The 72,089-nt window shown below is 38.9% G+C and overlaps 1 pseudogene; it reads right to left on the minus strand.

Moving 5' to 3' along the window:
* Window positions 1–3,502: 3,502 nt before the first annotated feature.
* Window positions 3,503–50,230, minus strand: LOC139318722 (histone deacetylase 3 pseudogene; annotated as a pseudogene).
* Between the last annotated feature and the right edge of the window lie 21,859 nt (window positions 50,231–72,089).

Genomic DNA, 72,089 nt, shown 5'->3' on the forward strand with positions numbered 1-72,089 from the left:
TTTCGGCAGAATCCCATCTGGGATTCTGCCGAAACGTCGCTTCTACCCTTTTAGGGATATATCCACAATTACACGGGAAGAAACCCGAAATATTAACTATACACACACACACACACACATATATATATATATATATATATATATATATATATATATATATATATATATATATATATATATATATATATATATATATATAATAGTTTGCCGACGTCCTTTGCACATAAGTGAGTGGCTGGTTTGACAGACAATGTGGTTTCATTTCTCAAAATGTTTTCATGTTTTAAATCTGCTTTGTTGCTGCATATGCTTCCTTCTGCATCACAAGACTGAGAGCAGTGATGAAATATAAATTTGTTACTACCGGTTCTGTGGGTGTGGTTTGGTGGGTGTGGTTTGGTGATTGGGTGGGCATGGCCAATTTTTTTTTTTTTACTTTTAAAACCATTTTTTCTACAACCTCTTTAGTGAAGAGGTTGTAAAAAATGCTTTCAAAAGGCTCTGACGATCCCAGCTGAGTTGCCTGATCGGCAGAGGCTTTTTTTCTTTTAAAAGCCTCTGCCGATCAGGCAACTCAGCTTGGATCGTCAGAGGCATTTAAAAGAAAAAAAGCCTCTGCTGATTAGGCAACTCAGCTTGGATCGTCAGAGGCTTTTAAAAGAAAAAAAGCCTCTGCCGATCAGGCAACTCAGCTTGGATTGTCAGAGGCTTTTAAAAGAAAAAAAGCCTCTGCTGATCAGGCAACTCAGCTGGGATTGTCAGAGGCTTTTAAAAGCATTTTTTCTACAATCTCTGAAGAGGTTGTAGAAAAAATGCTTTTAAAAGCCTTTGACGATCCCAGCTGAGCCGCGCAATCATCAGAGGCTTTTTTTTTACTTTTAAAAGCATTTTTTTGGCTGAAGAGGTTGTAGAAAAAATGCTTTTAAAAATGTAAAAAAAAAGTCTCTGATGATTGTGCGGCTCAGCTGGGCATGGGGGGGTGGGGGCAGGATTTTTGCTACCAGTTCTCCGAACCACCCACCTCCATCGCTACCGGATTGGATGATCCAGTCCGAACCGGGAGCATTTCACCGCTGACTGAGAGCCAATCAACTGAGATATTTACAATGGAAGCAAGTTTTCCACTGCACAGCTCCTACTCCAAAGCACTGAGGAAGCAAGCATGGGAAAAAAAGGGACTTTCCATGAATCTTGTGTGACAAGTGTTTGCAACAAATATTTTTCAGAAAATACAAAAATAGTTTTGTTAGAGTCTGCAGCAATCCAACCAGCACACAAGTAAATAATTCAGAAGGATTCATTTTTAGAAGAAACTTGTTTATATACAACAATATAAAGCATGATGCATGTATACAATAGTCATGTAGCAGAAGCCTGAGCCAGAACTCAGAATCCAGAAGCACACAGAGAGAGAGAGAGAGACTGGTGAAGCTAAGCCATACCCAGGCTCCTAGCTGTCTGACATGCCTCAAATCACCAAACAGTTCCCATTGGCTGACTTGTTGTTATGGCTATTCCAGCTCATAATTACACTGACAAGTTTGAAAAAAGGTAATGAAGAAAAGTTCAGAATTGTGTCGAATGCTTTTAAAATAAGTAGGCAGTGATAGCATGTTCAGCTCTTTGCTTTGTCTCCAAGTAGACTTATGTAAAGAAGATAAAGGGATGTGGTGACTCGGCGGCTAAGTCGCTGAGCTTGTTAGTCCAAAGGTCAGCAGTTCAGCAGTTCTAATCCCTAGTGCCGCGTAATTGGGTGAGCTCCCATTACTTGTCCCAACTTCTGCCAACCTAGCAGTTCAAAAGCACTTAAAATGCAAGTAGAAAAATAGGAACCACCTTTGGTGGGAAGGTAACAGCATTTTGTGCGCCTTTGGCATTTAGTCATGCCGGCCACATGATCACGGAGACATCTTCGGACAGCGCTGGCTCTTTGGCTTTGAAACGGAGATGAGCACCGCCCCCCCTAGAGTCGGAAATGACTAGCACATATGTGCGAGGGGAACCTTTACCTTTACCTTAAAGAAGATCGAAGCTTCCTAGACAATGAATGACCCAGCTTCCCTTGAATTGAAGTGAAAAAAAGGGTGAAATTGACAGTATAAAAAGCCCTTTTCAACTTCTAATCAAAGTTTTTTAAATAAAATTCTATAGTTCTATGTTATACGATTCTATGATTCCATAATAATCTGCAAATGTTAAGATTAGGGCACAAATTCATAGGGTAGCAGGAAACAAGATACAGTACATTGTTGATGTAAGATAGCAGTAAAGGGAAAAAGGTTAGTTAAACAGGATAAATTCTAACGTAGTTATTAGATGAAAGAATCCACATTTTCATCTAGGCAAGATTTGAGCCAGCAGATGTCTTCTGTCTTTCATCCTGTCACAAGATCAGAAGAAGCTGATGTCTCCCCTACTATAAATATCTAGAAGATCAAAATGAATGTTTCCCTCCTTTAGAGTGAACAAAGAGCTTTTATTATATAAAATGGGGTGGGATAAAGAGGATTTTGAAGATCTATCTTTCTCAACTGGCTACCTCAAATCTTCAGCTTGGTACTCATCTCATCGCTCCATATCTTCCTTGGCACTTAATAGTAGGGTTTTGTGAATTTGTGTTTGTGTGTTTGTGTGAAAGGGTATTGTATGAAATGCTCAAACCTTTCTTTTCTCAGGTCTCTCCTTTATGTTTTTTTTTTCAGCACATGCAGTTTAATTAAAAAGATTTAAGCCCACATTAGATGAGGAGGAATTAAGGTTGGGAAATCTCTTTCCATTTCAGTTCACTCAAAGAAATACTTCAGATATCAGGACAATGATGAATAGGGTAAAAAGGGAGAGTGATACATTTTTCTGTGAAAAGTATCCTTAAAATTTCTTTCTTTTAGAATTCAAGCATGAATAATACTGAAAATCAAAACACAGTACTTTTAACAAATAGCAAAAGATGGATACACTGAAGTTAATTTTTGGTCCGGGACTCTTCCCTTAATAATATTCCTTCACTGAAGCAAAAACTGAAGTATGTCCAATAAGGTATAAACATCTGCTATAAAAGTCACAAAAAACTGCCAAATTAATTTCTCAGTGGGCATATTGCCATGCAATACATAGCATCTCCAAGCAGAAAGACTAACAAAAGATAACTTTTAAAAGGATCCACGTGACTGGAGTGCTACATAACATGACTTCTCCACTTCTATTATAGTCAAGCAAAATATCCACCAACATTATCTGATCTCTGTTTATAATTCCCATTGCTATAGAAGGCTGAAAATTTGTCTATGTAGGTGAGCTTTTTACTGCAGGTTTCTAATTGGGCCCTCCAGGAAAATAAAAGTAAGAAAAATGGTTCAAAATACAATGCAAATCCTGTCCTTTTTTGAAGAGTAGCAGCCTTGTGAAAAGTGATAGTCCTTGCAGAATGAGAATTGAAGAGAATTACCTAGCAACAACCTGAACCTTATATGAATCTGAAACGAGGAATGTTTATTCCCACAAATAATGGCTGAAGATCGGGTCGAGTAGAAACCCTCATTGCCTTCTGTGCTCAAACAATTCTTTCTACTGCAACTTATTGCCTCCTTAGAGTTTTATCATCCAGACAATTTCACATAGTGTAAATGTATAGGATTCAGGCCTCATATTTCAACATCACTTTCTTTATCATTATCATGGTCACCATCGTAGAACTCATTGGAAGCTTCTGGCCTGCTGTAATTATCTTCTGAACTTCTCTCTTCTGGATCAGGCTCATCTGTGCGATCATAGCTCAGAAGATCAGAAGGGACATCATGGATCTGGACACAAGGTGCATGATTCAGCATCTTCAAATTCTCAAATATTGTCTGCCGTATTTGATCTAAGTACTGCCTTGAGTTCTGATTTTCAATTCTAGTGCTGACATCAGGGTGGAGAGTAAAGTCTGGAGCAAAGTATTCAAAATATTCGCTATATGGAAGCTCTTCACTAATTGCTTCATCTACAAGCAATGATATTTCATAAGTCCAGCATCGGGCCACATTGCAAACTATATAACCACCGCCTCCTAATACCAGAAGGGGAATGTTGAAACTTTTTACATATTCCACACACTCCCCGTGTCCTCTTATACTGAGGTTAAAGCAGCCTAGGCGATCACAGCCTAACGAGTCAGCACCACACTGCAACACTATACAAGTTGGCTAATAGAATTCCACCACTTGATTAATGACTGGCTGGAAGAGGTGTTTATAACTTTGGTCATCAATGCCATCCCGCAAAGGTACATTTTTAATGTCTCCTTTATGTTTTTAATCCCTTTGTTTGTTTGTTTTTTTAATCTCCAATTCTTTTGTCCCATCTCCAAATTTGGGGAAATTTATGAAGGAAAGTGGTAACAAACAATATTTTTACTCATTCTTAATCTATTAAACCCTTTGGTTTTGAGCCATTTCTACTTGTTGCATGATTGGAAGAGTTTCAACTCAACAAATATTCAACCATTGGTGATCAAAGCTTCTATTCATGCCTGAGTTTTCTTTAAAGGGCAAACAAAAAGTAGCTACATTTTCTGCAAGAAAAATTCTAAAATATTCCACAATGCAATGTCATTTACGGAAATGTTCAATATTATTTCCAAGAGATTAGCAACTGTTAAGAATGAATACAGTGAATGGCTAATGCTATCCTCAAACAATCAAAGGATTAAGCTTAGAATATAATCTTTCCTGAATATAGTCTTTGCAACCCATCATTTAAATATGAACAGTAACTCTTCATGTATTGCACAGATTTTTCAGGTCTCTAAATGGACATATTGGTTCACCGAATTAACAATGAAATGGCAAAGAATAACATTAGTTAAACCTATTATTCCAATGCTAACAGATTACATCGCAGCAGTATTTGCTCTGAATTTAATAATCCCCTTCCCTTTGTTTAGAAAGTTCAACACCCCTGCACCCATTGGATTGTTTTGCTTAGTTTGCTTTTATGTTTAACTGTGTTGCTATGTGCTGTGAAGGACTAGGCTTCCTCATCAATTGCTCCAAGCTGAACCAAAATTCATACATTAAAAGTAAATAATATCCATGCATTTGCACAGTATCGGAAAAATGAGGAAACACCAAGAGAAGAAAATGTAATTTTAAAAATATTAGATCGCACAGAAATGGATAGACTGACATTAAAGATAAAAGAGAAGGAAGATACAGAATATTTTCAAATATGGGATTTGTTTTATAAATGGCTGGATAATAGAAATAGAAATTAGGAGCTGGAAAAACTTTATTTGGTAAGCAACTGACCCAGACAATACACTGTTCACAAAGTATTTATACATGTTTTATTTATTTATTTATGTAATTTATATGCCGCCCTTCTCCCGAAGGATTCAGGGTGGCTTACAAGAACGAACAAAAAATTACATAAACATTAAAATCAATTTTAAATTAATTAAAATTAATTAAAATTATTTAAAATCACCCCTACGGATTCAGCCCATTTGGTGAAAAAGCCACGTCTTCAATTCGCGGCGGAAGGAGAGGATGTCAGGGGCTGTCCTGAGGCTGGTGGGCAGCCCATTCCAGAGAGTCGGTGCTCCTACAGAGAATGCTCTTCCCCTTGGGGCCACCAGCCGACATTGTCTGGCTGACGGCACCCTGAGGAGGCCCACTCTGTGTGAGTGCACCGGAGATGATCCTGCAGGTACCCCGGGCCTAAGCCATGTTAATTGAAAATGTATAAATAAACTATATAAAAGGAAAAATAAATAATATCCAGACTTGGGATAGCACATTACACATTTTATATCACTTAATTTAATGCTAAATGGTGACATGGTTTTGCTTAATCTAAAAAAAAAAAAGCTAACAGGATCAGACCTGGCTTGTACTTATATGAAAGACTATCAGGAACCTAGTCTTGTCTGCAGAGGAAATGTCTGGTGGGAAATGAAAAGAAAATAAATGGTGCAGAAGAAGGCAATGGCGTCCTATCTCCACACTGTTGCAAATAGGATTATATGGGCTTGTCCATAAAATCACAATAGTCAAAAGAGACACTGTGGCTCACTGGCTTAATGACACTGGAGATGGTCTCAGCTCTCATGGTTCGAACCCTAGCTCTGCATGATGGGTGAGCTGCCATCCCTTGCCTCAGCTTCTGTCCACCTTGCAGTTCAAAAGCATGTTCTCTGTGACTAGATATAATATTCATTCATTCATTCATTCATTCATTCATTCATTCATTCATTCATTCATTCATTCATTCATTTATTTATTTATTTATTTATTTATTTATTTATTTATTTATTTATTTATTTATTTATTTATTTATTTATTTATTGGACTTGTATGCTGCCCTATCTCCGAAAGGACTCAGGGCAGCTCACAACAACAAAAACAAGCAAAATCAATGTTAAAAATACCAATACAATCCAATACAATAAGATTATAAAAAGACCATTAAAATCCCCTTTAAAACCCTTTCAGTCCAAACCAGCCAGGCGAAATAACCAAGTTTTAAGGTCATGGCGGAAAGAGCGAAGGTTAGGGGCCACCCGGAGCTCCAGGGGGAGCTGGTTCCACAGGGTAGGTGCGCCCACAGAGAAGGCCCACTCCCTAGGGGTCGCCAGCCGACATTGTCTGGCCGACAGCACCCCAAGGAGGCCCTCCCTGTGAGAATGCACCGGGCGATGGGGAGCTGTCGCTGGCCGCAGATGGTCAGCCAAATACCCCGGGCCTAAGCCATGTAGGGCTTTATAGGTAATTACCATAATAGGTACTACTTCGGTGAGGAGATGAGCTGGTGCTCTGTGCAGGCAGGCAGATTCTTGATGGCTCTGAACCTTCCTGGTTGCGGCACCTGTTTGTGAGACAACTCCAGGTAGGGAGGGGGCTTTGGGTAATGCTGCAGGAAGAGCTGTTCATCTTTCTATGTGGTGCAGAGTCAGCTCGCCCTTCTGTGGCACCCCTTGGGAAATGCACAAGCATTTCCTATAACAGGGCTGGTACCTTGGCAAGCCAAACTACGACTCTGCAATAGCATGATGATCTCCTAGCTACTGTAACAATGCCATATGCTAATAATAATAACCAATAGTCAAGTTCCTTCTCTGACTTTGTTGAGGTTTCTATAAGATGAGTTTATGAACATGTCTGAATAAAATTGAAAGTGTATTTGCCCTACTTATCTAAACAGCTTGCAAGGGAACAGACACATGCCTAACAATTCTAAAACTTTGGTCTGTCATTCAAAATTCAATTTAAATCCTTGCTTCAGTTCAGAAAATTGACCCAGAATCAAAGGATCAAATTAAGTGGATTTGTCTTGTATGTCTGAATTTACCGGGTAACAGCTGTTTCTGACCTGGTATCTAAATCAGTGTGGAGACATTCAGTTCAACTCAATGATTCAAATCCAATTCACACTGGAAAGTCAGTTCAGTTCAAGGATTTAATTGAATGGCTTTTGAATCTGATCTCCAGATAGAATATTTACTCATCTTTCCAGTCACTCTGTGCTAGAGTAATGAACTTCGTGAGGATTTTGTTTAAATAGAGCAGGAACAAGAAAAACCCACACACAATTCTGAACTTTTTGGAAGAAAACTGGAGAGTAAATTGTAAAAATATTTAAATAAAATAATCCCACATGCCCAGTGAGGTTAAAGCTGCTATCCAGAGGTGGTATTCAGCAGGTTCTGACCAGTTCTGGAGAACTGGAAGTGGAAATTTTGAGTAGTTCAGAGAACTGATAAATACTATCTCTGACTGGCCCCGTCCCTATCTACTCTCTGCCTCCCAAGCCCCAGATGATCGAGAGGATGTGAGGATTTTGCAGTAACCTTCCCTTGGAGTGGGGAGGGAATGGAGATTTTACAGTATCCTTCTGCTACCACGTCCACCGAGCCACGCCCACCAAGCCATGCCCACAGAACTGGTAGTAAAAAATTTGAATCCCACCACTGCTATCCTAAATGCTTGCACAGAAGTAAATTCCATTGAACCTATTAGTGTAAGTAGGTATCCATACTATTATATTACGAGAGAGAGAGAGAGAGATACAAAGATCTAATTTAGATAAAGTTGTACACTGTCTATGCAATTTCCCCCCTCCTTTCTTAACAAGGTATCTTTCCTTGACTTGCTTCTGTCCTCAGTGCAATAGGACTCTTAAAAAGTGCTAATCACAAGTTAAAAAGCAAATCTATGTGACCTTAATTAGTTAATTAGAACCCTCCTACCAGCTGCTCTGTTGCCTGAAACTGACCAGACCTTAATCAGTTTCACACACTGAAGGCTTTTGTTGTCAACTTTGGCCTAAATTACACACCTTGATCAGAAAATATTTTTATTGCTGTTTACGACTGCAGTACTTGCAAACGGTCATTGACTGAGATAGTCACCAAATGAGGAGTGGCTGAATAAGTGAATTTCAAAAGCAGATTGTTATAATACCTGTTATGTTACCTGTTTCACCAGTATGAAAAACACATGCTGAGCAGGCCTTTGGATTTTGACAATATTGAACTCAAAAGATGGAACATCTTTTAACAAAATCCCAACAAATTAATCCAAAGGCTTCAGGTCTAGGAATGACAGTTTTGTTTTATGCTGGCTAATCTTACAATTATTTCTTTATAGGCCTCTGTGATTTACTGGGGGAAGAAACACTTAGCTTGCTAAGTCGATCATCAAATTTTAAAGAGAGCAAAAAAGATTTTCAAACATGTATCTTGGAATAAAAACATTAGAGCATTGTTTTAGAGGTGGTTTGGGGGTCCTTCTTTTCAGATAATTTTTCTTGAATATCCTGAATATTTTTTAATAAATATTGAGCTTAAAGTTAAGATTTAATATGTCAATGTTTTTTGTGATTGAAGAACTGAATTTCGAAAGCTCTTAAATGTCCCCTTTCTTATTTAGAAAAAAGTATTCTCATAAAGTATCTTCAGTCTGTTGATCTTGTTCAAAATAGGGATTGATCTGATCGGGTACACTGCTCATGAAGATATTAGAAAATATTTATGATTTCTCAATTACTTGAACCAATCCATGAATTAGGAGCTATTGGTACAATTTCCCCAGAAATGTTGCACCACCAAGTTGCACTAGAAATATTCCTTATCAGCTAGTGTAAAGCTTGAAAAAGAATTCACTTCTGCAAGACTGCAAAGCTAAATCTGGAATGGGAAAAACTATTTTTTTTTCCTATAAAGATGAATGCATAAAAAAGATACCTGGGGAGGAAAGGTGAATAAGTAGGTTGATAATTCAAATCTATCGAATATATCTTTGAGAATTCTTAAATCTTTTATCATAGCCACAATACATTTGTGGTCTCACACACACAAGCTCACAGACAGAGGTCTTTTGAGGCCAAGCATATATTAATCTAGGAAACTAAAGCCCAACAAAAGGAAACTAAAGTTAGAAATCTCTGAGTTCAGATTCTTAACAATGGGAAGAAGAAACTACAGGGAGAATTTATATACTGTTGTACTAGATTTTTCATTATCTGATGAACAATTACCCACTATTTCAAAAAAAGGTGTACTGCAAATTGAAATAAGAACTAGTTGAATGTATTTCAAGGTGCTTCTTAAGTAGCATTTCTATCTACCTTAAAATCAGGGGCGGGTTTCAAAACCTGTCGCTACTGCGCATGCACAGAAGTGTCCGGGTGGGTGGGAAGAGCTTCCTGCCGCCGCTACCAGTTCGCCCAATTAGGGGCGAACTGCTAGCAACCCACCACTGCTTAAAATCTATGAAGATATCCCAAGGCAATCAACATAGATATCTTCCATTCCCAGCATTCAGAAATAGCTGCAAATTGTATTCCTATTATAGAAAACAAATGAGTGGAAGCTTTTTTTAAAAAAAAAAAAACTTCTTTTAATTTTTGTCATGCATGGATTAATAAATCCATAGATCATTATAGCTCCATCCAGTGGTGATATATCAACATTGAAAGGACAGCATCTTTCCTTAGGTAAAGGTAAAGGTTCCCCTCGCACATATGTGCTAGTCGTTCCTGACTCTATGGGGCGGTGCTCATCTCCGTTTCAAAGCCAGCGCTGTCTGAAGACATCTCCATGGTCATGTGGTCAGCATGACTAAACGCCAAAAGTGCACGGAATGCTGTTACCTTCCCACTAAAGGTGGTCCCTCTTTTTCTACTTGCATTTTTATGTGCTTTCGAACTGTTAGGTTGGGAGAAGTTGGGACAAGTAACAGGAACTCACCCCGTTACGTGGCACTAGGGATTCGAACTGCTGAACTGCCGACCTTTCAATTGACAAACTCAGCATCTTAGCCACTTGAGCCACCGCATCTCTTGTTTAATCCCTCTTTACGTTCTCTCTTTTCCACTGGAATGTCTAAGGCAGAATTTCTCAGCCTTGGTAATGTGATGATCTATGGACTTCCTCTCTCAGAATTCCCCAGTTCGGGAATTGAAGCTTACACTTCTTCAAGTTCCCAAGGCTGGGAAACAGTGAAGGCCAGATCAAGTTGCTTTAGTAAGGATATTGGAGTTCAAGAAGATCTCAGCAGAACAATTGGGTAATACCTATGTGGGTACAGAGCCATTGAGACCACTGGAACAGGACGGGTTTGTGTCCTTGCAATTCCAGGTTAATATTTTAAGGAGTCCTTAATTTTAAAAAGGTATTAAAAGGCTTCTATGATTCTCTCTAGACAATCACTATAGCAATTCTGTAGAGCATAGTCTAGGGAAGATCATATTCTAGGGAACAGCATTGTCTATGGAAGTCTATCAAAAATGGGGAGGAGATGGCCTTTAAAAAACCATCAATAGAAGGTACCAGGCTCAATTGTAGTAACTGCCAAGGGATCTTCAAATCCTAGTGGACAACTACTTAAATATGAGCCAGCCATGTGCTGCAGTTGCCAAAAAAAACCAAAACACTCCTGGGCTGCATTAATAGAGGGATAGAATCAAGATGACACGAGGTGCTGATACCACTCTGTCATGTTTTGGTAAGACCACACTTAGAATATTGCATCCAATTTTGGTTGCCACCATATTAAAAAAAAATGTTGAGACTCTAGAAAGAATGCAGAGAAGAGCAACAAAGATGACAAGGGGACTGGAAGATAAAACATACAAAAAATGATTGCAGGAACTGGGTATGTCTACCCTGTTTTCCCGAAAATAAGACATCCCCTGATAATAAGCCCAATCGAGCTTTTGAGCACATGGCAATAAGACCAAGCACTTATTTCAGGGTTCAAAAAAATATAAGAAAGGGTCTTATTTTGGGGAAAACATGGTAGTTTAATTAAAAGAAGGACTAGGGGTGATATGATAGCAGTGTTACAATATCTAAGGAGCTGCCATGAAGAAGAGTGGGGGTGGTCAACCTACTACCCAAAGCATCTGAAGGCAGGATGAGAAGCAATGGATGGAAACTAATTAAGGAGAGAACCAACTTAGAACTAAGGACAAATTTCCTGACAGTTAGAACAATTAATCAGTGGAACAACTTGCCTCCAGAAGTTGTGGGCGCTCCATCACTGGAGGTTTTTAAGAAGAGATTGGACAGCCACTTAAATGAAATGGTATAGGGTCTCCTGCTTGAACAGAGGGTTGGACTAGAAGACTTTCAAGCTCTCTTCCAACTCTGTTATTCTTTTATTCTGATGGTGCTGAGTTGAGGCACCATTGGCCACCAGAGACAAACAAATTCAATTAGCCTGGGCAGTGGAGTTATACCAGAAAATATGGCACTGCAATAAACTCAGCCTCTCCTTCCTTCTCATTTTTAGGCAATGTTTGAACATATATATATATATATTTAATTTCAGAAAGCATTTTATGATGTGCTCTGCTCTTTTCATTATGCTTCTCCTGTGTTTTATACTATGTAATGTTTTATTTAATTTTTCATATTGTATTTTATTTTTCCTTTAGATGCCAGCTCTTTTGGAAATGCAAGTTTCTGAAGCAGGGTACAAATACTTAGTGAAAGAAAATAATGTATAAAGCAGCAGCCGCAGGGGGAAAAACACCAATACAATTGGGTGCATGATTAAACAGACATCTGCATACTAAAACAAAGAAAAGCCTTCCCCAACTTCTTACTATGTGGAATATGTAATTACAATATTTGCCCATATGTGTAGCTTTAAAGTGTACTAGATGTGAAGTTTCCGAAAGATGCCCTAATTAATTCATGAGCCATGAGCCGAACTTCAAAAGAAATACAGTCATTTATTAGGAGCACCATTTCGGCAATATTCGGATGCAGTTAGAACTAATCCCACGTAGATTTACGTTCCCCTATGACCCTGGTTCTCCCCTCCTCCCTGGCCATGTCATAAATCACATTCTCCAGTTAACCACTTTGGCTGGCTGTGAAATCCAACATCCTCCTTCTGATTGCGGTCAGGAAGAATGTATGGAATGCACTTCAGTTAGGGAAATCAATCAGCTCTATCAGCTCTCCCTCCCTCCTGCTCATGGCAACTTGAAAGCTTTGCAAGTTGACACTAGAATAATACAAAATTTCATATAGAAATTTTAAAGAATTTATGTTAAAGAAATTAACATAGAAATATAAATAGAAAATTCAAATTGTTCCTTCAAGACCATCATTTGCCAGTATGTAAGTCATTAACACATACTGTATCTGCCAACATGTCAAGAAATAGGAAACAATATGACATGCAATTTAAAAAAAAAATTCCCTCCCCCCTCCATTCCTTCCTGCCTTCCTGCCTTCCTGCCTGCCTTCGCTACATTTTGTCTTTTAAGGAGAGCATCTTTACCACTAGGCCACCACACTGCTCCTTTGAGGACTTTTCTGTTTCATTAAAAAATAAAATCCTACCTCGGAAAAACATGGTATGTTTTTTGTTTGTTTGTTTTGGTTTTCACATGGAAGAGCTTTTTCAAAATGGTAATCATGAAGAAAAAGAGCGGGGGGGATCATTGTCCTATATTTGGCTGCCAGATGCAATAAATGGCATATGTAGCCAACTCCTCAAAATTCCCCATCACTTATTTTTCCCGCAGAAGTTTCAGAACTCAGTTGTACTTGTCAATCTTTATGAAGGCATTGCCTAAGACAAAAGTCATACATTTCTATAGGTTAAGTCATAAATCAGAAAGACGTATTTCAACTGCAATACTTTCAGTAGCTGAACAAAAGGACTCTGACCAAATTTAGTCAGCCAAATATAGAATGAACATTTATTTCTGAATTCATTCATTTTTTCATTCAATCAATCAATCAATCAATCTATACCTGCCACAATCAAAAAACTGATGATTATAATTAAGGCTCTGTATGCTTCAAATGTGATTTGCAATTAATGCTTTGGACTTTCCATGAAAGCTAATACTTAAAAGTTGCATTAACGTCCTAAAAGTAAGAAAAATCATGCTTAGAGACCTCGGAATATTTGGCTTCCTTCATAAATAATAAAGATGTGCTGCATTTGTTCTCAGGTAAATTTGGAAGCAATTTTTCCAAATAATTTTTATAGCAAACTTGCAAATGGAGTAAAAAAAAATGTCAAGATATCAACTATGAACATTCTCAAACACAACCATCCCTGTTTCAAATGATCATCCTGGACAAAAAAAGTTTCAACTCCTACCCTCAAAACGACGCTATAGAGCATTGCACATTAGAACAACTAGACACAAGAACAGTTTTTTCCCAAATGCCATCACTCTGCTAAACAAATAATTCCCTCAACACTGTCAAACTAGTTACTAAGTCTGCATTACTATTAATCTACTCATTGTTCCTATCACCCATCTCCTTCCACTTATGACTGTATGACTGTAACTTTGTTGCTTGTATCCTTACGATTTATATTGATATTGTTTCCTGATTGCTTATTTGTACCCTATGACTATCATTAAGTGTTGTACCTTATAATTCTTGATGAACGTATCTTTTCTTTTATGTACACTGAGAGCATATGCACCAAGACAAATTCCTTGTGTGTCCAATCACACTTGGCCAATAAAAAATTCTATTCTATTCTATTCTATTCTATTCTATTCTATTCTATTCTATTCTATTCTATTCTATTCTATTCTATTCTATCATGGCTTTCTCCACAATGCAGGAATGTTTGTTTTAAAATCCTGGAATGTTTGTTTATTTGTGTCAAAAGCATCACAATTAAAATAAGGCATACTATATAGGACATAAAATTTAAAATATAAAATACAAGTTTAAAATATTTAAAATGCAAATTAAACAGACCTTGCCCAGAAACTAGCAAGATTAATTGCATTCTGTCACACTGCCATGCGGAAACCCTGGAATAATATCTATACTACAGCACGCAGACAACACTGTGATCTCATCCTGGACACCAATTGGCCTCAAAACACCCTTGAGGATCCTTCTCTGCATTCATAATAATCTTTTACAAGACAAAGCTTGTAAGTGTTTGCCAATTAGAAGAACCAAGATTATACCACAGAACAGGTTAAATGCTTTAAACATACGTTAACCAGGTTAAATCAAATCAAATTTGTTAATACGACCAAAGATCAACAATATTAAATTTGAGGCCAGTATTCCATGCCTCAGGCCAGAAGAAGGTCAGTGTTGAACATGCAGTAAAGAGACAATGTTTCTATGGAAAGGAAAGCAGCTTTGTGCTGGATGCTATCAAATCATTTAAAGTTAAGTCATTGACTTAATGGAGCCCAGTACACAATTAGCCCCTGGAAACTGTTCAATCTAAATTCATGAGGATGTCCAAGTATATCCCAAATGTCAGACTGCACTGGCAGTTGTCCAACCCAAAGTGGAGACTCATTTGGCTGGTGAGGTTTAATTCAAGGTTATGGCTTAACTTTTATCCAATGGCCCTAGGTCCCTTAGTAATTTCTGACAAATTCCATTTAAGCTGGCAGCTGTTGAGGGAAAAAAATTGGAAACTGTCTTCAGAATTTTTGTTGTCCATGGGCTATCATCCATTTAGGGTACTTCTTATAAAGTGAATCCTGAGTTAAGAATGAGTTGAATCTAGTTCCTGACAGTCTGAGACTTGAATCCCAGACTTGCAGCCCATGAAATATCTTTACTACGTTGGAACAGCCTAAACAGCACAGTGTCTCTTCTCGGATTTGATGTACATTCTTATATACACTCTGCTGGAAGGCAGACTTAATAGGGTTCCCTGGGAAGAACATATTTGCCTATGTCTCAGGGGTCCAAACACTTGGATGTGTATTTTATACTGCAAATATTGTAGGAACCTGTGCAGTAAATTTATTACAGCACTCTTAGTAAACGTTGCAGCCTGAAACAATCCGTGTTACAGCAACATTCGGTAGAGCTGCCTATAGATTGAGGCAACAAGGAAGGGCCCTTTACAAAATTGGTAAAACTACCCTCTGGGGATATTCACAGGGGTTTGTGCAAAATGGCGATTATGCACGCAGAAAAGGGGCAGAGTTTTGATTGTGATACTACGCCTGCCATCTTACAAACTGGAACTCTTCTCCCCCTCCCCCTCCAGATATCCCTGGAGCTTTCTCAATAGTTGTAACCATCTTCTCCTGCCTTTATATTATTACCTCAGTTTATCCTGTGTTGTCTATAGCTGGGATATTTTATTTATTATTTATTTTATTTATTTGTCAAGTACGTATTAAATAACAGATATAAGTATAAACATAATCGTGAATACATGAGATGGATACAAATAAAAGGGAACAGGAGCCTTGGTAGTACAGTGGTTTAATGCACCCTGTTATTAACACAGCTGCCTGCAATTTCTGCAGGTTCGAATCTTACCAGGCTCAAGGTTGACTCAGCCTTCCATCCTTTCTAAGGTAGGTTAAATGAGGACCCAGTTTGTGGGAGCAATAAGCTGACTTTGTATAAATATACAAAAAGTATGAAGGCTATTGCTTAACGCATTGTAAGCCGCCCTGAGTCTCCGGAGAAGGGCGGCATATAAATCAAATTAAAAAAAAAAACATTAGGACAGTGACGGTAGGCACGTGGTGCTCTTATGCACGCCCCTTATAGACCTCTTAGGAATGGGGTGAGGTCAACAGTAGACAGTCTAAGGTTAAGGTTTTGGGGGTTTTAGGATGACACCACAGAGTCAGGTAGTGCATTCCAGGCATTGACCACTCTGTTGCTGAAGTCGTATTTTCTGCAATTGAGTTTGGAGCAGTTCACCTTAAGTTTGTATCCATTGTGTGCTCATGTATTGTTGTGGTTGAAGCTGAAGTAGTCATTGACTGGTAGGACATTGTAGCAGATAATTTTATGAGCTACACTTAGGTCATACTGAAAGCGGCGTAGTTACGAAGGCTGCGAGGTTATGGCGTAGTTATGGATTAATGGTGCAAGGGGGTAAATTCCTGGCTTCTGACAGTTCTGAGAACTATACATGCACACTACTCCAGTTTGTAATTTTCAGGGAGGGAGGGGGCGAGGGAGGGAGAGAGGGAGGGAGGGAGGAAGGAAGGAAGGAAGGAAGGAAGGAAGGAAGGAAGGAAGGAAGGAAGGGCCTCTAAATATAGTTTAAGAGGCTAGGAGATATTAAAGAAAAAAGTAGAATGGCTTGAAAACTATTTCTGTGATATACTTTTTATCTTTTATTTTCTTTTTATTATCCTTTGTTTATTTATTTAATCAAATTTATTGGTGTCATCTATTTTTGAATCGGTGTCATTTATTTTTCTTGGTTCCAAGTACAGTTTTGAAATCCCAAATTTTCTTTATTGTCCTTTCTATATTTATTGTGCAATCCAGCAGGACACTGAATGGATACCTCATAGCATATTATAGTTTCATCCAATATCCCTTTTCTGCCTATAGTCTCGCATTTTTTTATATTTTGCAGCTGGAAATGACTTTGCGGTAGAAAATCCAATCATGTTTAAATACAGTCATCAAGCCTTATTGCTGCTATGATTTTATTTCATTCTTAGGTGAATACTCATTACTCATTTACATATATCCTTCCTATTTCATAGGAAAACATTTCCGTTAATTCAATATCATGGTAGTCTTGTTTATTTTTTATTAGAAAATTACAAATCATAAAGATGGAAGGAAGATGAAATTATAGGTCATGGTTGGGGATACAAATGGAAGGAAAGGATAGAATGTAATCTCCTTTTTCTTTTTTTCATTATGGTTTTCTTTTCTTTTCTGTTTTTTTTTTAATTAAACATAATTGTCTTCTCTCTCTCTCTCTCTCTCCCTCTCTCCCTCTCTGCATCATCTTCCTTTTTTCTACTTTCCATTCCAATATTTGCTTTGTAGGTATTATTTGAATTTCAATGTTTTAATAATGAATGCATTTATAAAAGAGAGATATACAAACACACATGTTGTCTATGGATATTCTCAATCATCCAAGTTCATGATTGTCCCAAAGGTCCTTTTCAAAAAGGCAACGACTGGAGGAGCTACGACCGGAGGGAAAGCTGGACAGTTTCCCTCCCAGGAGCTTCAAGCCACGTTTGCTGATTGAATTGTTTTTCACAAGTGACTTTTAACTGTGAAGCTTACGCTGCTGCCCTTCTACCACCTCGATGATGTATCAACACTGAAGCTGTTTAATGTCATGTTAGTTTTTTCTTATGGACTGTTTCGGTATTGTGGAGAGGAATTTAGGGAGATGGCCTGGCTTCATTTAACCAAGATAAGACTTCGTTGTTAATGTGCCTTTTTAAAGATATAGTGTTTTTTAAACATTCTGAAGTAAAGTATATTTTTATATAAGACTCCTCTGCTAGTTTTATTTCAGTCCTAGTGTGTTTGCTTGTGAGCTGGTTCACGGTTCGGGGACAAACCTCAACCCCATCCTGACATGAACTTTTGTGTTTGTTTGTTTTTTCCTTGTAACCATTTTGCTTCCCATCCAAGAAGTTTCTTCCATTCTGACTGAATGGCACGGAATGGAAGGATTTATATTCTTTGCAGTCATCTGGTTATTATCACTCTTTGTGAGAGTCATTGAGGCCACTTGGGGATTTATCTGTATCCTCAAAGTCACCTGAATCAGAATGCAAATGGATGTGGAACCTTTTGGGGACTGCTAAAAGGACTCTGTTGTAGACAGGAGACATGACACCACCTATCTACATGTACTGCCTTCATTCCAGAAGGAAAGATTGGATATAAATCCTATAATACACATTTCTTCTATCAATTTTTATGCTACCTTTTATGCTAGTTTCCCATTTTCAACCATACAATGCTTAGGCATAGAATGCTTCAGAGTTGGAAACCTCGGATAGCCACTGGCTGCCAGTCAGTGTGAACACTACAGGTAGTACTCGACGTATGACCACAATTGAGTCCAAAATTTATGTTGCTAAGTGAGACATTTGTTAAGTGAGCTTTGTCCCATTTTACAACCTTTCTTGCCACCGTTGTTAAGTGAATCACTGAAGCTGTTAAGTTAGTAACATGATTGTTAAGGGAATCTGGCTTCCCCATTGACTATGCTCATTAGAAAGTCGCAAAAGGGGATTGCATGACCCCAGCACATGCAATTGTCATAAAAATGAGTCAGTTGCCAAGCATCCAGGGGTGAAATTTAAAAATTTCCCCTACCGGTTCTGTGGGCATGGCTTGTTGGGGGGAGGTCATGTGACTGGGTGGGCGTGGCCAACTTGACATCACTCACATCGAGGGGCTCTTCACCGGCCCCTCCCCTCCTAGCCACTCCTTGTCGTGAATGGCAGGAAAATGGGGAGAGGAATATTCCTGCCTACCATCCTTCCCTCAGTCTGTGCTGAGATTGAGGAATGGATGACAGGCAGGAAAATCCCCTTCCCCATTTTCCTACCTTTCACAAAAAATGGCTCCATTCCAGCTGCTCCCCCCCATCCCCCTCCCTCCTGGGGACTACCTTAAAGGGACAGGCTGCAGCAATTCCATTCGGAATGGAAGGAGAAAAGTTAGCATTCTCTCTGCTGCATTTAACATTGAATTCTATGGCAGAAAGAATGCTAACTTTTCTCCCACCACTCAGAACAGAGCTGCTGCTCCCTTTCTGGTTCCCTCCTGGCCCCCTCCCTCCTGGGAACTACCTTAAAGGAACAGACTGCAGCAGCTCCGTTTTGAATGGAGGGAGAAACGTTAGCATTCTCTCTGCTGCATTTAACATTGAATTCTGTGGAATATTGAGTGGCCGGAAGAGGTGAGCGGCAACCGGCTGAGTATGGGTGGGTGGGGCCAAGGAGGGGTAATTACTACCAGTTCGGCGAACTGATGCCCATAATCCCTAGTGGTTCGCCCGGACCGGCCCGAACTGGTAGGATTTCCATGGCTTAGGCCTAGGCTATTTGTCGGACCACCTGCAACCAGCGTCAACTTCCCATCGCCCAGTGCGCTGTCACAGAGAGGGCCTACTCAGGGTGCCATCAGCTAGACAATGTTGGCTGGCGACCCCCAGGGGTAGAGCCTTCTCTGTGAGTGCCCCCACCCTTTGGAATCAATTTCCCTTGGGGCTCCGGTTGGCCCCTGACCTTCGCACCTTCCACCGTGAATTGAAAACCTGGCTATTTATGTCCCCCGGCCTGGACTGATGGGGTAGTACATTTTAAATTTTTAAAAAACTTTTTTATTTTTTGTGTATATTTGTTGTTTTTAACAGTCGCTTGTCATTGTGAGCTGCCCTGAGTCCTTGGAGATAGGGCGGCATACAAATTTTATAAAATAAATAAATAAAATAAATTTCACCCCTGCAAGCATCCAAATTTTGATGACATGGCTATGGGGATTCTGCAATTGTCATAATTGTAAAAAGAGTCATAAGTCACTTTTTTCAGTGCCGTTGTAACTTCGAACAGTCACTAAATGAACTCTCATAAGTCAAGGACTACCTGTACTGGGTGGATAATCCATTGGTTTGATTCCACATTAAGCTGTTCTGCCCCAGCTCCGGATTCCCAAGGATTGTGACACACACCAACAGTCCTTATCAAAGTTATAACGTACCAAGAATAAACAAAGTCCGGCAAAGGTTGGCAACCAGCCCAGAAAACAAGATACGATAAGACACTCACTCTTCAAAAATGCTCTGTAATAATTACACCTTGTTTCCAGCAAGAAATTACTAACTGCGTGCAACTTAAATAGGCTAAGGGAGTGGCCAATTATCCTCAAACTTTACTCTCGAGGAGACCTCCTCCTCCTGAGTAGCCACTCCTGCCTTTTGGCAGCCCTGCGTGCTTGAGCATTGAGGAGAGACTCCTCCACTTCGCTCTCTCCACTTGAAGGAGCCTCTGGAGGTTCTGAAGGCCCTGGCTGAGTCTCTGCCTCTGGCGCCACATCCTCTTCAGCCTCCATGCTGTCCGACGCGTCATCGGGATCAGCCACGATCCACGCAGGCCGTTGGTGGGCCTCAATATAAGCAGTATCTTTTGTTCCTCACTTTCCCCCTTTCCTGTTGCCTGTCCTCAAGCAGCAGTGGTACCAGTAAGGTGCCACTTGGACCTCATGTGAAAGTCCAGCAGAAAAGAAAGCACTGTTTCCCTCCTGTTATGAATATGATTCATTTGATTCAATTTTTATTTTAGTGCCACTCAACTCCAGAGTGATTCTGGATTTAGAAGAGGATAAAGACTATAGAGAGTGACTGCATAGAATATGCAAGACTCACAATAGTACCTATGTGCATTGCAGGTTTATCTAAACCGTAAGAGAAATAATTTCTAATATCAACTTTACTGTTTAGAAATCAATGTGATAAGAGAGGAAAAAAAAGAAACAAGGCAGGAAGGAAAGGGTCTCAGAAGGCCATCATCAATGCACCAAACATACAGGACTTATTAATATTGCATTCAGACTCAGTCATAATGAAAAAGGCAAAATGAAAGAAAATGCAAATTGTTTAAATGGGTAAACCAGGAGGAAAAAAAAATCAAATTGCATTGTCACAAATTAATATTTAAATGTGTGCTATGAGAATCATTGCAAAATAGGAATTTTTTTTAAAAAAAATAATCAGTGAAATATAATTCTCTTGATGTACAGTAATAGTTTTTGCTGTCTTTTATAGGAAAACATTTGAGTATTCTGGACATGATCTTTTTACCTTGACCTTTCCTTTGACTTCCTTTGGCACAAATTCCCTGATTTTCTGAGGCTCATTTATTCCTGTTCCCCAGAAATCTTTGTACAGCTGTGCTTGGTCTGGTTTTGCTCTGCACCAGTAGCTTTGTCCCCCAAGAAATCATGCCTTAAGTCTTTGGAAATCTTTCTAAGATTTTTGGCCAGACATGCCATGGATCCTTCCCATTTACCTATCATCCTGTGTTTTCCATTCTGTCAATCAACTGGCTTGTTTTGAGCTGGAACTCCAAGCACTACTAAGCAAACCTATTCTAACTTCAGTGTAGTAGTTCTCCAGATTACTGTAAGAAATGAAAGGGTGACTAGACTTTACCACCAAGGGTGGGTTCTAAATTTTTTTACTATCGGTTCTGTGGGCGTGGCTTATTTTGTGGGTGTGGCTTGATGGTCATGTGACAATTATTTAGGATTTAGCAGAGGTACTGGTCTACCAGGCTTTTAACTGCTTGCAGAGCTGTACCGATCTACCCATTTATTTTTGCAGGCACTGGACTTCTCATGTATTTTTGCAGGCACTGGTCTACCCATTTATTTTTGCAGGCCCTGGTCTACCCATTTATTTTTGCAGGCCCTGGTCTACCCATTTATTTTTGCAGGCACCGATCTACTCATGTATTTTTGCAGGCACTGGTCTACCCATTTATTTTTGCAGGCACCGATCTACTCATGTATTTTTGCAGGCCCTGGTCTACCCATTTATTGTTGCAGGCACCAGTCTACCCATTTATTTTTGCAGGCACTAGTCTACTCATTTGTTTTCTTTTAACACTGATCAGCTGTAGGGCAGCCCTTTGAAGCCCCGCGGCAAGAGTTTAAACAGTTTTTTTCCCTCTAGCCATCAGCTGGGACTCAGGAGGCAGCAATAGATTGGGGGTGGGGCCAAATAAAAGGTAAGAATAACACAGCAGGTGGGGGGAGGGCAGAACCGGTTCGGTGATGTCATATCGTCACCGCTACTGGCTCGGCAGAACCGGGCCGAACCGGGAGGAACCCACCACTGTTTACCACCCACTGCTGGTTGGAGACATGATGCTGTTATCACACACCACCATTGGGTAATCTTGTAAAGCCCAGAGATAGAGGCCAGTTGTTCTCTCAAATATAGAACCTAGCCTGGCCCAAAATAATGTTTTTTAACATTTTATGTGTTTAGGTTCCATCAGTTTTTTTAGCCAATTTATTTACCATTTTACGGCACATCTTTCCATAAGAGAGCTAAGGCCAAAAATGTTCTGCACTGTTCAGTTTGATAGCGTCATTCCAAATTTTGTATTTATTTATACTAGAGAGCACACTTGAAATACCGGAGACCACATTTTGGAATATGCCAGTGGTGGGTTCCTCCCCGTTCGGTCCGGTTCGGACGAGCCAGTAGCGGTGACGATATGATGTCACCAAACCAGTTCTCCCCCCCCCCACCCTCCCACCCACCCACCCACATTATTCTTACCTTTTATTTGGTCCCACCCCCAATATATTGCTGCCTCCTGAGTCCCAGCTGATGACTAGAGGGAAAAAAAAACTGTTTAAACTCTTGCCGCGGGGCTTCAAAGGTCCGTCCTACAGCTGATCAGTGTTAAAAGCAAACAAATGAGTCGGGTCATAAGTGCGAGGACTGGTCGTAAGTGCGAGGACCTTCCAGAAATGACTCTGACCAGCTAGCCACGCCCACCTAGTCACATGACCTCCAAGCCACACCCACAAAATAAGCCACGCCCACAGAACCGGTAGTAAAAAAAATTAGAACCCACCCCTGGAATACGCGTCCAGTTCTTGTCACACAGTTTAAAAAGAAAAAAATGCTGAGGCCCTAGAAAGAGTGCAGAGAACAGCAACAAAGATGATAAGGAATGTGGATACTAAATCATATGATGAGTGGCTAAGGAAACTAGGTATGTTTAGCCCAGGGGTAGGCAACCTTAAATACTCAAAAGAGCCACAACCGGAACCGGAAGCCTCCTGTTCAATTCTGGAGCTGACCAGAAGTCCAGTTCCCCCGCCATAGAGTCTCCTCCTACCACAGCGTCCTTTTTCCTCTGTGGACTGGAAGTCCGGTTCCCCCACCATAGAGTTTTCCTCTTAGTGCAGCGTCCTTTTTCCTCTACCTGTCCTAACCAAAAGCCCTATCAATTGTGGAGCCGACCGGCTACAGAGAGCTGCAGCAGAGGGATGAAAGAGCCGCATGCGACTCCAGAGCTACAGATTGCTGACCCCTGGTTTAGCTTAATGAAGAGAAGCCTCAGGAAGACATGATTGCAGTCTTCTAATATTTGAAGGGCTGTGACAGGGAAGAGTATATCAATTTATTCTCCGCAGCACCAGAAGAAGCAATGAGTGGAAGCTTCGTCAGAGGAAGATCCAACCTGGAAATAAGGAGAAATTTCTTGACAGTAAGAACAATTCATCAATGCAGCAGTTTGCCTCCTGGAGTGGTGGGGGCTCCATTGCTGAAGATTTTCAAGAAAAGATTGGAAAAACATTTGTCTGGGATGGTATAGCGATTCCTGCCTTGGGCATGACGTTGGACTAGAAGACCTCCAACCAGAGAGGTGGTATTCAGCAGATTCCGACCAGTTCTGGAGAACCGGTAGCGAAAATTTTGAGTAGTTCGGAGAACTGGTAAATATCACCTCATGCCCTCATCTATTCTCTGCCTCCCGAGTCCCAGCTGATCGGGAGGAAATGGGGATTTTGCAGTATCCTTCCCCTGGAGTGGAGAGGGAATGGAGATTTTATATTATCCTTCTCCTGGAGTAGGGTGGGAATGGAGATTTTACAGTATTCTTCCCCTGCCACGCCCACATAGCTATGGCCCACCAAGCCATGCCACACCCACCAAGCCACGCCCACAGAACCGGTAGTAAAAATTTTTGAATTCCACCACTACCTCCAATGATGGTTAATATATAAGTTAATTGCAACAATAATAACTTAAAATGATCATAACAATAATGATAATTCTTAAAATTTCAACACGGTTCATAAATTATACCCAGACTTCATCATCATAGCAATGATAGGTATGTTGATGACAGATATTTTAAAAAATGCTGTTCTGAATAGTTCAGTTTTTTAAGGCTTTTCTAAAGGTCAGGTGTGATGGAGCCATCCAGATTTCTGAAGCTTCCATGTCTCAAAGCTTCCTTTATACCGAAGGAAGCCTGCTTCTTATGACAATTATTTTAAAGACAATTTTAACTGAATTATTTAAAAAAATGAAAAGGAAGCTCTGATTTTCAAAGTCAATTATTTCTGAAGTCTCTTCTTAAAAATGCTAATTCACTGAACATCTAATCTTTCTCCTGACATCTGTCTGCAGCGGAAAGCAGGAATTCAATGATTTCAATGGTAGCTTTAAAGAACATCGGAAATGCTCTCATAACATTAGTTTTTTTATTATTATGTTCCCAAAATGCCATATACATTCAGGCTTCACTGTCGTGTATATATAACTAAGTTTTCTGCAGTTGATTTCCTCTGAATAGACTCAGGCTAGTTGTTTAAATGTGATGTCTGCCGTTTCAGAAATTAAGAAAAAAAAATAGCTCCAGTTACTAATTATCCTAATTTTATTAACAACTCATTATATTAAGAAATGAAACTAAGAGCATTCCGAATTATGCTAGTTGAAACAGTGGTTCTGGTTATGACTTCCTCAGGGGTGGGCTTCAAAAATTTTAGCAAGGGGTTTTCTGCCCGGTTGCTGGGTGGGGTGACCATGGTGGGTGTGGCCATGGTGGGTGTGGCTCCGGAGGCTTTCCTCAAGCCTCTGGGAGGGTGAAAACATCCTCCCCAGGCTCCAGAAGCTCTCTGGAGGCCCGAAATTCCAGTAGGCCCGTTTTTTGCCCTCTGCAAGCCTCCACGTGCATCCTGCACTTATCTGCATCCAAAATGGGCCACATGGGAACTCCTAGGGGAGGGGTAGGGTGGGCGGGGCCATCCAAGAGTGGGATCTGGGGGTTCTCCAAACTGCACAGAATCTTAGCTAGAGGGTCTCTCGAGCCCCCCTCTCGAACCCCCAGCAGCCCACCCCTGGATTTCCTGCACTAACACCATTGTGTTTTGGTAGTCATCTGAGTGGAACAGATGGAATAATCACTTGAGTGACAATCAATGGAACAGTTTTCTTTCTGGAGCTTTTGGGTGCTGCATTGCTGGAGGAGTTCAAAGAAGGCAACACTAGGAGCTAAGTAGTTAGCTTAAATGAGAGCATGTACAATTTCTACCCAAGGCAATATCATTTCTCATCATTAACAGCCTCCTAGTTCAATTAAAATGTGAATACTCTTTCAACTCAGGTTCAACATTTGGCTTGACAGAGATATCTATGTAGCTTTCTTAACAGCAATATGCAAATGATCTGTTTTGCCCTTCCTCTAGAATATCGTTTTGACTTTCCATCCTAGCTTGCAGCTCTGGCATTCTGTGGAAGTTCCCCATCCCAATACTGCTTAACTCGTGAGCTTGACAAAGATGACTTGCTACTTGCTTATACTAGTTAAGAAATGCTGATATGCATGAACCAACATTAACATCTCCTCTCATGGTTCAATTTTCCATTTATTTGTAGGAACATGAGACTTGATTGATTGATTGATTGATTGATTGATTGCTTATATGCCATCAAGTCATATCAACTCCTAGTGATCACCTGACTCTTCAGGTCTTGCAATGGTGGACATGCTGCAAATGAGTCCATCTACTTTACTTCTGGTTGTTTTCTTCTCTTTCTTTTTACCTCTCCTAGAGTTAGAGCCTTCTCCAGGGAGCTAGGTCTTTGAACAATGTATCTGAAAGAATTTTAGCCAGGTAATTTTTGCCTCAAGCAAGAACTCTGAGTTGATTTGTTCAATGATCCTTTTGTTTGTTTACTTGGCTATCCATCGTATTCTCAGGAGCCTTCTCTAATAACCAACTTTCAAAAGTACCAATACTCTTTCTATACTTCAAAGTAAAACTTTTTCATACAGGAAAACCACTCTCTTCACAATTCTGAACTTTGTAGTCCTAAAAACATTATGGCATCTGATATCTTCTGGTGCTTTTGCTATTAGTTACCAGGTCATTATCTGTAATTGTATTTGGAAATGACCTTGGGAGACCGAAAGGATAGCCACAGACTAGACTACTGGCATGTAAAAGATATCTCAGACCATAGAAGGAAGGAGGGCATGGGATACCTTTCAAAAGAGACTCTCTCTAGTTGAGAAAGGAGGAGAGAAATTGTTCTAGGCTCCCTTAAAAAGCAGGAAGCAGAGTTTTGGTCCCGACAAAACCTCTTTTATTTACATGACTGTGAATTACTTTCATTCACAGTCAGCAAGGCTTATCCAAACAGTTTTTCAGAGGAATATTTATCAACACAAACCTTATCTTGCTTGGCAAGCTGCCACGTAACTTGTTTCCAAATGCAGAATAAGGCAAAACTTGGCACAGAGTCTCTTAGAGTCACAAACAGAACTTTCCATTCCTGAAACGATCGAAGGAATGAATTGTTTCCTGCAAAAGCCCCCTCCCCATTCGATCCTCTTTTGTTTCTTATGGGAGGGGTCAATCATCTCCAAGATGTGGCTTTACTCCCAAGTCGACCCTGCTTTCTGAGTTGTTTTTGTCTTCTGGCAGCTCTGCGCATGCACACATTCGGAACAGGCTCCAGCTGTTCCTCTGGCTCACTGCTGTCTATCTTCCCTCTCTGCCTCTGATGCAGAGCCCTCATTCAAGCTTTCCCCAGCCCCCAGGACTGGTCCATATTCCTCCCCAACCTCCTTTCTGTCTGACTCTGCTGCCAGCTCTGCTGGCCACCGGCGGACCAAAACAGAAATACACTCAGTCTTGCAAGATTCTGTTACTGTAATCTTACAATAAAGATAGTATGCTTAGTTGTTCTTCCTCTCTGAAATACCTGAAAGGTTTAACATTGTCCAATTGACTATAGATTCCTTTACTGTTGATAGTTGATCCTAAAAAGCAGGTGTTATTCACCAACTTCAGTGTCTTATTTGTAAACTCTAAAGCTATGATCCTTATTTTGGTCAGTATCACTTTTTCCCACTATGCTCCTTAATTTTCATTACTAGAGTGTCAGGCGTGAACAACCACATCCACATGTGAAGAGATCAATTAGCTACTTTATTGCCCATGCCCATTGAACAGGAATCTTCCCAGACTGGCAATTTGCACTTGGGCCAGACTAGTTAAGATTCAGCAGCATTCAAGAGAGAAGTTGAAATTTACCCTCTTGTAATCAATAAATCATCTTAACTGGGACGTAATGTATGGTCCCAATTCTTCAAGCCTAACAAGGCCATTAAAAATAGTATAACACCAATATCCTTCAAAACAGGTTTGTCCATATGTTAATATTTAATATTTTCTTGAAGTTAATAAACCGTGCAATGGGTATTTAAGTTATAAACTGTGCGTCTCAATTTTGGCAATTTTTAGTGGAGTCAGTTTCTGGACATATTTCTTTCCACTACATCCAGCTGTAATGTGGATCATCGGAAAGGCTGAACAAAGAAAAGTTGATGTCTCTGAATTATGGTGCTGAAGAAAAAACATTGAGAACACTTTGAACTGCAAGAAGAACAAAATATTTAATAATAAATGAGGTAAAACCAGACTATGCACTTGAAACCCTGATAATCAAACTAAGCATTAACTATTTTGAACAAATAATGGAAAGACAAGTGTCATTGGAGAAAACCTTGATGCCTGGAAAAATTGAAGGCCAATGGAAGACAAGAAGGTGAAAGACTATCATTGATCACCCAAGGAAGATCTTACAAGAATTCAAGCAATTATTGACAGAGAATCCTGGCAAAATGTCAACTACAAGTATGAAAGTTTGAGTTGCAGACTAAATAAGTACAGTAGTGGCCAAAATTGTGGAAACCTTTTGGGAAAAGTGTATTTCTGAGGTTTGATGGCTAATAACACCAATTTGGGGGGGGGAGTTTCAAGATAATCATATTCCATTGCTGGAATGGCCTGGGAATAGCCCAGACCTTAACCCAACTGAAAATCTATGCAGCCAACTAAAGAAACTGGTTACTCAGAAGCGACCCAGCAATAAAACCCAGTTAACAGAAGCAATCCTTCAATCTTGGTTTCACATTATAACAGCTACAGAACGATAAGACTTGGTTCACTCCAGGGGAAGACGTTGTAAGGCCGTAATTCATGCTAAAGGTTACCCAACTAAGTATTAACTGACATGGTGATAATTTTTGTATATCTCGTTTTTTCTATGGTGATAATTTTTCTATATCTCATTTTTTCTACATATTTCACTTTTCTTCTTTATACTGTAACTGCTATTCTAATAGCAAATCCTTCATTAAAGTTATTGCATTACATTCTTGATTAAATTATCTCTCCATTGATATATAATTTTTTGGCACTACTCCCCATAAAAAGTGGTGTTATTAACTAGTTTTAGAAAATACACTTTTCCCAAAAGGTTTCCACAATTTTGGCCACTACTGTAGCTTAGACAGTAGGTATAAGAGCTTCCTCTTTCAGAGTCTATATTGTAAATTTGATATAAGAACATAAAGTTTAATTGTTTCCCCCTACCTCTTTCCCCTGATATGCATGAAGGAGTCCTTCCTTGTAATATACATTGCAAATAACAGTAATATATATTTATTTCAAGATCCCAAAATCCCAATCTGCTTTCATTTTGATCTTGCATGCTACGTTATTAGTCCAGTTTCTCTTGATTTAAAAGGATAAATATGAATCTAAATGTTACCCAGTATTAGCTGACTTTCAAAAGCTAAGCAGGAATAATACCCATTTAGAACTTCTGATCACTGACCACATGGGAAATCCAGAATTGTAGAGTAGATTGAAAAGCCAAGATATAAATAACTAAATCCTGGAAGAATAGAAGAACAGATCCATAAGATCAAAGGGAATCAAGTTTGACTTGAAGGAAGTTTACATTTTAAAAATCGCACATAATTTGAATATTGTATAAATGGACAGAGCTGACCCTATTATTAAGTAAAGTAAGGTGATTGCTTCAAATGAGAAATCCTGGAAATAGTTAGACTGAGCTCTATGTGTCATAAAACTCATTCCTTGCCCCTAAATTACTTGATATATGTGGTGCAGAGTAAGGTTCTTCAAAGGCAGGACAAGCATGCAATCAAAGCTGTGCTCCTTTTTTACATGCATTATAAACCACATTAAAAAGCAAAGTTTGGATCATATATTGTGGCTGCAATCTTAACCTTTTTTTTTAACCTCTTCCCTGCTCTGACCCCTATTAACACTGAACTAAAATTCAGTTTGATCTTATTCAGTTTCCAGACATACATTAGAGATATATCACCTATTCAAAAGCCTGATAAACATGTACTCCTGCCTATTAAATTAGTGCTGTCATGAATATATAATCTGCCCTATGTCAGGTTTGGATTATGATAACTATGCCCTATTAATTAAAGAGAAAAACAGACATCAAAAGACTGGCTTAATGATAGACATGCTCCAGTGGTGGGTTTCAAATTTTTTTACTACCAGTTCTGTGGGTGAGGCTTGGTGGGCAAGGCATGGCTTGGTGGGCGTGGCTTGGTGGGCATGGTAGGGGAAGGATACTGTAAAATCTCCATTCCCACCCCACTCCAGGGGAAGGTTACTGCAAAATCCCCATTTCCTCCTAATCAGCTGGGACTTGGGAGGCAGAGAATAGATGAGGGAGGGGCCAGTCAGAATTTTTACTACCGGTTCTCCGAACTCAAAATTTCCGCTACCAGTTCTCCAGAACTGGTCAGAACCTGCTGAAACCCACCTCTGACATGCTCTCAATCCTTGAAGGAGTGAAACAAACTTCTGAGGCAAATCCATTCATGATCCATCATGTCATTAGCCAAGCCACCTTTCTCTGTTCCCCAAGCTCTAACTTTTAAAAGTACTCTTAAAAGTACTATTTGTTTGAAAACATCAGCAGACTAGTTTCAGTTCTGAGCACACACTCAGAGTTGAGCCATGCCTAGCCTCCAAAACTGTTTCAGTTTCCAAACAGTCCCCATTGGCTGACCTTGTTGCTATGCCCTATCCCAGTTCATGAATATTCTGACAACCATATCCCCACTTCATGTTTCAAGAAGCAAGATCCATTGCTCTACTGTAAAGTTGGTATAAGCAAAGGTTAAGTTCTGAAGAAGCTTCTTGGATGCGAACCGAAATGTCTTCAAGGAAAAACAAAGAAAGTCCAATTGGCTTTTGAAAAAAGCTACCTTTGGGACAACCATGACCTCAATGAATCTCCGTAGACAGCTAGTGTAATTGCTTCGTCTTCCACTTAACAGCAGCATTTCAAGTTTGGACTCATCCCATTCACTCAGAGCTGTGATTGTATTTGATTGTACAAATGTTCCTGTCACACCAAAGAAACCTTTTTTCCCCCCTAACTATCGGCTGCGCTGAGCCTTTTTTTAAAGTAAGAAAAAGTAAAGTAAATAAAAGTTGTATACTATAGTAAATTCGTGTTCAAATTATCCAGCCAACTTCATCTTGGCCTGAAATTTCCATTCAGAGAAGTGAAGGGATTAATATTCTTCCAAAATATTATTGTGACACTTTATCAATGACTATTTTGAGCAATAGCGAGCTTCCACCTCCAAGTATCTTCCATGTCATTTTGATAGGAACAGGTGATCATTTGCATACCAAATAACTGCCATTGGCACTAGTGGTGAGATCCAAATTTTTTTACTACCGGTTCTGTGGGCGTGGCTTGGTGGCCATGGTGTGGCTTGGTGGGCGTGGCTTGATGGGCATGGTAGGGGAAGGATCCTGCAAAATCCGCATTCCCTCCCCATTCCTGGGGGAAGGATACTGCAAAATCTCCATTCCCACCCCACTCCAGGGAAAGGATACTGCAAAAACTCCATTCCCACCCACTCTGGGGTCAGCCAGAGGTAGTGTTTGCTGGTTATCTGAACTACTCAAAATTTCCGCTACTTGTTCTCCAGAACCTGTCAGAACCTGTTGGATTTCACTCCTGATTGACACCAAGGATTTATAGTGACACTCAAATTGTTTAGGACTTCAGTATATGAAGAAGGACCTCTCCCTACATGCATCAGTCTGTACACATCTGGGTGAATTGCACAACTATGGAATATTAGGATTTATAGCCTAGATGCTCCTTACCAACCAATGATTGGAACAGGGTGCTCAGATTCTTCAGCTGCTGCCTAAAGCTATTTCCTTATTTCCAACAAGCACAGTTTTCATAGAGCTTGCTTCAGCAAGATTGATTGACGTGAACTGAATGAGGTTTTAAGAATTCTAGCAAGTCAACAGTTTCCCATTTAGAAGCCACAAACTCCCAGGTAGGGTGAAGACTCTCTGATTCTCTTTCTTACAGCCTTCTTATGATTCAACAAGGAGGTGGAACCTTTCACTGATAACAGAGAAGCTTGTTCTTGTCTCCTGAATCTTTAACAGACGGAGAACAGGCTTTTTCAGGTGTGTTATATGGGGGAGGACTTCTCAGTTATGAAATCCAGCAGTGTAATATTCTTCCCTTGGGAAACATCTGTTGGTTTTTCAACATGAGGCAAAACTCTGGATTTTTATTTAGCATTCAGGACCTAACACATACTACAGTATCTTACCACACTGAATTGTCCTTTCTGAAAAAGTGCGCTACTTTATTATAAATATTATGGTTGCCACTGCTTTAATCTTTTTTTTCCCCCTCCCATTTTAGTTTTCTATGCTTTTATGGAAGGTAACCTCCTCTGGAACCTTAGGAGGCTCTAAATATTTTAAATGACTAAATAAAAGATCATTAAAGCACAGATAAAAGGGCAAGACATAAAAGCCAAGAAATACTCCATTTTAACCTTTATCCACTTCACAAGATGACATTAGCTGTTGATGCATTGTGAGAAAATTAGTTTACAAAATGGAAAAGAGCTTAACAGTGGAAACCTTTTATGTATTTATGTATGTATGAAGTATGTATTTATTTATTCATGTATTTATTTAAAATTGTTATTAGTTATATCTTGCAAGCAAATTCCTACATGGTTATATGTTGGCTGAGGTGCCTTTTAAAGGATGATATTACTTTGTTTTAATACATGAAAGAACCAGAAGTAGAAATTGTATTCTTGTAGCACATTGCTTATGATTCTCTTTTTAGTCACACTTTGTTTTGGTGATTACAACCTCTTTGAACATTAAACATTGGTGCATAAATACAGTGGTTTTTGGAAATCTCATAAACCCACATGAAGTACATGCTGCCTGAATGTTGTATTAATTTCAGGTGACAAGGTGTAGAACTTCCTGTATCTACATGGTTACCTCTGAGAAGCTTCATCCACACACTTCCTTTCCACAAGCACATAGGCTATAAGAGCATTCATAAAATAAGATTGTACAAATTAAGAAAGGAATACTTAGAGATACACAAAACTCTTCTTGTGAGATTTGGAACTTCTCCTCACAATTGTGTACAAATATATCGAGTGATTTGGTTTGTGTATGGCATCCTTTAAAAGTTCAAGAACCTTGACTGATCTCAAATGGCCAAGCAAGGTCAAATCTGGCTAGTATTTTCATGGAAGGCCATCGAGAAATAGCTATAGAGTAGATTAGGAAATTGAAAAACATCCTCATAAAAAACAATAAGTCCTTGCATTCATAGGCATCATATATATATATATATATATATATATATATATATTTGTTATGTTCTTTAGATTTTACAATTTATCATTATATTTTCTGAATACCATGACTTACCACCATATTTTTCGGAGTATAAGATGCACCTACCTTTTTGGGGGAGGAAAACAAGAAAAAAAATCCGCCTCTGCCTCCCAGCAATTTTCCTCCTTGCAGCAAACAGCCGAAGCCGAAAAAGGGGCATGTGGAGGTTGGAATGCATTACTAGATCCAACAGAGAACTTTCTCATGAGAACCAAGGTCATCTCTACTGGCAACAGATAAGGTTGGGGAACGAGTGCCTGAAGAGCCCACCAATTAACCTAATTGGCCAATGTGACCCCTGACCCTTGGGGACAGGATTATTTCCTAGTTTAATTATACTGAAACTGCAGGAAAGATTTAGAGCTGGTTTTCCTTTGAAGCTGTGCTGATATGATATACACAATAAGCAGGACCTTTGAGGAGCCAAGTCTCTGAGTTCTAATTTGCTTGGGTTCATTAGTCAGAGCCAGGGATCGGATTCAGCTGGTTTGGACCAGTTCAGACGAACCAGTAGTTCCAACAATCAGCTGGCCCCACCCACCTGCCCCCGCACTATCCTGTCTTATATTTCCTTCTTTCTGGCGAAGTGCGCACGTGTGTGTGAAGCACGTACTCACCAAATCAGTTGTTAAACCGGTTTCATCCCAGCACTGGTCAGAGCCTTGGTAAGAGATCTGTAAAGCATATGAAGCAGTATGTAAGTCTAACTGATATTGCTATTGCTATCAACAAAGAGAAAACTTGTGTACAATATAGAATCAAGAAAGGCAAGGAATGAGCAATTAAAAAAATCCCTATGTTTGTGATTTGATTAATCTTCTCTTTTGTATCATGAAGCGAGAACAATTTTTAACACAATAAGTAAAGCCAACCTAAACAAGCAAAAGGTAACTCCTTCAGATGCAATCACTATATTTTAGAGCGGGGAGGGGGGAATATCAAAGGTGTGACAAATATTTTCTCTGTTAGTAAAGAAATTGCAAGCTGCCATTGTGATCTTATACACATCTCTGAACTCTTCAATAAGCCAATACAATTTTCTTTAGAGAAAATGGCTCACAAACCAAAGATTTGGAATTCATTTTGCAGAAAATACCACATGAACATCAGGGAAGAAAAACAAGGCCTCACCAACCGCCTTTTGGCAGAAACAGAGGTTTCTTTCCTTTTTCCAAATATCCTTTAGTGCCATTTTGATTCTCAACCATGAAAGATTAGCCTTCTAGAGCTGAATGTGAATTAAAGACTACCCTATCTTTGGCAGTCAGTTGGATCGTTCTTTGTGACCGAGCATAGCCTCTCCGTGTAAACCAGACTTAAAAAGTCAGAAAATGGTCTGTAAGTTCTCTAGGACAGCCGATCAATCCCACAGTACTTCTCACGCAAGCCAAAATCGTGTTTGGTTTACAGATGTGTCCCACGGTGTCTCTGTTTTAAAATGCTGCTGCTCCCCACCTCAAAAATCCCAAAACAACACAAAGTGACAGTTCAAAACTCCGTCCTCTTGAACAGAACATTAGTTTCAGAATATCTGCTTTAAATATCCTTAAAATCATCACTTTAAGAAGAGGGAACACCTGGTTTTTTGCATATGTGAGATGATTCAGCTACACGTGAGAAAACTGTCAGGGGTGTGACTTAAGGAACAAAACAAAACAAGGATGTAACAAAGGCTGCATGTTGGACCATCAATTCTGATAAAACTGAGTACAATTTCAGACATAACCAGAGCAGACACATTCTATTATATGTACAGTACATGGAAGTGTGTTTGTTTGTTTGTTTGTTTGTTTGTTTGTTTGTTTGTTTGTTTATTTATTTATTTATTTATTTATTTATTTATTTATTTATTTATTTATTTATTGTTCAGATTTATATACCGCCCTTCTCCTGAAGGACTCAGGGCGGTGAACAGCCGAAGATAAAAATACATAGAATACAAAATTTAAAAATAGTTTAAAACAAATTAAATAGTATTGGCCCACGACAATTAAAACACCCCCAATTTAAAATCAAATTAAGAACTAAATTACTCAATTAAAAGAGAGGCCAGCCCGGCTTGTTGGAATAGAAAGATCTTGAGGGCGCGGCGGAAGGTGTGTTGTGTACCTGTGTGAGAGAAAGATGGGAGGATGGGGAAAAGAGAGAGAGAGAAATTATATGATAATCATCTTAAAGTGAAATAATAGAATCATAGGGGTGGAAGGGACCTTCGGAGGTCTTCTAGTCCAAACCCCTGCATCCCAGACAAATGCCTGTCCAATTTTTTCTTGGAGACTTCCATTCAATCTAATTCTGAGTATATGCTTTCTATAAACCCTTAGATGGTATAAAGCAGTAATAGAGAACCTTTTCGGCATCGAGTGCAGAAAAGGTCACACCCAAACATCGTGCACGCATGCGCGAGCTTGTCAGGGCCACATTCTGGAAAAACCAAACTTCCAGGTTCTAGTGCGCATGCATGCCCAGCGATCAGCTGGCTGGCGCACATGCTCAGGCTGGTTTTCGGCACTGCCACGCACGCAAAGGGATCATGCTCTGGAAAAGCCGGGTTCTGGCATGCATGTGCACACAACAATCAACTGGCCGGCCCCGCATGCACACACCACTTTTCGGCACTGCCACACGTACGAAGAACAGCTGATCATCACGTGTGCATGCACACTAGAAACCCGGAAGACAAAAAGGCAAGGCTGCGAATGCTGGGTGACATGGCTTTGTGTGCCACATTGGGCACGCGTTCCATAGGTTTGCCATCATGGGTATAAAGTAATCATTATTACTCCCTCCTTGAATAATGTTATTATTGTTGTAATGTGTATTTGTATTGTATTTGATATGTATTTCCTTGAAGATTTACTCTGAAATTCACTAGGAGTGTTTTTACTGTAGTTCACAATGGCCTAAGCTTCAGAGTCAATATAATGTAGCAGGTAAGCGTGAGCCTTGGACTGAAGATTTCCAAGTTCAAGTTCTCACACAACTCTGTATTACCCTGGGTCCTCCTGTGTATTCTCAGGAATACACAGGAGGACCCAGAGAAGAGAATCCCCCCTCTTCTCAGTCTAAGCTTCCTTGCCCAATTTTTTGTTGGGAGGCTAGAATGAGGGACGTCCTGCTTCCCCGTTTTGCCAGGATGCAGACTGAGCTCTCTGAGGAAAGTTGGATTGTATAAAAATAAAAATATCAAGATGCTGTGTCTCAACAACCTGCCAGTTTCCTTCCACAATGTCCCCTGATAATAGTTGGCGCTTCTAGAGTTCCCATTTAATGCCGTACAAAAATATATTCCAATCATCCCTCATTTTTCCTCTCTTTGTTAACAGAAACCTAGTCTCTTTTCCCCAAGCTGTGCCTTCTAAATATTTTGGTGCAACAGCTCTTACACTGTTTGTTGGTTTTCTTGCAGACCTTTCATTACCAAACTAGGTAACATTATCAGTGCTAGGAGCACTGGTGATGTTACATAGTTTGCAAATGAAATGTCTTTGATGCTCTCTGAGTTTGGTGGTTTTCTTGTAGATATTTTATCTACAATCAATGCTAGGTGCACTGATGATGTTACCTAGTTTGGTAATGAAATGCTGCAAAAAAAACCAGGGGTGAAATCCAGCAGGTTCTGACAGGTTTTGGAGAACCGGTAGCGGAAATTTTGAGCAGTTCGGAGAACTGGTAGCGGAATTTTTGAGTAGTTCAGAGAACAAGAAAATACCACTTCTGACTGGCCCCAGAGTGGGGTGGGAATGGAGATTTGGCAATATCCTTCCCCCAGGAGTGGGGAGGGAATGGGGATTTTGCAGTATCCTTCCCCCAGGAGTGGGGAGGGAATGGAGATTTGGCAGTATCCTTCCCCTACCACGCCCACCAAGCCACACCATGCCCACCAAGCCATGCCCACAGAATCGGTAGTAAAAACATTTGGATTTCACCACTGAAGAAAACCACCAAGGTCAGAGAGCCCAAGCACCCCACAGTTTAACCTGACCTACAAAAATTTACTTCTATTGTTAGCTCTTACATTTTCTTCCCAGAAACCCAAGCAAGATTGTGTCAATTGAGGCAAACCACTGGAGCAAGTCAAGTACATTGCCCTTATCCTAACAGTCACTTGTTTTTCTTTTATTAGGTATACACTTCTCAACAAGTGGATTTCATTAAGTAATACTCATGTAAGCACTCATATGATTTTTCCTTCATGAATGGATATTGTAATCTCCTTCAAAAGTCATGCAAGATGATTAAAAGCCGATATGATTACGAGCTTCTTGATTTGAAGCAACAATCAATCTAGCAGATCTCTCCTGCCACTTTTCATGGACTGATAGCAAGATCTCTCTTTTTCACCTCACTCCCATAACAAAACAAACAGAAAGGCTTTTAACATCTTCCAAGCTGTTAACACCTTGTTAATATTTCAGACTGCTTTTTCATCTGCACTGTGAATTATATCAGAAAAATAATTCTCTTTGTATCTCAATACTGCTTTGATTCTCTACTGTCCACAAGAAATTGGTCTGTCTTTGAAACCACCCTAGAAATCAAAGTCTATTTTGACTGTGGGAGAAATAGAAGCAAAATAGTCCTTTTCACCAGTTTTCGTTTCGACAATCCAGCTCTAGTTATGGCAACAATCCAATCCAATTAGCAGGGTGTCAGAAAAACAGCCATGAATTCCGTGATCTAATCTTTTGGGAGATGTTCCATGCTTTAAAAGAAAACTGCCCCAAAAGAATCAAACAAAGGGAACAGTTTCTTTAGAAATATCAGGACAGACTGGGTAAAAACCCATAAGCCATAGGTGAACTCAAACATTGTAGGTCATTATTGCATGTGAACAGGACTCTCTGGTTAGCTAACAAAACATGGTTTAAACAAATCCTAGCAAACTTTTATGCATGAACTCAGGTTAGCATATGATCTCATATTATAATCAGCTAGCCTTTCCTTCCTTCACATCAACAATATGGAAGTAATTCCATATTACGTGTCTTAGCCACTGAGCCACCGCATCCCATAATATGGAAGTAGAGCTGCTAAATTAGGTCTATATTCTTAGAAGGCTTCCATGATTATGTATGGCTTAGAGCAATGAATAAACCCATCTTGGCAACGTCATTGCTGTAGATTGTGAGTTTATCAGTCTATCCGCTTATAAAATATTTATCTCTCTGCTCTGGGACCTTAAGAGAAGGTAAACTGCATGTGCCATTCAGAGGATTATTCCTTTACACCAGGAGAAAACTACATCCACATAAGAGCCCGTTTGATCTAGTGATTAAGGCACCAGGCTAGAAAACAAGAGATTGTGAATCCAAGTCCCACCTTAGCCATGGAAACCAGCTGGGTGACTTTGGGTCAGTCACTCTCTCTCAGCCCAATCCATGTCATACTGTTGTTGTTGTTGTTGTTGTGGGGAAAATAAGTGGAGGAAGGTGTGTTGGATATGTTCACCATCTTGAGTTATTTGTAAAAATAATGAAAGCGGAATACAAATAAATAAATAAATAACAGCAAGTGTAAAACTAGTCAACCAAAGTAAATCTATGGACAACTTTGGAACATCTGACACAAAAAATGAAGGACAATCAGAGGTTATATACTGTATTTTACGGAGTATAAAACGCTCCGGACTATAAGATGCACCTACCTTTTTTGGTGAGGAAAACAAGAAAAAGAAATCTGCCTCTGCCTCTGTCTCCCAGCAATTTTGCCTCATTGCAGCAAACAGCAAATAGGCTGCTTTACTTTCATTTTCGTTTTCAGCATAGCTTGATTAGCAGAAAAAAATCTGCTCCCAGCAATTTACCTCCTTGCAGCAAGCAGCAGAAGCCCATGCAGCAATAGGCAATGGCAATTCCTACAGCCTGAAACAGCTGAGAATCGGGAGGCCGATCCAACGGACAATCAACTTGTGCTAATTAGGCTGTGCTGAAGCTGAAATGGGCTTTTTCTTCTTGCTGCTTGCTGCAAGGAGGTAAATTGCTGGAAGGCAGAGGCCAAAGGGTGGGGGGCAGTGGGTGGGTGGGGCTACATTCGGTGTATAAGACGCACCCAAATTTTCACCCCCTTTTAGGGGGAAAAAAGGTGCATCTTATACTCCGAAAAATACGGTATATCAATTATATGGTCCCCACCAACATATAATTCAAACCGAACATTATTTTTTCAGCTTGGGAGTTGTTGTTCTGGCCAAGGAAGCCCATCCATCCCTTCTTTCAATTGGTGTAGAAACTGTGCCCCTCACTAATTCAAATGCTGTTTGCATTTCATACTTTCCATCAGTGAGCATGAAGGATAATTGTCAGAGTAAGTGACAATTTGGGAGGAGACTGTTTACATCATTTCTTGAATGATCCTTCACATTTCATTATGTGGCTGTCCCATCTCAGTCTGAAAGAACATTTAAGTGTGTTATCAATTGGATGACGCTGTGCAATATTTTGTAATTTTCCATTTGTAATATTTTACATCCTTCTTTTGGAAAACACATTTACTTCAAATCTGTCACATTCCCAGTGATGAAGCTACTAATGTACTGTATGCAGTCCACCCAGTAATCAAGGCTGAAATTCTGCTGTCCAGCACGTAAAAACTTTTCCAAAGTCAATAATGCAGATTCATTATTAGAGGGTACAGATTAGCTCCAAACCATTTCAAACTGTCAGTTCAATTTGGATTTTCAATACACCATTACTCAATTATTTAAATCAACTTGGTGCATTTAATTGATTCACTTCCACGCTTTGCTTTGAATCATGCACAACCCCCTTCCAAATTGTCTGATTTGTTGACTCAACCCAAATTGCAAGTTCCATTTGGATTGTCAGTTCAGCTCAGAAATTGGATCAATCACTTCTGAATCCAGTCTTCATAGAATCCTGTTAATTCTTATCTCATTTTTATAAATCTTTTCAATTACAGTGACATAGAAATATACAAAGACCTTGACACATCCCACACATTGTCTCACTGTTTGGTTTGCCTCATCTAATAAAAATGTGTCTATTGGGTTTTTTGTGTGTTTATTTTTCACAATTATTTGGCCTTATCCAGTTTCTTTTCTATATTAATAAAGTCAGGGAAGTTAATTGACTTTTTTAAAATTTATTGTTAAAGATATTTAAAACTAGAACCAAGCAAGGAAAAGAATAATAATAAAAAAGAAATAGCAAGTGAGATTTACAAAGAGTAAAAAGTAGATCAGATTTTCAAAATGTTAACGAAAAAATCCTCTATTATTCTAACATGAATTATAACAACATGCATTAATTTGATACTATTGTCTATAGTAAGACAACATATGTTGATTACTATTGTTCTTTTTTAAAAAAACCCTTTAACTATTATTTAACTATTTATAAAATTCATTGGTTGGTTGGTTGGTTGGTTGGTTGGTTGCATTGCGTTGCGTTGCATTGCGTTGCGTTGCATTGGGTTGGGTTGAATTGAGTTGAGTTGAGTTGGGTTGGATTGTCTACCTATCTCATATACATGACTCTAGGTGGCTCACAATATGAAAAATATTAAAAACAGACACAAAAATCTAAAACCATATCAGCCAATCAAAAATGATTGCAAGATTATTAGATTATTATTAGACCTTTATTTTTGAACAGCTTGAGGTGATGTATATAATGCTTCCTCTGATTTTCCCGCAATAATAATTCTGTAAAGTAGGTTGAGTTAAAAGAGAATGATTACTGGAGATACACACTGGCTTTTATCACTAAAAGAAAACTAGAATTCACACTCTCCCTATTAATCCAGCACAGTAACAACAACATCAAATAAGAATAGAAAATAATCTAAAATAATCCATCCTTAAATTTATGGTCAGTGAGCAAATAATTCAGTGCTTTAAAGTTTTGATTTGTTAAAATAAACCCAAATTTTTAGCAGAAATCTGTAGCAGAATTCCTTCAATTTTAAACTATGCTCACCTTCTTCCAATCCAGCTTCTCTTAATATATATTCAGCATATAGGTGAAATAAATAAGCTTTGTCACACTGCTTTACCAACCTGAATTCAGTTGTTTTGCCTAGTTCTATTCATACCATGGCTTCCTGCATGTATATAAATTTCTTATGAGGAAAGAGATATTCTGAGATTACCATGTTTCTAAGCACAAAATAGCCTAGCAGGTATTATCGTGAACAAAGTAAACTATTATACTTTGCAGAAATATAAGTCTTAGTGATATTTAATAGAGGAAATGTTGGCAGAAAGGGAAAGTCAATATTTAAAATCTATTTCATTCTATGACACATCATCTCCCAAAATTTCAGGATTTATTACATTGACACTAAATGTGAAAAAAATATTGACCACTTGGAAGAATTCTACTCTTCTCTATGATCTTTGATTGTATCCCAGACTGTAATCACAAAGGCAGATGACACTTATACCAACAATAGTCAAAGCTGAAGACACTGAACGTGTGGCTAAAGAGCACTTTGTAGCAATAGTAATAGTATTTAGATTTATATATCACATCATAGTACTTTGCAGCACTGTCTAGCTCAGAGGTGTCAAATTCATGGAATCATGTTACCATCACGTGACGTATCACGACTTTCCCCCCCCTTCACTAAACCGGGGGTGGGCATGATGCATCCTGCCTGAGGGCCGTGAGTTTGATACCCCTGCCCTAGGTGATTTACAACATCAGCATTATTTGCATATTGTCCCCAATAAACTGGATCCTCATTTTACTGACCTCAGTAGGACAGAAACCTAGGTCAACCTTGAGCCCCATCAGGATCAAACTCCAGGCTGTGGGCAGAGTTTGCCTGCAATACTGCACATAATCATTGCATCATCATTCTTATTTTGTAGGATATATAAATATCAGAACTTCTAGTGGTGCTAGACTAACAAAATAAAGTTATTTTATGAGTCAAGGACATGGTAGTAGTTCATGATGAACAAAAAGCATATTGGTGTGCAATGAGACTTTTACAAAGGATTCAAAACTCAGACAAACAAGCTAACAGTAAACAACAGCACAATCAAGGAACTGCCAAGATCACTCCCACCAACACCGACAAGCCACTAATTGTAAAAAGGAAAGCGAACTCCACTCCCTGATAAAGTTACTAGTTTGTTAATGAAGCTTCTGGAAGGAAACAGCCAAGCTCAGAGAGCATCAAGGACCCCACAGAGTTTTATAAATCCTAACCATTTATGTCCCTGGTGGATGTTGCAACTTAAAACTTGGTTTTATGTAATACAGCTAAATCTCGCATCAACTTATTTTGGAAATTGATACAGAGTTTATCCTTGCTTTGCTTCTTCAGCTAAAATATGGAATATTGTGACTATGTTTATGAAACACGAAGTGAAATTGCCATCAGATGCTTGATGGGAAAGTTGCATTGCTAGTGGGAAAGTCATATGTTTTGAAGTTTCTGACAGTTGTAATGCAATTACTGAAGTTTTGAATATCCTCGCCCTTGACAGCATCACTTGTGCTGAGCTGACAGTCTTATAGCCTGAGCTACAACGATTCGAAATCCTTCTTTGTACGGTGATCTGCTAAGACATCTTGTCACAAATAAATAAAAGAAGGGAGCTCATGAAAGTATAGTTATACAAGTAGATGTTGCAGCGGGATCTGCTGAAAGATACATCTGGAATATAGGACTGAGTATAAAAGGTTAATAAAAGTTGCCGAAAGTATTAATGAAACGTTTGAAGATTTCGTTCATGTGACATATCTCGAACAACAAACGAAAAAAGGGAGCAAAAGGAAAGACTAATGAAATTGACGATGTCTACTGCAGCAGAAATGGCTGACATGGACTCATCCAACTATTTTCCTGAACTGCTGCTGCCGTAATCCTAGTTAATTCAATCAAGGATGATGGGACTCCTAGATTAATGGATCTGGAGGAATGCATGTTGCTGCCCTCTGCCTTTGAGATTTAACGAAGTTATTTCATTAATAGGGGAGCCTTATTTGTTTCATTTAAATAAATTTAGCAGCACTATACAGCCGATTAACAACGGGCTCAGCTTTTAAGGGAAACAAATGACTGCCTGATCAAGCAGAAATTAATTTTAAAGTAAGAGTTCGATAACAGGCACAGTTATCTTGGAAAAGAAGAAAAAAACTGAATAAAAGTGAGATTGTTACAGAGAACCGTCTTCAGTTTGGCCTTCATTTTCAGAAAAAGAAGGGGGAAAAAAAACCATGGAAAAGGATGACTTTTTATAATATTTTTTTCCCTTGCTCTCACACTCTTCAGGAATTCAATCTAATTGTATCAATAGAAAATTAGATCTGAAAACAGCTCGTGATCTGGAAGGGAAGCAATTTCTCTCTCCCCCTCCAGACCTTCTGGCTGCCCAATCGTGCAGGGTTGAATTTTATTCTGAAACCGAAAGAAAGAGGAGGCTTATTGGGTGCCGGAGGGCATCTCCCATTCTCCAAGACTAACATGAGCAATAACTTTCCCCAGCAAAAAGGACAGAGTTTGCTTTCACAATTGATGGCTACTCCTTAATCGAAAGAGAACTTTCAAGGTTCGCGATCTCTATTTGGTTTCAATTACATATAAACTTAATGAATCCAGCAGTTACCCAACCACATCTAATTAACATGTTGGAAGAAAATGGTTGCGCACTGGAAGTATGTTTTCTAATACCCTTGACATATTGGACTGCTATATATTAAATTCGCAATCAGACAATGAGAACATTGGCTTCGATATTTAAGTTTTTCCTCTATCGGTTCTTGGCTGGGGCTCATGCTCTCGAGTGAAGAGCCAGAAACCAAAAACAGGTATTATGAATTAATTCTTTCATTCATTTTCTATATAGCTTTTCCTCCCAGAGGAATCCAAAGCTATTTCCTGGGCAGAGGGAAGGATGAATTTAAATAAAATTACCCCAATTAAATCAACAATCCTAAAAAACAATAAATGCATATTTTTAAAAAAAGAAGAAGGAAGGAAGGAAGGAAAGAAGGAAGGAAGGAAGGAAGGAAGGAGGGAGGAAAGAAAGAAAGAAAGAAAGAAAGAAAGAAAGAAAGAAAGAAAGAAAGAAAGAAAGAAAGAAAGAAAGAAAGAAAGAAAGAAAAGTGTGGCTTCTAACTTTGTAAACTACTTTTCCTCTTTTTCTTTTTTCTTTTTTTTTGCATGGCCAACCCAGTTTGCCTCAGGCCTAGCTTTGAGAAACCTGGCTACTGCCTGTGACAGGAGAATCTGTGTGAGAAAAAAAAAATTAACTCTAGTGCAACACTTCACATTGGCCAGGACAGCCATTAGGAAGATAGTGGTGTGCTAGTGTTTTTTACTCCTACCCCTTATTGTTCTTGCTTCTCTTTCCTTGCTATCCTGGGAATTAAATCTATTAAGTCCTTATCTTTAGCAAAACTGTATTGTTGTCCAAGAAGTACCTTCTCTCAGTTGCTGGTGGTTTTCCTCTTCATTAAGAGTTATCCTATAATCTCTAACACAAAAAGCATAAAATTGTAAATTTATCCAAAGGTAAATTTAGATTAAAAGAGAAATTGATGTCAACAGCATGTAAAGTTGACTAGCCTGATTTGTTTAGATGAGAATGGAATGATTATCATCACATGAAGGCATATAAAGAGCTGTATTCTATTGTTAGTCTTGCAAATATAGTTATGAACAGTTCTTGCAGTTCAGAACATGCACTAAAAAAGCATGTTCTGAATGGTTATTATCACAGTAACCATTTGATATAACTAAACTGATACATAACAATGGTAGCTTTCGTCTGCTAATTCCATGAATTAGTTCTCAGACATCACTAAATCAGATTATAGTAACCCAGTTAGGAAAACTCAACCATCTTTGTTTCCTTTATTTAAAAAGGGTCTTATGTCCTGTATAAGGTGTGTGTGTGTGTGTGTGTGTGTGTGTGTGTGTGTGTGTGTGTTGAAATCTGAGAAGCCTTCTTTTTTAAAACACACACACACATGTTTAAAGCAGGGTCAATCAAAACTGGCATAATCTGAACTTCTTGATACTTCTTAGGAATCCTTTGAAAATTCTGGCAGTCCTACTCAAACGCCACATGGCTTCTATGAATTTTTAATGCAACCCACTCAAGCGCAGTTCAATTTGTGTCATTCTTTTTTTATAGGAGCAGGAGGTGTTTTTGTGAAGTTTGCATTTTTGCAATGATTTAATCCTCTTGCCTCAAACCATCTGCTAACAAACTCGGCAAAATTCATATCCAGAACCACTTCAATGTGTGTGCCATAAAACCATATTTGACTCCAGCAGTGGGCAAAAAAACGCACTTGTGGAAGAACCATAGAAAAACATGGGTTCTGCTTGCATAAAATATTAGGTTCAGTTTAAATCTCATTTTTAAAAGGATCAGATAGAAGATGCTGGGGTGGGGGGAACCTCAGTGAAACACAACAGAGAGTCACTGACAATCAAACTACAGAGGGACAATAAACTGGGAATATAAAAGTAAAGGTAAAGGTAAAGGTTTCCCTTGCACATATGTGCTAGTCGTTCCCAACTCTATTTTTCTACTTGCATTTTTTACGTGCTTTCGAACTGCTAGGTTGGCAAAAGCTGGGACAATTAACAGGAGCTCACCCCGTTATGCGGCACTAGGGATTCGAACCGCTGAACTGCCGACTTTTTTTTTTTTTTTTTTTTTTTTTTTTTTTTTTTAAAACAAACTTTATTCATATTTAAAAGAAGACATTTAAAACAATTATAAGAAAAACTGAACAAGTTTTTCTTAATCAAACACACAAATTACAAGTACATATACTATACATATATAGTGCTCAATTTCATCTATCAACTACTTTCTAATGTTATATATACATATATATATATACACACAGTGACTATATTTCCTTCTATATCTCTCTGACAGTGCAGTTGTTTATTTACATTGATTTCTCCTAACTTTCATCTCTAGGCATTCCCTCTCTCTGACTTATCCACTGGTACCAGCTATTCCATATTTTAAAATAATTTGAATCTTCCTTATCCTGTAATTTTAGGGTTAATTTGTCCATCTCTGCGCATACATAGATTTTCTGTATTACTTCCTGATCAGTTGGCAAACGGTCAATTTTCCAGAGTTGTGCCAATGCTAATCTTGCCGCTGTTATAATATGGAGTATTAGGTATTTTATGTCCTTCCTAATATTTTTATTGATCATGCCGAGTAAAAAGACTTCAGGTGTTAATTCAATTTCGTGATTTGTTATTTCTATTATCCATGTTTTTATTTTGTTCCAATATTTTTTGATTTTTGGGCAAAGCCACCAAGCATGGTAAAAAGTTCCCTGTGCTTTTTTACATTTCCAGCAAACCGGGTTCACATTTGGATACATTTTTGCTAACCTTGCGGGTGGCAGATACCATCGGTACCACATTTTATAATGATTTTCTTTGTATGGTACCGATTTTGTCATTCTATAATTATCTTCCCAAGCTCTTTCCCAATCTTCTAATTGTATATTATGCCCTATGTTCCTCGCCCAGGCTACCATCTGCCCTTTGACCAACTCTTCTGCCAGATCGAATTCGAGTAAATATTTGTAAATTTTTGAGATTAGCTTCCCTTCTTTTGATTCTAATAATTTGTCTAATTGATTTTGTTTTAAATCTATTCCTTCTTTCTCTTGGTCTTTTCTGTATCTTACTTTTATTTGCGAGTAGGGCCACCAGTCTATTTCCATTCCTTGTTCTTTGAGCTCTTCCCTAGTTTTCAAATTCCCCTGAACATCCACTATTTCCCTATATTTTAGAATCTTTTGTTTTGATAATATGCTGGGGTGAGTTATTGCTTCTATAGACGATAGCCAACCAGGAATTTTCATGTAGTGTTTTTGTTTAATTTGTAGCCATGTGTTAATTAAGGATCTCCTGATTGTATGGTTATTAAAATGTTTATATATTTTATTTCCTGAACTCCATATAAAGGCGTGCCATCCTTTCATTAAATCATGCCCTTCTAAATTTAGCAATCTTTGATTATCTAAGGTTATCCAATCTTTAATCCATAATAAACTGGCAGCCTTGTAATATTTATCCCATGCCGGGAGTCCAAATCCACCTCTTCTTTTATCATCTTGTAGTATATTCAATTTTATTCTTGATTTCTTCCCTTCCCACACAAATTTTTTAGTTATTTTATCCAAATTATCAAAGAATTTCTTATCTAATTTTATTGGAATTGTTTGGAATAGATAAAGGAGTCTTGGCAGTATGTTTGATTTTATTGCTGCTATTTTCCCCAATAAAGACAGTTTTAGTTTCCCCCATTTTTCTAAATCTTCCTTTATTTTCTGGACTAAAGTATCATAATTGTCTTCTTTTATTGTTGTCGTTTTGGCCGTCAAATTTATCCCTAGGTATTTAATTTTTTTTACTGTCTGCAGACCGGATTCTTTTACTAATTTCTCTACTTGTTTTGTTGTCATATTTTTTGTTATCATTTTTGTCTTTTCTTTATTAATTTTTAAACCTGCTACCTTTCCAAATTTTTCAATCTCTTTTATTAATTTTGGGGTTGTTTCTAATGGGTTTTCTACGAAAAAAACAAGGTCGTCTGCAAATGCTTGGACCTTATAATCCTCTCTCTTGATCTTTAATCCTTGAATTTCTTTATTTGCTCTAATTCTGATTAATAAATTTTCCAATGTTAAAATGAATAGTAAAGGGGAAAGTGGACATCCCTGCCTTACTCCTTTATCTATTCCAAAGAATTTTGTTGGGTCACCATTCACCAAAACACATGCTTTCTGATTCTGATATATCGATGTTATCATTTTAGTGAATTTTTCTCCAAAATTCATACTTTTAATTTGTTGCTTCATAAATTGCCAGTTAACTTGGTCAAAAGCTTTTTGTGCATCCAGAAAGATCAGTGCTACCTGTCTCTCTGGATGCACCTCATAATATTCTAGAACATCCAATACTATTCTTAAATTGTTTTTTATCTGCCTTGTAGGCAGAAAACCATTTTGATCCTGGTGTATTTTATTTTGTAATATTATTTTCATCCTATTGGCAATTATGCTCATGAAAGTTTTATAATCAGTGTTCAACAAAGAAATCGGCCTATAATTTTTTATTAGTGTGGTATCTGTCCCCTCTTTAGATATTAAGGAAATGTATGCTTCTTTCCATGTGTTGGGTAGCTTTGCCTCCATTAGGGCCTCATTGTATATTTCTAACAGTATTCCATTTAATGAGTCTCCAAATGTCTTATAGAATTCTATTGGTAAACCGTCTGTCCCCGGGGTTTTATTATTTTTTTGCCTCTTCAGTGCCTCTTTTAGCTCCCCCATCGTAATCTCCTTATCTAATAATTCTCTTTCTTCCTCTGTTAGTATTTGCAATCCCTCCCCTTTTAAATAGTATTCAATTTCCTCCTCTGTTACTATATCCTTTTCATACAGTTTTTGATAATATTGGACTATTATGTCCTTTTTTTCCTCTAGGGCCCATTGAATCCTTCCCTCATCATCTCGTAATTTCTGAATTGTTCTTTTTTCTCTTTCCTTCCTCAGCTTGTACGCCAGCCATCTCCCTGGTTTGTTTGCGTTTTCAAAGTAATTTTGTCTTGTATATTTCAATGCTGTTACATATTTCCCCTGCTCTAATATGTTTAGGTTATGTTTTGCTGTTAACCAATTTAACCTTATTTTTTCATCCCCTGGGTTTCTTTGCAATTTACATTCCCAATTTTGAATTTCTTCTAATAATTTGTTATATTCTTTCTCTCTCTCTTTTCTCCGTTTTACATTATATGATATCGTGAGGCCTCTTATATATGCTTTAGTTGTATCCCATAGGTTTTGTAGGGAAGTGTGTTGCTTTGTGTTTTCCTTATAAAACCATTCTAACTCCTTTTCTATATAATTCTTATATTCTTTTTCTTGCAGAATCTGTGTGTTCATAGTCCATCTATTCTTCTTTCTCTGCTGACCTCTCCACTTCATCATTATCGGGTTGTGGTCAGCCCAATTATTTGGTAAAATCTCTACTTCTTCTATCTCCATTATTAACATCTTAGTTACCCAAATCATATCCAACCTTGACCATGATTTATGCGGATTCGAATAATATGTATAATTTCTTGCTTCAGGATTAAGGCATCTCCAGCTATCTACCATATCTAACTCTTCCACCATATCCATAAAGGTTTTAGGTAATACATTTTTTTTATTTTTGTTTTGTTGACCACACTCATAATCTTTTCTTACATCTAATATAGCATTAAAATCCCCAATCAGACAGACATTCTCCATTTTTTGTTCTATAATTTTCTCATGCACTTTTTTGTAGAATTCTAATTGTTGACTATTTGGGGCGTATATTACTACCAATAATATCTTTTTGAGCTCAAGATTTAGTTCTACCATGACTATCCTACCTTCTGTATCTACATACCTCATATTACTGTCTATTCCTTCTTTGATATATACCACCACTCCTCTTTTTTTTTCTTCTGCCAATGAAACGTATTCTTTACCTAATTTTTTATATTGTATATATTTGATATCCTGTTTTCTTATATGTACCTCCTGGAGGCACACAATATCTGATTTTTGTTTCAAAATTTTTTTGTAAGTTTGGTGTCGTTTGGATGGTGAATTGAGTCCATTAACATTTACAGATAGTATTTTTAAAGTCCGTTCCATTTTTTTTTTTTTTTTTTTTTTTTTTTTATTGACTTTCCTGTTGTTTCTTCTTTATTTCTTCCTGTTCCTTTTTTTTGCCTCTTGTCTGTACTCCTTCCTCTTCCTGGGTCTCTCCTTCATCTGCTTTCCCTCCTTGTTGTGGTGTTCTTTCCCGATCTCTCTTCTGTTTTCCTTTGATATATCGTCCTTCCTCTTCTTTATTACCATTTGTTACTTCAGCCCCCATCATTTGGTCATATAATTCTTTTGCTTTACTGTGCGAATCCACCTTGATTTTCTTTCCCTGCCACGATACTAACATTCCTTCCGGGGTTATCCATTTGAATGGTATATATCTTCTGTTTAGTAACGTGGCCAGGAACCAATAATCTCTTCGCAAATCTCGTATTCTTTTAGGTACTTGCTTTAGGGTGATTATTTCTTTATTTCTATAGTACATCGGTTCGTCCTTTGTTATCTTATATACAATATCCCTCACCTTCCTTCTTACAAATCTTATGTGTACCTCCCGAGGGAGTTTGTTTTGTCGGGCGTAGTTGGTGTGGACTCGGTAGACTTCATCTAGTTCATTAATTATCTCGTCTTTTTCTCTCTGGAGTGCCTCTGCTATCATCTCAGCCATTACCATCGTCAAATCTTCCTCCCGGTCTTCCGCTACGTTCTGGAAACGCAAATAGAATGCTGCCTTCTCCATTTCTAATTGGGCCACAGTGTTCTCAAGTTCCTTATTTAATCCTGTCATTTTTGTATCTAATGCTTCTAATTTTTCTTCCGTCAATTCAGTTTTTTGTTCTATTTCTTTTATCCTTTGATCATTTTTTTGAATGATTTCTTGTATTAAGTCCATTTTTCCATCAATCTTTTGAATGTCATTCTTAACTTCTCTCTTTACCTCGTCCATATCTTTTCTAGATTGTTCATGGTTTCTTGTCATACACTCTTGCATTTTGACCATAGTTTCCTGAATTGTTATAAGCGTGGCCTGCATTGTTGGCATATTAGGTGTACTGGGTTGCTTGTCTGATGCAAACATTCCCTCCAAGGTTTTCTGTGTCACTGGGGAGGCCCCTGTTCCTGTTAAAAATGGTGTTGGCTTCTTAGCTGTTTTCAACGTGGTTGTGGTGGTGCTAGTCATTTCTTTCAAAATCTTGTATTGTTCTCCCAGTATTTTATCAACTTTCTCCCAAATCACCATCCAAATTCTATAATTTCTATAATTCTTTTCTTTTCTTTTCTCTTTTTCCCCCCTCCTTATAAAAGATCAATCCACTAACCCTTCTTTAAATGAATAGATTCTTTTAAATAATTAATTCTCTCTGTATGAAATTATATATAAATCAATTAAGAATGTGATGAGAATATAAATATAAATATAAATATAAATATGAATATAAATATAGCTACAAATATAAATATATATATAAATAAATATCTTATCTAGTTAAAAACTATACAATTGATCAATTCTTAGTATCTTAATATCTAATAATTAGTTATTCAATAAAATCCACTAACAGAAGATATTCTAATAATATCTACTGGTTAATATATAATATATATAATAATTAATTAATTAATAGTAATATGATATTCTAATAATAGTACTTCTAAATCTCTATGTATTGTAAATATTTTCTAAATTGATTAAATACACTCTATATTTCTTAATTAATTAATTCCAATAAATAGCATTAATAATAATTCATCTATACTTAAGAAAAGAAAATGATGATAAGCTAGAGCAGTGCTTTTCAATGTTTTTGTTGGGCTCGATATGTTTTCAATAAAGAAAAAAGAAAAAAAAAACCAGTTCTTTTACAACTCTTGAAGTCTTTTCCGGTTACAGTATGGCGGCCTCTATTCTGCACAGTCACTGTATATAATCCTTACTTTGCCAAGACTTTCTCACTCCTTCCGCTCAGGCAGCTAAAAACGGGGGTAAAAGAGAGTCCATTCTTCTTTTAATCTCCTCTATTTAAGTTCTTTCTCCTCACCTTCGTTTTGTCTATTGTAAAGTTTTTTAGACTTTCTTCACTGCTCCGTATTTTGCCCCTTCCTTTTTGCTCGCCTTTTCAGTTGCCGCCCGGTTACACTTTGAGATCTTCCTTCTTCACGCTGTCCCTCCGGAAAGAAAAGAAACTTTCTCCTCTGTTTTGCGCTGAAATTAGTAATCCAAATTAGTTCTGTTTCTGTTCAACCTCCGCAATTTTGCACTGTGCTCCCTCCTTTGCTCCCGATGGTCTCAATCGGCTCGTTTGGGTCTCTGGGCCGACTGTGCTCACCGCGCCAGCCGACTTCTTCCCGAACCTGGATTGAGGGCTCTTTACGGTACGGCGGGAGATCGCACCTCTCCTCGCCTCCCCCAAAGCTTCCCCTCTTTATTCCCGGTCTCTTCGGGACCGGTCTCCGCCAAAAACTGCCGACTTTTAAATCAACAAGCTCAGCCACCACGTCCCTAAACTGGGAATATACCAGTGGTGAAATCCTCTGCAGATCACCACTGGTTCACTGCCCATGCATGCGCAGTGCGCACCAAAAGCACGCTGCACACGATATATGCGCTTCCGAACCAGTAGGGAAGGTAAGTAGATTTCACCCCTGGTCATAGTGTTTTGCATGATAGGTGACATTCCAATATCAGCCAGGGAAAACTACCAGTAATCAGCTTTACCTCATCAAATGGTACAACTCTATTGGCAACAGCAACCACACTACATAATTTTATTCCAAACGCCCAGTAAATTTTGAAGAGCTGTGGTGGTGCAATGGTTAGAATGCAGCATTGCAGGCTAACTCTGCCCACAGCCTGGCGTTCGATCCCGATGGGCTCAAGGTTGACTCAGCCTTCCATCCTTCCAAGTTGGTAAGATGAGGACCCAGATTGTTGGGAGCAATATGCTGGCATTGTAAACCACCCAGAGAGTTCTGTAAAAAACTATGAGGTGGGATATAAGTCTACAATGCGACTGTTATTGTTATTGCTAAATTTTGTGGTGGGATGTCTCCGTACTCCAGGGCAGGGTGAAAGCATAGCAAAACAGGTTGCATGGATGAACCAAATGCTTCTGCCACTTCATCTCCATTAGGAAAAAAAAACCCTGCATTATTTGTTTTGCTAGAAAAGCAGCAATGAATTAGCAGCACCGTTTGTCAATTTACATTAAGGTCTCAGTTTAACATACAACATTTAATTATCCTAAAATATCTAATGTGATTCACAAATAATATAAATTGTCATGTCAAAATTGCTACGTAGGTAAATAAAAAGACGATCTTGAACTTCATTAGATACTTACAAAAAAACAACAACCCTCTACCTGGAAAATTTATTAGGTACAAGCTTCCTGATTGAAATTAACTTGTTTCTATTTATTTACTTATTTATTTAAAATATTTATATTGACATCCGTCTTTTACCAATCTCTGGGTATCTCCCGCAACAATTTTAAACCACAATAATAATCAAACTGATTCACTGGGTTTACATTATTTAAAACAAGTATTTTTCAAACCATAAACTTTGCAATAATAAGATTAAACTATAGATTTATATACAGTATTCTACTGTATTTTAAGAGGGCCAAATTTTTAATGGTAAAATAAACTATGTTGAAATGAGGATTAAAGATCCAGGGGAAAAAATAGGAAGGAAGGGAGGGAGGGACGGAGGAAAGAAGGAAGGAAGGATTTCTGTTGCTCGCTGCCAGCTCCCCACAAGGAAATTCAATGGGGAAGCCAGCAGGAAGTCAGAAGTAGCTCTGATTCTTATGGGTTTTTTTTTTTCCCTCTCCTGGTCATTCTATGTTTATATGTCTGAAATAAGGCACAGGCTGTCTATTTTGCATATGTATAATTTCTAAGATCAGCTGATGTGGCATGGCTTCACCCTTCCCAAGTACTTTGGGACACACAATCAATAAAATTCTCCTTCTTAACAAGGTTGGCAATCAACATAATTCCCTTTGATGAAGTACTTCTCATTGTGTGGAAAGGTGACAAAAACAAGGTGAAGTAAAGCAAGGAGAGCACTTTGCTTCTAGAAGTGAGGGGATTCTTTTGTTTGCTAAAGCAACATCAAAAGGCATCTTTGTACCAATTATTTGATGAACAAAGCATCCATTCAAAGCTTGAGCAAATAAGCAGGACCATGAAAGATCTCAAGAAAAGGAAAATAGTGACAGATACAAATTATTAATTAAAGTCAAACAACCAGTAACTATGATCATGTCATGTGTAATTTCAGAAGTCCGGTAGTGGTGCCATCCATTAAAATGCTTTATACGTTGAGAATTTAATCTTGGGTATACAGTATACAGTTGCAGGTAATACATTCCAGAAGAACCTCGTCTGAATAAAATAATGTATCTATGTAATTGTTGCATAGATCATGTTTATAATAGGTATTGACTTTCCTGTTGAAAGAGAATGCTAAAAACACAATGAAATTTCCCACTGGATGATTAAAATCTCAACACAATCAGTGGTGGGATTCAGCCGGTTCTCTCCGGCTCACACGAACCGGTAGCGGCAACTGCAGGAGGCTCCACCCACACCCCGGATGTAATGCGCAACTACTGCATATGCACAGAAAGCCATGCGCATGCACAGAGGTGGCGTGTGCGCTCACATTTGCAAACCGGTAGGAAAGGTAAGTGAATCCCACCTCTGAAAAACAAACTTTGAACTCATGCTACTACTATGCTTTAATATTACATTGGAAATTCCTTTTGGGTGAATTCAAGCTTCATGTTCTGCAGTCACCTTATCTGATTTTTTTTCCCTCCTCTTGCTCTTTGCAACTTTTGCACATGTAGAAAATACAGATTGCCTGATTTATAAATCTTACACAAACTCTCCCTCAAACTAATGTTCTGGGAATGTTTTGAACAGCAACTCTTTCATCCCTGATCACTGGCCATACTGATTGGTCCTCGTGGGCTTTCTGGGCTCAATATCTGAAGAGTTCCAGATGGGGGAAACTCTTTTAAACCATAATTTAATTTAGCTCTGGTTTAGAGAGTCACAGATTGCCTTGGCTCATTTTCTTCTGACATGGCTGTACACATACTTTTTCACAAATTGGTGTGCCTTGTTACATCTGGAATTGGGAAGTTTTAACTAAGCAATCATGAGTCATGAATAATTATGGAGGTTTGTAACCAAACCTCAGTTTAAACTATCCACTGTTCTCAAAGACTAGATGCTCCAGAGCAGTGGTGTCAAACTTGTGTTGTCACGGCAGCGTCATGTGACATATTGGGACTTTTCCCCCCTTCGTTAAACCGGGCATGGGCGTGGCCAGCGTGTGACGCATCCCGGCCGCGGGACATGAGTTTGACAGCCCTGCTCCAAAGGATCCAGTGGTGGGTTGCCCCCTGGTTCGCATTGGTTCTATAGAACCGGTAGTAAAACTGGCGAGAGGCTCCGCCCACTGACCCCGACGTCATCAAAATGTTTCTGCGCATTCGCAGAAGCACACACACGCATGCAAGCAAAGCAAGCACACGCACGCACGGCCCCGCTGCGAACCGGTAGTAAAGGTAAGTAAAGGTAGTAAAGGTAATTAAGACCCCTGAGAGGATCTTAATTAATTTCAGTGGCGATTATTTTAATTTTATTTTTGTAGAACTGCGGGAGAAGAATACAGAAGAAAATTGACACGTAAGACTGAAAATCTCCAAACTTCAACCATGTAGTATTAAAGATTATGTATATTTTAGCTTTAGGATTGAACCAAGTAATTATCATGACTATTGTGTATTTTTGTCGTTAGGCTAAATATGGTCTAAACAACATTAGTTTAAGATTTAGAATTGCTAAGCGCCACTGCTTCCTTTGTCCCAAATCAATAAAATCCATTCCCCATTCAATTGGAGTCCTAATATTAAACCAGTCAAAACGTGGGGAACCTCTCCACGCTAAAGGTAATTCCAACGTAATAATGATACAGCCTAGAAAAACCACCAGTTCCGTTATGCACATAGACAGGCAACAGAAATACGGTGTAAATTGCTAAAAGAAAGAAGTGTGGATGGGCGCATAGCATAATGAGAGTCTAATATCAGTGGTGTAGAAAGAGGCTGGAAGCAAAAGAGGGGGAAAAAAGTTTTTTTCTCACCTTTAATGAAAAAGATCTTCATGTTTCCTGCTTATTCCTCAGGACTGTTTTATCTCCCAGCATCTCTAAAATTCAACTGAAGCATTCTCATAGCCCAATAGCTAACAATAAATCAAGGGGTAGAAATCCATTGAGAATTGAAACTCAAGGATATGAAATGCTGGCTCTTCCCCACCCCCTTTCTGATTTGCCCTGTGTTCCAGTAACAAAATAATTCATCATATGACACCCCCCCCCCCAAAGTTCGAATTCTTATAGCAGTAAGATTAAAACCTCGGCCTATGCAGATGGCAATTTTACAACCTTAAACTTTATCTCCAAGTTTAAATTAAAGGAATAATGTTCAAAGGGCTCTAATAAGGCAAATAAATTCATTACTGCTGCTTCATAACCACACTGCTTTCACAGGGAATTACTGATAACAAAGCATGAAAGTTCTTTTTCTTTTTAAAGAAGCAAAATAGTTACGGTGAAATACCAGCTGCATTGTCATTTCACCAGACAATGAACTACGATCCTAATTATCTTTATGTCAATCAAAGCAGCAAATACAAATCTGTTTCAACTGAACTGGAACACACGCCATTCAACACGTGTGCGTACAATCAAGGATATCTCAACAATAAACAACCAGAGATAAGATGCACTTATTCTAAAGCAGTAATAAAAAAAGGTGTTCCAAGATGTTTTTTACATCACCCATTTCCTAGTTATCAGTTGTATATCAGCTATGTGACACAATGTGGAATTTAGTGGCTTTCCTCCTGCAACACACCAAACCTACTAAAACTTCTATTTGTTTTGATGTGCATAATAACTTGCTTAAAGTTATCACATTGAGCTAATCCTGCCCCACTTTCTCAAGTATATCATGATCCCTTGGCCTAAGAGAATATTGAAATCTCACTATATAATATATGTGGGTATATGCATAATTTTGTACTTATTTATTTTGTCTTGTTTATGTAGTGTATATTGGAGGTAATGACCCTTTGAGAGCGGTGTAGGAAGTTAGCACCCACCCCTTTCCTGGAAGAATGAAATATTTTAGAAAATATTAAAAAGACAGAATATTATATTTTCCTGGATGAGAAATGGAGAAACATGTTTTAAAGACAAAGCAGCTTCCTGCCTCCCCACCCCCCAGCCGATAAGAAAAGGTCCCCAGCTCACAAGTATAAAGTGGGTGATAAAGTCTATTTGTCTACCAAATACTTACAGACTACCCAGAAGTCCAAAAAGCTGGGGCCTAAGTATGTGGGACCATTTCGTGTGATTAGATTGATTAATCCAGTAACAGTTGAATTGGAATTGCCAAAAACCTTGAGACGAATACATCCTGTATTTCATGTTAGTTTATTGAAACCTGAACACTCATCTCCTTTAAGGGCTGATCAAAGCACCCCTCCAGTTCCCATTCTCATAGAGGGGGAGCAACATTTTGAAGTTAAAGAAATTTTGGACTCGAGAAAACACCATGGTAAAGTCCAATATCTCATTGCCTGGAAACATTTCCCTTTATCGCAGGCTGAATGGATGAATAAACGAGATGTCCGAGCTCCCAAGAAAGTACAGCAATTCTATACCAAATACCCAGATAAACCATAATTATTGTATATATTCTGTTTCTCTCTCTTTTCTTTCCTTTTACTTAGGAATAACATCTCTTCTGCAAGGGGGGCCGAATGTCAGCTTTTGCCTGCTTCAGCTGCCATAAGAAACGGGGGAGGGATTAGTTATAGGACGAAGGGTGGGGAGATGCAAGATTTGTTTTTTTCCTTGTAGGATGTGTCTTCATGAGAAACGAAAGTGATTCTTCAAAGGGGACGGCTGACCAACTGCCCTACATTCCTGATGAATGACGCTGCCAGACGTGATGCCACCTGACCTTTGGAAGACCTTTGGATTGGCTGATGATATATGGACAAGGGGGGGGGATGCTTAGTAGATGCATTTCGCGCGTTTTGCTCACTTCCAGCTTTAACTGGGTTGCTAATCATTTCATATTCAGTAAAAGTACCAAATTCTTCAAAATGCTTGAGTTTGGGTTTTTCTTTCCTGGATACTGAAGGAAGCATACCTGACACTGTGTTTCATTATTAAAATTATCCACTGTGGATTTATTTATTCTTTAATTTGGTTGCTCTTTTTGAAACCTCAAACAAATGAATCAAATCTTTCATTGTGCTGTTGGAAGACATTTGATTGGTGATTGCTTGGATGGCCCTGAAGAAAGAAAATTTTCCGCCACTTCCCTCATCTGCTACAACTTTGATAAAGACGGAGAAAGATATTTGCCTGTACCTTATATGTTAAAACTGCTGTTAATGTAAGCGTGATATTAGATACTATTAAGAACAGAATACATCCAGTGGAGAATTGTGAGAAGTCTCTTGACAGCTTTAATTTAATGAAAAGCAGTAAGATTATTCGTAGTCACGTAGTTAGCGTTTCTGTCTTGTCAGTTCAATGTCTGTATGGCTGAAATTCTAGAGCAAGTAAAAAGACTAAAATGTTTTTTTTCCCTGTGTAGGAAGTTAGCACCCACTCCTCTCCTAGGAAGATGAGATATTTTAGGAAATATTAAAAGGGAAGAATATTTCCCCTAAAAGGGAGACAGAAACTCAGCTTTCCCACCTTTGTCAATGGGCCATTAAGGCCTGGGCCAGTCTAATCTACATAACAAAGATCTACCTCCTTCAAGCAGAGCCATAATAGGAATCCCAAAGCCCTTTCATTACATCATCATCCAGCAAGAGTCAACCAAGCTTAGGACTCAGGACAGCCTACAGAGTTGCCCCTGCATGACCCCCATGGGAGTCTGACAACCAATCAGAATACAAGCTCAAATTCAAAAGCCCAGAGAGGGCATAAAACCCAGCATACCTTCCCTTTTTTCCTTCTTCACCCAACATCATCATGGCATGTGATCCTGTCCACCATTAAAACCATCTTTCCAAGCAGCCACCATCTTTCCAGTGGCTTTTTTCCCCACTTGGAACTGAACCCAGAAGGATATTTCTTCCTACCCCTGGAAGCACCAATATCTAAAGTAGCTGTTCTGTCAGAAATTGTTCAGATAGATTTTGAAAAAATCTCATCCTATTTTAGCCTTCCTTTTTCATAAAACTGAAAACTTCCACTGTTTATATGATACTCCTCCTGTTGTGGTCTAAAGGACAAGCCCAATCCACTGGAATTATTTGTTTGTTTGTTTATTAAATCTGTTCGCCACCCCTCTTGTGGCTAATGTGACTTGGAGCCGCTTACGTCATAATAAAATAAACATTCAATGATTATAAATTTTAAAATGGATTAAAATTATAAAAAGTTAAAACAAGCTAAAAAACAATGATTGAATAATAACTCTGAAATTGTTCTTTTTCAGATTATGCTTACAGACTTTATTAATAATTATATGTGTGTGTGTATCTTAAAATATATTTTTATATATTACATTTGTAATATATACATTTGTTAATATTTTTAACAAATTATAAATTTTCTTAGTGGTTTCTCCTTCTCTTTTTTTTTTTTTTTTTTTGCTTTAATTTATATACCGTCCTTCTCCGGAGACTCAGGGCGGCTTACAATGCGTTAAGCAATAGCCTTCATACTTTTGTATATTTATACAAAGTCAGCTTATTGGCCCCACAATCTGGGTCCTCATTTTACCTACCTTTGAAAGGATGGAAGGCTGAGTCAACCTTGAGCCTGGTGAGATTTGAACTTGCAGTAATTGCAAGCAGCAGATGTTAATAGTGCTTTAGTCCACTGTGCTACCAAGGCTCTTCTCCACCCTACCTCAAAGATTTTTTTCCTTTTAATCAGTCTTTCTTCAAGACATAAAATACAGTATTCCAGTAGATTAACCAATAGAGAGAAAAGTCCTTCCCCTATATTGTCCAAATCAATATCAAAAAACCAAAACAAGGTATTTATTAAACTATACAGAGGATGCTGTATATGCTTGCAGTAGCATAATTATTGCAGATTTTGAAGTCCTATAATGGCTTCAGTGACCTGTATGTTTTAAGTGGACTTTAAATATTCATACATTTTTATTAAATTTTTAAAAAGAAGATTAAAAACTAATACAATCTAATATAAAGTAAGGAAGAAAAGAGAAAACAAAGCAAAGAGAAAGTTAAAAAGTGCAAGAAAAGAAAGAAATACTAAGATGAAAAACACTAAGATGTACTTCACAGCAATTATAAGTACAATTAAATTGTAACATTTTACAAAGATGGATACATCTTAATATTTGTGTTTTAATCTGATCATCAAAGCCTTAAATCACAAGTTCATTCTCCCGCTCCCCATTTTTAGCAAAAGAATCCATAAGAGCTTTCCAGGCATCATTATGTGTAGATAGTATCTTTTCTCTAATCAAAGAAGTGAAAAGGTTAATTTATTCTTTTCAGCAATATCTGAGATTTCACCAGCCATTCCTCCATTGAGGGTAGCATTGAATCTTTCCATCTTTTTAAGTGGCCTTTAAATATCTTTAAGGCACAGTATACTCTTCCCCAGTGAGGGGTAGGGATGGGTTTAAGGAGAGAAGACGTTAAAACACTTTCATCTCCAAAAGTTTGGATTAAAGGCTGCCATAGACAGTGGGTACTTGAAGAAAATTAAGCTATGGATTCAGAGTTATGGACTCTACCCCTACCAATAAAGTCTAGAATAATCTGGGAAAATAGGAACCAGAAGGCAATTTTTGTTCATTATTATGGTTCACTGCACAACCAGATGTGTAGTTTGGTTTTGGCATTTTTACCCAACTATCAAGTCTTTTGCAAGGATCTGGAATAGGCAGATGTTGTTGTTTGACGTTGTTAAAAGTATTGCACAGGATGTAAACTGTTTGAAGTAAAGCTGCCTTTTGCCATTGACTGATGGTGTTTTTGTCAATGCCAATAGAGTTCAAGTGGTGCTTCAGTTTTTGGGGGATTACACCCAAGATGCCTATTATCACTTTTATTTATTTATTTAAGTTTATTTACTAATGTGGGTGAGTTACTTTCATTTCTATTCAATGCTATATACTCAGTTTTGGTTGATTCTCTGCTCCAGCTTTTTGGCTCTTTCTTTGTTTGCTCAAACTGTTTATGGATTATTATTAATTTCAAAGGCAGATCTCACTGTCAAGCATACCATGTACTTCCAAGCACAATTCAAGATGCTGATCTTAACCGTAATGTTCTACATGACTTGGCACTGAAGTATTTGCAGAATCGTCTCTTCCAACCAGTTTTGACTGCCCAACTTGTATAATCTGGGAGGCACGCTAATGGTACACCACTTTTAGGAAGAGAACAGTATCGTTTAGTAGTTGTTGCTACACCTGTGCATTGGAATACCTTCAACCAGAAATCTGATCAGCTTCTATATTGTGGGAAGCCCCCACCCCCACCCCAGAAGAATGAAATATTTTGGGAAATATTAAAAAAGGCAGAATATTATATTTCCCTAAAGGAGAAATGGAAAAACATATTTTTAGAACCAGGAAGTGGCCCCTAAGTCTTTCTTAACAGTCCACAACAGACTTAAGAGACAAAGCGCTTATTGAAAGAGGAAGACAACTATCTAGATAGCTCTATTTATAAGCAAAACAAATGCTGCAGGCAGAAATCCATTCAAGACAGGATATTTCGAAACTCCAACTAACAAAGGCAGAATGGTAGCATTAGAAACCAGCCCCTTACCCAAAATCCAACACAGGATGAAAGTCATTAGCCACAATAGGAACACAAGCCCCTTCATTGCACCACCCCCAGAACAGATCAAACTTCAAAGTCACAGAAACTTATAAAGATCCATCCACTCATTCAACCAGTTGTTCAGCTGACCCAGGACTATCTTTGTTGGTTCTGTTTAATAAACCAACTTTCCGATCAGCCTCCATATTGTTTCCAGTGTTTTTCTCCCAGCTTGGAACTGAATCAGATGGATTTTCCTTCCAACAAACCAATGACTGAGCTCCAGCTATGAGTCAAGGCATCTCTTCCTAAAACAAGCATGCACACAAACTCTCTTTCTCTCTCTCTTTCTCTCCCCCTCCCCCCTCCCCCTCCCCCTCCCCTCCCCCCCCTCTCTCTCTTATTTTTCCAAACAGGAAATCACGATTGATGAAATGAAATCTTTGTGGGATGTCTCATCAGAAGAATTCAACAGCATATGAATTTGCTTAAAATAGTATAGAGAAATAAAAATAAGGAGCCTTCTTGAAATATAAATGAACTTCAGAATTCATCCTAATCGTATAATTACATAATCATTGCTACAACTTACCTTAAACGCTCTTTGATTTCTAGACCATCTGTCTGTTTCCTTTTTCATTTGCATCAAAGTACGAGATAATTTCAAATTCCCCAGACTAGGGGCTCTGATTTACTACAATTTTAAACTGAATTGGATATGTGTTCATGAAATGAGATCAGAATGAAAGCGTCCATAAAAACATAAGCAATATATACATAACAACATTCTATACTCTGTCTTTCTTACAATAATATCTTTATTATTAAAAACAAGGATTTAAATAATATTGCCAAAAGTACATAAAGCAAAAGGAGTACATCTTTACTATGATATACTGTAGGAAGTTAGCACCCACCCCTTTCCTAGAAGAATGAAATATTTTAGGAAATATTAAAAAGGCAGAATATTATGTTTCCCTGGATGAGAAATGGAGAAGTATGTTTTAAAGACGGAGCAGCTCCCACCTTCTTGCCCTCCCCCACCCTTTGTCAATTCCCTCCCATCTGTGTCAATGGACCATCATCTGCAACACAATAGGACCCATCTAGCAACAGAAACTCACCACATGGCACCTGGGAAGATTACATCAGCCAGCAAGGCTAGCTAAGACCCCCACCCCGTGGGAGTCTGACAACCAATCAGGATACTCTTTCTGGGCCCCAGGAAGTTCAAAGCCAGGGAGAGCATAAAAACCTGGGGACTTGCTGTATCTTCTCTCCCTTTTTCTGTTCAGGAACTCAAACCATGTGATCCTGTCCACTATTAAACCATCTTTCCAAGCAGTCTCCATATTTCCAGTGTCTTTTTCCCCACTTGGAGCTGAACCCAGAAGGATAATTCTTCTAACAATACCATGGCACCAGACTTACCATTTTGTATGTCGCATCAGGGAGAAGACCCATCATTATTATCCATACATAACTTGGGGGCAAAATAAAATGTGTCAGTTCAAAATGTAAGATTTTGAACGAAGTCTTTCTTTGCAATAATTTTATTGAAGATTGAAGACCACGGAGACATCTTCGGACAGCATTGGCTCTTTGGCTTTGCAACGGAGATGAGCACCGCCCCCTAGAGTCAGGAACGCCTAGCACTTATATGCGAGGGGAATCTTTACCTTAATAGTAATTATAACCCTATTGATCGTCAGGGTTAACCTGGCTGATGTGATTAGCTAGACAAGTATCCTCTTGAGGGATTCTTGGTGCTCTCTGAGCTTGCTTGTTTTCTTGCAGATATTTCATTACTCTAACTAGCTACTCTAGGAAGGGTAGCAAGTTGTTGTTTTCAACCTTCCTGGGATCCTGATCAGCAGAGACCACAATGGCAAACTAGAAACAGAAGTCTACAGAAAACCACCCACACTAATCAGGTGCTCCACTACCAAAGCAACAATCTAACCTCCCACAGGAGAAGCTGTGTAAGGACTTTACTTAAATGAGTCCAAACATACAACACATTCCAACAAAATGGATACCCACACAACTTTATCAAAAAGGTCCTGACCACTCAACCCAATACAGCACAACCCACACAAACCCTAAAAAGAATTACACTGCCATACATCAAGAATATCTCAGAAACCACCAACAGACTACTACAACCACAAAGAATCAGTGTAGCACACAATCCAACTGTTGTTGTTGTTGTTAGTTCCAAAATCATGTCCGACCCATCACGACCCCATGGACAACGTTCCTCCAGGCCTTCCTGACCTCTACCATTCTATGGAGTCCATTTAAGCTCACGCCGACTGCTTCAGTGACTCCATCCAGCCACCTCATTCTCTCTTGTCCCCTTCTTATATAAAAAAAATATATGCCCCTGGGGGGGACATATTGCATCCACCCCCCGTGCCCCATTTTGGGCCTAGTAGGCCTCCCTGCACTTACCTGAAAGTCAAAACGGGGCGTGTGGAGACTTCTGAAAGGGGCGGGGAGGGGAGGGGCCAGCCAGTAATTTAACAACCGGTTCGGCCGGAGTGGTGAGAACTGGCTGAATCCCACCACTGCTTGTGTGCCAGTGGTTTCTGCAATGTTTTCCATTCCACATGATCATCATCACAAGCAGGGATAAATATGAAGAGAAGAGCTGGGGAGAGGGAGAGAGGGAGGAGAGAAGGAAGAGGGGAGAGGGGATTTTTCTAATCAATAGAAAAAAGAGAAGTCAAACAGCAAATCTAATAATTGTAACAGAGGATGGTCAAAAATCTATTGTAAGCCAAACTGGAAAGCTGACAATTTGACCAATCCTGTAAAGGTTTTTCTGATATCTGAATCAGGTTCCTCTAGCAGATGCCATTTCTTAGCTGCCTGGAATGCTTCCCATTTAATTAGCCATTTCCCAAGACAAAGCATCACACCTAAAATAGGCAATTTAACTGTGGGAAGCTGCCAAAAACACGAAACTATAAAGGAGGAGAGAAGAGTTTGAGCCTAAAATGCCTAAAACTATCCCTGAGATAGTGAAATATAAACGTGGAAACTCCTTCTACATTTCTCTGCACAGGCCTATACTTAAAAATATTTAGGGAGCTGCAATTCTTCCTGACTTGCAGATAATCATATGACTGCAGACACATTAGCCATGGGATGATGGACTATGCTGACAGTCCACTGAGAACATTGAATTGTCACTATTGTTAAAAATGGCATCTTCAGGCTTAGGTGCCTGTCAGCCAGAACTCCACTACAAAGATTGAATGCATAAAGCAGGCAATAGCCCAGCTTCTTTCCAAGAGATTTAGAAGATTTTGGAGAATTGCATAAATAGAACATCCAGGGTGGTCTGACTTTGTGCAAACCATTTGGTGCATTATGCATGTAATTTCTTCCCTGGAACCTGGGATGGTATCTTCTCAGGGACAGTGTTCAGATGTGACACCATGGATGTCTCTGCAGAGGAGATGAAGGAAGCAAATGATGACTCATCCATTATGACATCATCATGCAAACGCCATGATGGGTGTTACTTGAGGCCATCACATCATCAGAGTTGGTTATGGAGCATGTGCCCTAGTCTTTGAACAATATACCTTTTTGTAATGTTATATTTCTTTTTTTGTTTTAAATGATCGTGCAATCTAATTTCTTTTGCTTTGTGTGCAGTGCTCATGGTATGATTTCTTTTCTTGTTTTCTTGTTGACTTGCACAATTAACTCCAATTCAGAACTAGAAGAAAAGTTCTTTAAATAAGCAGACTATTGGGTGCCAAAGACCAGGTCCACATGTGAAAGTTCAATTAAACTGATTTATTGCTAAAAGCCTAATGCACAAAAATAGTCTCAACGAATGGTCAGCATTGTTTAGAGTTAGATGAGTGTCAATGTCTCTCAAGAGGGGCAGGTTGGATTTAGTTCTTTTGTGGCTATGTAGGGATTCCAGGCTGATCCCCTTTTTAACTCCATGTTGTGGCTCCGTTGCCTGAGCCTGGGCTATCGACAGATGCAGACTCTGAGAGTGAGGGAGAGGAGTTGGCAAGGCCTCCCTCTCCAGGACCCTCCTCTCTGGCAATGCCTCCGGAGGACACCGAAGGCCAAACGATAGGCTCAGAGCCAAGCACGTCCCCGCAGCCACAGGTGGACAGAGACGAAGAAGATAAGTGCTGGCTGGACCCGCAACAGAGGCACAGGCAGAAGTGTGCACAGCAGAGGGGAAGGCATGTCAGAGATTAGCTGAGTCACTGGAACACACCCCACAGGGTATAAATGTGGGTGTGGTGGCCGGTTCAGTTTGTGACAAGCAAAAACTGGAAATACTCCATGATCTCTGTGTTACTGGACTTTGCCTGCTTTATCGGACTGCATTTGGATTAATCCTTGCATTGTTGACACTCTGCCTGTTTTATCGGAATGCTTGCACTCTAATCTTTGTTTTGTGTGAGTAAAGTCTGAATTGGCAGCTAGCCACTGGGTTGCTGCCAGCTTTATCTTCAAAGAGTTTTGTCGTGCGGCTTATTAACTCCGGGCCGTCTGTGGGGGTGCGTGAGTGGTACAGGGACAGAACACTCCAGCCCCAAGTTCTGTCATATCTTATCCTATTCAGAAATTTGTATACCATAACTATTCCATAAATCTTTTTATAACAGGATCAGAGAGGTCCTCAGAATATTATTTTCACCAGGCGGGGCTGTCTTGGACTGTTGCCAGTGAATCTGGAAACCATTCTTGAGATGGCAGAATTATCATAGCAATAGCACTTAGATTTATATACTGCTTCACAGGGCTTTACAGCCCTCTCTAAGCGGTTTACAGAGTCAGCATATTTCCCCCAACAATCTGGGTCCTCATTTTACCGACCTCGGAAGGATGGAAGGCTGAGTCAACCGTGAGCCTGGTGAGATTCGAACTGCCGAATTGCAGGCAGCTGGCCGTCAGCAGACGTAGCCTGCAGTACTGCATTCTAACCACTGCGCCACCAGAGCTCATCGTACTATGGTGGTATGTAAAAGTGACCTTGGGAGACAAGAGCACAACACCTGCAGTTTAGGCAAGAGTCTAATGAAAGGCAGTTCTGTCTGCAGGTGGGTGAAAAGCATGGGAAGCATTTCAGAAGAGATCTTCCCTAGTTTTATGGAGACTAAAAAGAGAAGAGGGAGAAATATGTTTAGTCTGGCAAGACTCTGTTTAATGTAACCTTACAATAAAGATGGTGTTAATGTTCCTGGTTATGTTTCTTGCCTGGACTACCTAGAAGGGTAACATATACCAATATAGTGGAGCTGCATTTCAAGCAGAATAACCCTCTCTTTGGGTTTTACCTAAAAATTCCGATTTTTAGCTCTTTATAGCTGGGCTAAACTACAAATCTAGTACATGTTGCGTATTTGTCTTGCATTATATAAACACAGCATATTTAATTTTAAACAGGAAGTTAGAACTTGTTCAGAAAAGTGTAAACTTTTAAAAGTAACATATATAACAGCCAACAGAATAAGCTAGAATGAGTTGGGAAACCAGAATCTTTCTGGGTTTTTTTGAAAACCTTAAATCCATTCCCCATCCCCATCCCACCCCTATGTTTGCCAAACATCAGGCTCAGTTGTAGATTCTTTTCTTTTGAAAACTCAGTTTCACATTCAGTTAGGTCCAGGGATGAAATCCAAAAATTTTTCCTACCGGTTCACGCTTGGTGGGCGTGGCAGGGAAAGGATATTGCAAAATCTCCATTCCCACCCTACTCCAAGGGGAAGGATACTACAAAATCTCCATTCCCTCCTCTCCTGGGGAAAGGATATTGCAAAATCTCCATTTCCCACCCCACTCTGGGGCCAGCCAGAGGTGGTATTTGCCGGCTCTCCGAACTACTCAAAATTTCCGCTACCGGTTCTCCAGAACCTGTCAGAACCTGCTGGATTTCACCCCTGGTTATAATATATGTTACTATACATAATAATATGTAGAGACCCAAGAGTTTGATTCTGATATTCAACTCGGGGTTTTTTTTTTGCAGACAATAAAAAAGTCTCATGTGCACTGAAGAGCTACATGATCAGAGGTGGACTTCACATACTGTAGCAACCAGTTCGCCCAGCACCAGAAATGTGAGTGCCATCCGCGCATGCATGCGACATCACAAAACATGGCAATTTGCTTGCACACACCATTCACACATGCGTGCAGCGTCAAAAACATAGTGATATAGGATGGGATTGCACCCAGGTGGGGGCTGAGCCTACCCACAGGTTTGCACTACCAGTTTACCTGAACTGGTCCAAACCGGCTGAATACCACCTCTATATCTGATGCCAAACACAGAAGGCAGCTTTCTTTGACACCGATAAGACAAGAATATCTTCCACCACACTTGAAGCCAACAAGCTAGATGTATGGGCTGTAGGACAGGTCATCTGGCATGTAGTTCTTTCATCCAGCCATTTTCTGCAATGTCAATGGAGATTCTCAATCATCCAGGTCATGGTTGTCCCAAAGGTGCTTTTTTTCAAAAGGCAACTGGACTTTCTTGGTTTTTTTTCTTTGAAAATGTTTAGTTTCTCATCAAAGAAACTTCTTCAGTTCTTCCGCATTTTCCACAATCTTCTTCCGGAGGTTATCACCTTACTTTCTTCAGTAGCAGGATTGACCCTGTGAAGGATTGGACTGAGATTACCATACTCAGGACTTCTAGTGGAACAATAGAATCATGGAATAATTAATTTTTCGCAAGGGATACTGGAAGTTCTAGAGGAAGAGGCTTCATTTGGGCCCTGGAATCTCTTCTACCTCGGAAGGTCTTGGTTTTAAAGCTCCACTCTTAGCCAATTTTTAAATATATTTTTGTTCCAGATGAATTTCATGAGTGTGAAAAATGAGTCCCCTCACACTGACAGCAACCCTAAAAGTTTTCTCCGGGCTATCTCAAAAGCTCTCCCTGTTAGAATTTCAAAAAAGGTAAGAGAATATTCATTATCCCTTCTATATAACACTGTTCATAATTTCAGAATTGAGGTTCCAGAGGTACTGTATATAATTTCCATCTTGTCTGAGCATTTCTGTAACTTCACTGAGACCTTTTGTCCCAATCTGGCTCCAATGAATAATATATATCTATGGTTTAGAGAAGGTGGAGGGAGGGGGGCTCTTCTCTTCTGATTCCAGCTCTTCTGTTTCTACTAATATCATTCTGTCTTTTGCCTCTGGAGGCAGTTGCCAAAAAGTCATTTAAAACATGTCCCCTAAAAAGCACTGTGAACTAATAAAGCAAGTGCAACCTTGCAGAGTAGGGATATTTTGCATTCCTATAAAATGACAATCCTTCTCTGCTTCTTCAGTTGGAAAATTAAGCTGAGAACTACAAGCCCAGGAATGGGGAAATTTAAATATTTATGCAACAGTGTAAGAAGCAACTGTCTTAAATATTGCTGCAATATTGGGAAGAGAAGGAAACAATAGTGAAAAGAAGAACAAAGCTTTAACCAAAGTAAAAAAAAAAAGGAAGTTTGGGAGGAGGAGGAGGAGGAGGAATTATATACAGTATATTACAAAGGGAAGAAAGGAGAGAATGTAAATTATTTATATTGCCTTGGGCATTTTTTGAAAAAAGGAAGACTAGCCTTTTCCAATTGTAACAGGAAATTTGAGGCACTTTTATTAGCACCATCCAAGTCCTCAAAATAGAATAACTCAAGTTTAATCTGAACAGATGTGGTGAGCTTCATTCCCCCATCCTCTGAAAGTTATGCCTATAACTTATTTTAAAATCAAATTAACTTTTATTATTACAGCCAAAGGCCAGAAAAATAAAATTCTTAACCATGGCAAGTGAGGCTTCCAAGAGGAGAAAATGGTTGACTAATGCATCTGTGAAGAGCAGGAACAATGCTGAATGAAGAACCATAACCAAACAATGAGTTCAGACTGGCAGGGCTTCTCTGAATAAGGAGAAACTGAAGAGATTGTGCATAGGTGCTTTGGAAGGCACCTCCCTGCAAGGAAACTAGGGAACTCTGCAGGTAACTTGAAAGTAAAACTGCCAAAAGCCAAGGAAGAGAGATGGTGCTCATATCCTCAGGGACCTGTAATGGACACCTAAACTCCACTTTCTAAACCACATTTGCATTATAAGTATGTAAACATTACAGAGATCTTCGGAGCAGCAAAACAATTAGACTGCTTGGTAAGTGTTCCTACAATCTATAGGGGCATGAATGGAAATGGAAATAAATAAGCACAAGAATTTTAAAATAATCTACAGTAAAGAAGAGAAAACTTGCTAAGAGTTTGGACTATGAAAATTTTAAATGGACAAAGAGTTTGGCTGAATCCAGATTTTGCTTATTTTAAAATATTTCCAAACTAATTAAACACATTGATTAAATAAATAAATAAATGAATGAATGAATGAATAAATGAATAAATAAATAAATAAATAAATAAATAAATAAATAAATAAATAAATAGCACATGTCTTCATGGGAAAGAGGACTTGGGCCTTCCAAGTGAAATAATGGGAAATGTTTCTAAACAAAAAAGTCAAATGCACTTGTTAAAGAGTATAGATTGCAGTATGTGTCAAATGAGATTAATGAGTTAAGAACATAGAGAAAGGGAAAAGAGGAGGAAAAAAAAGACAGGCTATCTTTTGGCTATTGCTTTCATTTGTTGGAAATGTTTCAAGAGATACACCTATGCATTCTATCAAGAAGATGACATTAAATTATACAGCAAGACTTCAATTTCAACTTAATTCTGTCCAAACAAACATCTATTAGAAGATTGGTTATAAGAAAAAAATACAAAATAGATTTGTTTGATCAAGTGAAAATGCAGGTGATCCTTGACTTACAACAGTAATGGAGCACAGATTTCTATCCTCTGTCATGATGGTTGTAAGTAGAGGCACCCACACAAATGACCTCATTTTATGAGGTCATTAACCAAATGTAGTGGTCATTAAGCAAATGCTGTTGTCATTAAGTGAACTCATTCTCTGCAAACATCATAAATTGCAGTCATGTGACTATGAGACACTGCAAACAGTCATAAATGTGGATTGGTTATCAAACAAGCATGCAAAATGCAATTGCATGACCACAAAATAAGTGACAGCCTTAGAACTTAGAATCCAGGTTGTAACAGAGGTGGGTTTCAGCAGGTTCTGACCAGTTCTGGAGAACTGGTAGCGGAAATTTTGAGTAGTTTGGAGAACTGGTAGTAAAAATTCTGACTGGCCCCACTCCCATCTATTCTCTGCCTCCCATGTCTCAGCTGATTGGGAGGAAATGGGGATTTTGCAGTATTGTTCTGTCCCCAACCACACGCACACACACCAACAGACGTTCAAGAGTTAAAGACCAAACCAGCCAGCAAAATCCTTTTCCTTATGATAACGGAACTTGGCAACAACCTAGTGGCTGCCTGCCAAGAGTTTATTATTTACGAAGAGGAGAGATAACTTCTCCCCACTCCTGGTACGTCAAAAGAAACAGCTCAATAATTACAGAGTCAATCAAGTCCAGAGATAATCCAGCAAAGTCTATAGCCAAAAGTCCGGCAATGCAGGATGGCGTGGAAGCTTTCAGCTTTGTTCGTCACAAGGTTTGACTGGCCACAACGCTCCCTTTTATATCCTGTGGGGTGTGGTCCAGTGACTCAGCCTAATCTTGGGCACGCCTTTTCTTCTGTTGCACGCGCTTATCTCTGCGATGCTGGCGTGGATCCAGTCAAGACTCATTACCCTCATCACTGTCCATCTGTGGCTGCGTGGACGTGCTTGGCCCCGGCCCTATCTCTTGCCCTTCGGTGGACACCGAAGGCATTGCCAGAGAGGAGGGTCCTGGAGAGGGAGGCCTTGCCAACTCCACTCCTTCACTCTCGGAGTCCTCTCCTGCCAATGTCACAGGCTCAGATAACGGAGCCACAAGTATCCTTCCCCTGGAGTGAGGTGGGAATGGAGATTTTACAGTATCCTTCCCCTGCCACCCCCACCAAGCCACCCCCATCAAGCTATGCCATGCCCACCAAGCCACACCCACAGAACTGGTAGTAAAAATTTTTGAAACCCACCACTGGGTTGTACATATCTTTTGGGAGGTTCATTTTAAGTTCAAACAGTTGCCAAGCAACCAGTCATAAGTCAAGGACTACCTGTAGTACACAGTTTTATAAAAGATTGAAAACCCTTGATAGACTTTTTTCTGAAAATGGTTAAAATGACATGAGTGATTTTTGGTTTTGCTAATTAAAAGGGGTTGAATATGGGAAGAGGGAAACATGAAATTTGAAAGTGAAGATGAGGGGAAATAAGATTGTAGCTGCTCTAAAAATAGCAAGCCATTTCTTTTTTCGAATATCGGTTTCTTTTTTTCTTTCCTGCACTCTTTTCTTATCTTTTCTCTTTATTTTCCATTTTTTCATGTTGTTTTTATTCACGTAGAAAATCTTTAACATAATGCATATGTATAAAGCCTGATAAACAATCATATAAAACAAGAAATCACATGTTAGAGAATACCCCAATACGACCAGGCGTAAGCACATCAATTTTCATGGACACTCTAAAAACCACTCCAAGACTGACAAGATAAAAGTTAAATTGGAATCGGCTAATAGTCAAATGGCCATTCACAAAAGTGTCCTACGTATATGTTATCTTGTTTCTATGTATTTATTTAGCATGAATGCTTTTATGCTGCTCCAATCATTTTGACTCTAATGGCTCTAATCTCATGGCAGACTCTACATGCTATCACACACAATTTTGCAATATTATATGGGATGGA

Source organism: Pituophis catenifer, unplaced genomic scaffold, assembly GCF_029215685.1.
Source record: "Pituophis catenifer annectens isolate HBS135680 unplaced genomic scaffold, rPitCat1.0.hap2 SCAF_6, whole genome shotgun sequence".
Lineage (NCBI taxonomy): Eukaryota > Metazoa > Chordata > Lepidosauria > Squamata > Colubridae > Pituophis > Pituophis catenifer.